The sequence below is a fragment of the Acomys russatus genome, chromosome 5, assembly GCF_903995435.1.
Source record: "Acomys russatus chromosome 5, mAcoRus1.1, whole genome shotgun sequence".
Taxonomy (NCBI): Eukaryota; Metazoa; Chordata; class Mammalia; order Rodentia; family Muridae; genus Acomys; species Acomys russatus.
Window position 1 is genome coordinate 76112601 of NC_067141.1, and position 71582 is coordinate 76184182.

Below are 71582 nucleotides of genomic sequence, written 5' to 3' on the forward strand. Positions count from 1 at the left end.
GTGGGGGGGAGTGGGGGGAGGTGTGGGGGGAAGAGGGGGAGAGAAGTGGGGGGAGAAGTGGGGAAAGGAATGGAGGGGAGGAGTAGGGAGAAGTCAGGGGAGGAGTGGAGGGAGGGATGGGGGAGGAGTGTGTGGGAGGAATAGGGGAGGAGGAGGAGGGAGGAGGGGGAGGAATGAGGGAGGAGGATGGGGAGGAATGGGGGAGGAGTGTGTGGGAGGAATGGGAGAGGAGGGGGAGGGGAGGAGGACGGGGAGGAATGGGGGAGGAGTGTGTGGGAGGAATGGGGGAGGGGGAGGAGGAGGAGGGAGGAGGACGGGGAGGAATGGGGGAGGAGAGGGGAGGGGGGGGGAGGAGGGGAGGAGGAATGGGGGGGAGGAGGTGGGGAGGCGGATGGGAGGAATGGGGGAGGAGGGGGGGGGAGGAGGAGGGGAGGAGGGGGAGGAATGGGGAGGAGGGGGAGGGAGGAGGACAGAGAGGAATGGGGGAGGAGTGTGTGGAGGAAGGGGAGGGAGGAGGAGGGAGGAGGGGAGGAATGGGGGGGCGGAGGAGGGGGGAGGAGGACGGGGAGGAATGGGCGGAGGAGGGGGGGGAGGAGGAGGGGGGGGATGGGGGAGGAGGGGGAGGAGGAGGGAGGAGGAGGGGGAGGAATGGGGGAGGAGGGGGAGGAGGAGGAGAGGAGGGAGGAGGGAGGAGGAGGAGGGGGAGGGAGGAGGACAGAGAGGAATGGGGGAGGAGTGTGTGGGAGGAATGGGGGAGGAGGAGGAGGGAGGAGGACGGAGAGGAATGGGGGAGGAGGAGGGGGGAGGAGGATGGGGAGGAATGGGGGAGGAGGAGGGGGGAGGAGGAGGGAGGAGGAGGGAGGAGGAGGGGGAGGAATGGGGGAGGAGGGGGAGGAGGAGGAGAGAGGAGGGAGGGGGAGGAGGAGGGGAGAGGAGGAGAGAGGAGGAGTGGGACATGGAGATGAATTAGAGCAAAGTGTGAATGAAAATGCCATGGCTAAACTCAGTGTGCTAATAAAAAATAATAAATCTCAAAACACAGCAAAAACAAAAACAAAAACACAGTGCTACAGTAAACTCCTCTGTCTTTTCACTGGTGACTTAAACCATTCAGTTTCTGTCATTGAAATGCCTATTTTATGTCTTCTCCGTTGTTTCAGGCTTCTGTTTCATGTTCCGTTCTTCATTTTTTTTCTTCTTTCCTGTGTTACGTTGGACTGAGGGAACATCTGTACTGAATTTGATGGCTATGCCTTGCAAGATCACTTTCTGGTGGTTACTCAGAGTCAAACATTTCATTTCCTAATTTTCTTTCCTAATCTTTAGTTGTGGTTATAAAAGTAAGTTCTGGTTGACAGAGTGAGTGAGTGAGTGTAAGCGGAAGTGTGGGGTGTGAGGAAGTGCTCCTAAGGAGAGAGTGAAAGTGCTTTTCCTCCCATCCCTGCCTACACTGGAAATCAGTGCTTTGGAACCTTTATGGGACCAGGAAGTGACCTGGGTGTGGCTATGACAGGTGACGACTTAGAACTGTTTAGAGTGTGTAGTTATATTGCATCCATCATTTTGGTCCTTCTTTAAGGGCCCTTTGGTTCTGTGGTTAGGAGCACTGGCTGCTCTTGCACAAGACCCAGGTTCAAGTTCCAGCACCCATGTGGAACTCACAACCATCCAGGAGATCCGATGCGCTCATCTGGCCCCTTAGGCAATAGGCACACACTTACATAAAGGCAAAACACCCCAAAAATGTTAAATAATCAAATATAACTTTAAATGTTTTAATTTTTTATTTTTATGTATACACACGTGTGTATGTCGATGTCAATGTATGCCATGCATGTGCAGTACCTGAAGAGGCCAAAAGAGGGCGCTGGATCCCCAGTGCTGGAGTCGTAAACCACCCAACGTGGGAGCTCGGAACTGAAAAGCAGGAAGCGCCCTAAGTGCTGAGTTACCTTTTCCATTCAATCCAGGTTTCTTTTACTTAAAACAAAACAAAAACTTCTCTACGCGTGGTTTTTCTGGTCTGTGCAGCTGCTCACTTCTGGGAGCCGCTTCGTTAATCGTAGGCTGTGGGGAAGGGAGGTGGCAAAGGAGCATCTTCCTCTGCCTCTACCATGTGTGGCAGCTGGCCACACCTCCTCTCCCCCTGTGCAGTGAGCTTTCTTAAAACTGGAACTTGAAATAAGGATGTGCCTTTAGTAGTTTACTGCGGGGCATCGGAAACGCATACGTGGGGAGAATAAGGGAAAAACAAAAAAAGCAAAAGAGGGACACTGAGGTCCCCGGGGCAGTCACTGGGACTTCATGAAAAGTGTTTACAGTTTTTCTCAGAATTTCTCCCAGAATCATCCATGAAAAACAGACCTATGCAACGATCACCACCGGGGTCTCTCCTCGTCGGGTCTTCTCTGCCGTCTCTTTAGATTTTCTCACATAGAGAATTCTCCCATGGATAAAATGCTTAAGAGAGGAGATGCTTAAATTCCTTCCCTTGGGAGCTATAAACAATGTCTTTTCCTCCTACAATCCTACAGCAAACCAAGGTGCAATTCTATCAGGGTTAATTCTGGGAAACCAGGTAATTTATTAGGCTTGTTTACAGACCAATGGGTGACCTTGGGACCGTCTCACAGGAAGTTCTGCACTGGCATGGAGGATGACCCCTCCCCCAGTGCCTGTGTAGTTGGAGCCCCCCAGCACTGCCCCCACATATCCTCTAGTCCAGTGGTTCTCAACTTTTTTAATGCTGCAACACTTAATACAGTTCCTTAAGTTGTGGTGGCCTCCCCCAAGCATAAAAAGACTTAAATGCTACTTCAGAACTATAATTTTGATACTGTTATGAATCATAATGTGAACATCTGATAAGCAGAACATCTCATATGTGACCCCCAGGGGGTCACAGCCCACGTGTGAGAACATCTGCGCCCTTCTCAGAGACTCTGAGGCCGTGGGCATTTGGGACAGACTTGCAGACCACGACCTGAGAAGGGTGGCTGACTTCTCCAAGCTACGGTTCCCCTGTCCCCTCCTTCCATGAGAGAGCATCAGCGGTCAGCAAGGCCAGCTGGGATGGCCACTGACAAGCAGCCCCAGCCTGAAGATGGCGGCAGTCTGGTTTGAAGCATCGTCCTGTACAGAGGTGCTTGGGATGAGGTTTCATACTGTTATCGAGAGCTGGGTCGGCACTTGCAGACCGCCCCTCAGAAGCAGAGCAAGGGACCATGGCACTGAGCAGCAGGGTTTTCCGTTTTTAATGCATGTTTCTGATATCAAGCTGGTTCTTCTTGTTTCTGTGATGTGTCAGTTCTTTCATTGTTGCGACATAACATCTGGTACTAACAACTTAAAAGGTGGGGGATTTATCTTAGCTCACAGTCACAGAGGTCTGGTCTAAGGTCACTTGGTGCCACCACTGTGGGCCTGTGGTGCACCAGAACATCACTCAGGAGGGGACATATAGAGCAGGCAGCTAGGAAACAGAGAAACAGAGAGAAACACACAGAGAAAGAGAGAGACAGACAGACAGACAGACAGACAGAGAGGCAGAGAGACGCAGAGACAAAGAGAGAGACAGAGACAGAGAGATGCAGAGATAGAGAGAGAGAGAGAGACAGAGAGAGAGAGAGAGAGAGAGAGAGAGAGAGAGAGAGAGAGGAGGAGGCGAGAGAGAGGAGAGGAGAAGCGAGGAAGCGAGGAGAGAGAGGAGAGATGAGAGGAGGAGAGAGAGAGAGAGAGAGAGAGAGAGAGAGAGAGAGAGAGAGAGAGAGAGAAGCAGGGTGGGGGCTGGAGAGATGGCTCAATCGCTAAGTGCACTGGCTGCTCTTCCAGAGGTCCTGAGTTCAACTCCCAGCAACCACATGGTGGCCCACAACCATCTACAAATCTACAATGTGATCTGATGCCCTCTTCTGGCATGCAGGTGTACATGCAGGCAGAGCACTGTATACATAATAATAAATAAATAAACCTTTAAGAGAGAGAGAGAGAGAAACAGGGCGGAACACTGGGGACAGTGTACAGGAAATATTTTCCCAGGGCATGGCCCCCAAGACCAATTTCTTCTAACTAGGCCCCACTTCTGGATAGTGCCACCATAAAGTGACCCAGTCAAGGAATTAACCCACTTAAGAAGTTAAAGCTCTCCTCATGATCCAGTCGTCACTAGATGCAGAGGACCACACCTTAAACACACAATCCTTCTGAGGGACAGTTTATATACAAATTACACACTACAACTGTAGAACTGCCTTCCGTGGAGCAAGCCTGAAGCCAGTACCAAAGTCACCATTACCGTTTGGACTGTCCTCTCAAAATTTGACACTCTCGTCCTTCTGGGCTTCCTGTCTCTGACTGCTTTTTTTTTTTTTTTTTTTTTTTAAAACCAACTACTTCCCAGTCCTTTGTTACAGGAAGTGAGGTGGGGGTCTCTAGTTTGTATTCACTTGTCTTTTTCCCTGGCTATACCCTAGCCCTCTTATTGATGTGTCTTTATTCTTGTATTTTGATTGCTGCCTTTTAAAAATGATCCTCAAATCTTTTGTCCCAAGCCCAGATCTCTCTTCTAACTTCTTAACTCAAATGTATTATCTCAAACCAAACATCTCTACAGGGAAGCAATGTATAGCTAACCAATCCTATATACTAAACCCCCCACTGTCCTCTCTTTCCTTCCATTTCTCCCCCTGTGCATACAGATTACTTGTGGGTGGTGCCCGTGAGCTCGTGTGTGTGTGTGTGTGTGTGTGTGTGTGTGTGTGTGTGTGTGTGTGTGTGCAGAGAAGAGAACTTTGTTTTCCCACACAGGGCCTCTCATTGGCTTCCAGCTCACTGACTGGCCTACAAGCTCCAGGGATCCTCCCGGGACTGCTGGGGACTGAGCAGCACCTGGCTGGTGTTTCCTGAGGATTGAACTCAGGCCTCTAGGTTGAGTGGCAGGCACTTTACTGAGCGTTCCCCCAAGCCTCTCATTGTCTGAGTCTCCATAGTCACATGGTGACATTTTCACTAGCTTCATCCAAGCCAGAAACTTAGCTATATTTGGCTTCTCCTCCTCATTCAACGTGTTTCCTGTGACCTGAAGGTTTGGGTTATGCTTACCTTGGCTTTCACGTCTGCCACGTACTTCCTGTCTGGCTGGCTGCGAACTCCTGCAGGTGATGATCTCCCCTGAACTTTTGTAAGAAACATTAAAAATTGCAAATGGTTCCCTGCCTCTAGTATCTGTCCTTGGCAAACAAATTTTGCATTATGCCAGCAGCATACACTTTATTCCAGAGATTTTTTTTTTTTACACAGTTTGTTGTAAAGGCCCCCATCCAAACTCCAAACCGTTTCCAGTTTCCTGTTTCACGGAGGGGCACCTTCTTTCAACACTGAGAGAGGATGCTTTCAGTATTTATTTCCTTCCTTTGAAAAACAAGCGTATGGTCCTTTTAAACGACATGTTTGTTTTTAGGTGTGTGTATCTTTTGCCTGCGTGTGTCTTTGTACCCAGCGCCGTCTGCTGTTGGAGGAGAACAAGAGGAGGGCTACAGATCTCATGGAAAGAGTTAGACAGTTGTGAGCCATTGTGTGGGTGCTGGGAGTCAAACCTGAGTCCTCTGGGAGAGCAACCAGTGCCCTTGTGAGCCGTTTCTCCAGGTTCTATTTTATTGTTACAAATTTTACATGTGCACGTGTGTGCACACAGTTGTGCAGGTGCCAGCGGAATCCGAAAGCATCAGCTCCCCAGGAGTGGGAGTGACAGGTTTTAATGTGAGCAGCCATGGGAGTTCTGAGAAGCAGACCTGGGTCCTCTTCAAGAGCAATGTGTGATCTTGAGCGCCAAGCCATCTCTTCAGCAGTTGCTAATGTCTCCCCAGCTGAGCTGATGAGGAGCCAGCCTCCCCCTCCCCATCCCACCCATCCTTTCATCTTCCCAACACAGCCACTGCCCTACTGGACCAGTGCTCACAGTTCATGGTAGCCGGCCTTGGAAATGGCAACGCGTTTGCATCAGTAGACTGACTGACTGCTCGGTTCTGGGGGTGACAGTTAACTCTTCCTCCTGCTGTCACCCCGACTTGGCTTGTTTTTAATTCATTACAACTTCAATATCAAACATTGCTGTTCTCTCTGCTCAAACACACACATATGACATTTATCTACTACACACACACACACACACACACACACACACACACACACACACACGCCCTGGAAATTTTACCATTCTTATCTGGACCACTTTGTCATTCTCCCAGCTGTTGTCATCCTCAGACACAACTTACAGCTTGATCTGTCCCAGGAATTTCCTTCATGACACACTTCCTCCAACTAGGCCACACCTCCTCCAACTAGGCCACACCTCCCCCAACTAGGCCACACCTCCTCCAACTAGGCCACGCCTCCTTGTAGTGCCACTCCCTATGGGCCAAGCATTCAAGCACACAAGGGGCCATTCCTCTTCAAACCACCGCATCACTAGATTGGCCCTCTAATTAAAACACGTTCTCTCGCCTATACCTGTGGACGATTGCTGTTTGTCTTTGCTTTTCTTCAGTAGTGTGCTGGCTAGTTTTACGGCAACTTGACACAAGCTAGAGGGAAGACGGACCCTCAATTGAGAAAATGTCCTCACCAGACTGGCCTGTGGTCAAGCCTGTGGTGCAGTCTCCTGGTTAGTGATTGATGTGGAACACCCAGCTCCGTTAGGGTGGCTGGGGGTCCTGGGTGTGATAAGAGAGCAGGCTGGCAAGCAAGCCACATGAGCGAGCCAGTGAGCAGCACCCCTCCATGGCCTCTGCATCAGCTCCTGCCTTGGCTTCCCTCAGCAACGGAGCGTGACCTGAGAGTTACTAGCTAAAATGAAAGCTTCCCTTTCCACAGTGTTTCTGGTCAGTGTTCTATCACAGCGGTAGAAAGAACAGATAGGGCCTTCTATATGTAGCCCAAGTTGGCTTTGAACTCCTGACCCTGAAAGCTGGGACTATGGATGTGCACCACCACAGCTGGCTTTTCACTGGCCTTTAGCAAACACTGGGAAATGTAATCCTAGTTTCTGAGCCTTCCCTGTTATCTAACGCAGCTATTGTAGAAATAGCAGATTATTCTAGCTATTGATGAAGTATCTTCTTGTGTCCCTGGACAGTGGTCCTGACACTGTTTTTCCTTGAGCTTTAGACTCCATCTGTTCAACACAAACAATTTCACCTCGTCTGAGTCCCCCACTGTCTTCCATCCTTCTTTGGTCTCGATTATGGACCACACACAACACTGCTCACACTTCTGATGACCTCATGATGCCTGATCCCATTAGGAGTGGCACACAAGCCTGACTGAACTCACGGCAAGAGCTCAGCTGTGCACTGAGCTCCCTGTCAGTATCTTCCTGGTCTTTTCAGATTCTCCACGGGAAACCTTTCCTTTCTTTCATCTGGTGGGATCAGACTAATATTCTAGGAGACATGAGGAATGGGAGGGTTGAGGTGTGTGTGTGCGTCCATTTTAATTTTATTCTTTTTTTCCTCTGTTATCCCAATATGGCATTTCTACCCTTTCCTGAGTTGTCATCTTATGCTATAACTGCAGAATGGCACTGAAGGGTCACACAGAGCAGGGAGGCTACAGAAGTCCAAACAAACCTGACATGCCCCGCCATTTTGGATCCTGGCTGCGCCATTTGCCTGGGGACCTGCCCTTCTGTTGCCTTCGTTGCTGTGACAAACACAACTGAAAGCAATGTAGGGTAGAGGCCATGCCCATCGCACCATCGAAGGCACGCCAGCAGGAGCTTGAGGCCAGCCTAGCAGTCAGGAAGCCGGGTGACCCAATTTTCCCCCACACTGGGAGCACACAAGCTAGGTTCCCAGCATGCTCTTCCTCCAGCAAGCCACCACCTCTGGAAAGTTCTAGACCTTTCCCAGGCAGCACCACCAGGGGGCCCCAGTGTTCAAACGCAAGCGTCTACGAGGGCACACTTTGTTAGAAGTGCCTGGAATTGATACACTGTGTTGGTTCCTGGATTACATTATTACATTGACTCCTTTCAGCTCTCTTCCAGCTCTCCCAGCTCTGTTCTGGTCTCTTCTCCCGACTTACCTGTTCTTTGGGTTCATAGAAGAGACAGTCCTTTACTCTCAGTTTACCAGGGCTCGTGAGAGGAACGCTGCTAAATGTTTGTTTCCCATCCACCTACTGTACCAAACACCAAAATAAGCATCATTTAAGATTTTTTTTTTTTTCCCTCAGCTCCATCCTACTTGGGCGTCCATTTCCAGGCCTTCTGTGTTTGTACGTGTGTTTCTTCCAAGACAGAAGAGGGTGTTGGATCCTCTGTGACTGGGGCTGCAGGAGGTTGTGAGCCGCCTGACACAGCTGACAAGAACTGAGCAGCAAGCGGTCTTAGGCACCACGCCAACACCCTGGCCCTAGTTCAGTTTCCAAAAGGGACTACATTTACTATTTGCTTTAAGCTAACAGAATAAACACACAAGGTTCCAGCTGAAGACTTTCAGGCACCCGGGGGTTTTCTAGAGTAAGGAAGCCTCGTCCTGAGTCTTCTCCAGTCAGTTGGGAAGGTCAGTCCAACCGCATCTACGCAATAGGCAGGGCATAGTTAGTGTCACCCCAAGCGCTCCAGGATGAGAAAAGGAAGGTGTAACCACTGGTTCAGCTATGGTTCAAGCTAACTTGTGCGTCTTAGAAATTAGGTACCAGGCAGATAAATCATTGAGTAGTGATATGAACCCAGAGCCAAATACATATTTTATTGTGCTTATAATAAGTATGCAAAGTTGAGTGTCCATCAGACACAACTCCCAGCCTGTTTAAACACATCTCCTCACACAAGTTGTGGTTGTAAGGCATTATGGAAATACAAGATGCCATATAATTAGGCCAGGGAAATTACTGTGGTTAATAAAATGATCAAACCTCTTACCTAGTGTGACTAAAGTCACAACAACAACAACCATGACGTGCTCTAAGTTGGAGCAGGAACAAGGAGACTTTATTTGGTAAAGAGCACATATCAATACTCAGCAAGTAACAGATGATGTCTCCAGCATTTTAGTTTACAGAAATTAAGGCCATGTTTACCTGCCTTTGAGCACAGAAGTAAACAACCAAAGTATAGGAAAATAGGGCAGGACGCAAGCCTCCCCTTAGATTTTGATTTCCTGCCCTCTCGCGTTGTTACTAATACAGTGACTGTAGGGGATTCCTGGCTTTCTTCTCTTGTTTGCATCAGGTTAACCCCACACCCAGGAGTGGGCGAGCTGGAGCCAAGCAGGCACCCCAGGTCCAGGGCTCGCCTTCCTAAGCCTGCTCAGAGCTGCCCCTTTTCGGCCCCCTGTTAAACGAAATTTACTGCAAGTAGGTATTTTAAGCAATGAGAAATCTACTCCACTTTAATCCAGAATCCCCCAATCCAACAGCTGAAATGCTAATACTAGCTTTAAACAAAGTAGCCCAGGTTCTTTCAGAAGTTGTTATCAACCAACTTAAAATTGTCCTGTTGATCGGTGTTTCCTCTAGGCTTGATTAGTACGCAGCTGCACAGTGTTTTAGGACACCTCCAGCTAAGTGCTCCTTACATTGTGGCTTCGCTCATCAGCCTTATGCATCCTGAATACTCTTTTCTTCTCTAGAAACACACTGAAGCCTTGTAAGTCACTATCCTGAGTTATTTAGCCGAAAGCTCGCCCCGCGTGTCCACTTGGCACTTCCGATTTTTGATAACAATACGCTATTTCGCAGTCAAGCGCAGTCTTTCCTCTTTCCACCAGCATTTGACGCGTTCGAATTCCGAAGCACGAGAACCCACCGTCCGTTTTCGCGTTGGGGATGCTGGTGTTTCCCTAGCGGCCTTCCAGCCGTGCCGGGTACGGTACGTAAGCGCCGCGCCAACGTGTGGCTGCCAAATCCGCGCAGTGCGCAGGTCACCGAGCGCCGGGAGCGAGCGCCCCCGCCCCCATCCCCCGGTGCACCGCGCGGCCCCGCCCTCCCCGCCGCGGTCTCTGCGCGCCCCGCCCCGCGTCCCGCGCCGTAGGCCTGGGCTTCCCCGGGACGCGCCGTCGCCCCCTGAAGGCCGCGGCGGGCACCGCAGCCGGAAGAGCCCGGGCTCCTGCCACCGTGTCCGCCGCCGCCGCTGCCGCCGCCGACCTCCGCGGGGCCCCGGGTTCCAGCCGAACGTCCTCGGAGCCGCCCGCCGCGGCCCCGCGCCCTCCGAGCCGAGCAGCCGCGCCTTCCCGCTCGGCCTGCGCCCTCCCTCCGCTCCCTGCCCGCCAGCCGGTCCGTCCGCCCTCACCGGCCTTCACTCTGGAGCGGCCCGGGCAGCCGCAGCAGGGGCGGCGGCGGCGCATCGAGGAGCTCTCCAGGTCGTCCCGGGAGAAGCTGCTGCAGTCCCGGGACAAGATGTTCTCCAAGCTCACGTCCATCCTGCAGCACGCCGTGGAGGCGGGTGAGGCCGCGCGGGGCGTGGGGAGGGAGGGACGGGGACGGCGGTGGCCCGGGGCTGCGGGGCGCGGGGAGGCTGCTGCGGCGAAGGCCTGGGCGCCCCCCGGGGGCCTCAGCTCTCCTGCCGGGGACCGGGCGGCTCCCGGGGCCTCCTGGCCGTTAGCCTCCGAGGCCAAGAGGGCCAGCGCGGCGCAAGACAAAAGAACGGCGGCGCCGGTGGGCCGAGCTTGCATTTGCCTTGGTGCAGGGGAGAGGAGCGGCGGGGCCCGGTTCACGCCGGGTCCGGGGCCGGTGCTTGCTCGCTTGCTCGCCTAGTGATTGACCCGGGCGATCGCCGAGCTCACACCATCTGTTTACCCCTTCTTGCCTTGTAATGCGCTTCCTGGACCGCAGGCTGGTCCTAAACAGCACAGAGGGACATTACTCAGACTTCCCAACAGACCGGTGCCCCCAAGAACCCAGGAAGAGAATGCCCTGTCAGTGCTAAACACTGCCCGTTGCTTATTTTGACCGAGCGTTACCTTGTGTGAAGAAAGTTACTCTGCTCATTTTTTAAAATGGCATTTTCTTTACATGTCGAGAATGACCTAATAATAGCACTTTCTAATTGACATGACTTTTTAAGGAAAAGAAAGAAAAGAAGAAAAGAAATCAGACACCGTGGTGATTTTTATCGTCAGCTAGCAAAATTAGAGTTGTAAATACCACCTATGGGGAACAAAACTTTAATACAGTTGCTATTTACGCGGTATGTGGAATTTGGGTTTTGTTTCTTTTGGTGACACATCAAACCAAGAAAGAAATGGGGGTGTCGTGAGGAGCAGTGTTGACACATGTGGGAGAGAACAGGGCTTCAAGACTGCTACTTTTCTTGTGTAATATGGAGCAGCCTGCAACAGCATTCGAAAAATAATTAGAAATGTAAGAACAGTTATAGTGATACTTTGTATTATATTCGGACTATAAAGTCATCAAACTTTTCATATTGAGCTTAATAGAATGATAAATAAACTTTTCATATTGAGCTTAATAGAATGATAAATAAAAACAATTAGGAATACATTAGGTGGGTCAAACCCTGGGGGCCTGTCATGTCCTAGGCAAAAGCTCTGCCACTTAATTTTATCTTACTATATTTTATATTTTGTGATAGGGTGTTACCAAATTCCCAAAGGTGGCCTTGAACTCACCATGACCCAGGCTGGCCTTGGACTTCTGCCTCTGGAACCTTTAGTTTTAGGCATGTCACCAAACCTGGCTAGGGTTTTTGGTTTATAGACTCATTCTTGTTCCAAGGCCTGTGTTTTCTGTTTTTGTAATCTTTTTATAATCATGTGTGTGTATGTAACATATATGTATATATAATATATATATAAAATGATGTTAGCATCTACCAAATGATCTGAGGAAGACTCTGCCTCTGTAATACCCAGCTTCTCTATCCTGCTGCGGCTAGTGAGGAGAGAGAGTTCAATAGGTTCACCTAGTCCTGGGAGACGTGTCTGGCCTGTGGAAATGTTAAGTTCGTTTGCTCAGCGCTGGTTTCTAAGCTGTGCTACCACCCACACAGTTTACCAAGAGAAAGTACAGCTCCTGAGATCTGATGGGCCCTGCTTTGCTTTGGGAGAGGGTCTCATGTAGCCCAGGCTGGCCCCAAACTTACCATCTTCCTGCCTCCGTCTCCCAAGGGCTGGGATTATGGATTTGGTCCCTCGTCCCTTGAATATTTTTATGCCCCCTTCAACATACTCCTGGGGAAGAACTCTTAGATAAGCCAGCCATCGGCTGGTAGTAGAAGAGTGTTGTTCATAATCCAAGATTACTTCCTGGTTACTGGGTCTCACGGACTGTTTTGCTTGTTTTTGTCAATGAACAAGTCTTCCCATTCCTTAATTTGTTGTTGCTTTCTCTCTCCTTTTACATTCTAACGCAGCATTCCAAAGAACAGAATCATCAGGGTTCTGCAAACTTGGGAGGAAACCCCAGGCCTGAGGTGACTGGACGTCTTTTCAGTCATTATTGCAGCCTCACAGCTGAGCTGTTGTAGGCTTTTGGTATTGTCAGTGCCCAGGTGGCCATATTCAATCCAGGAAGCCCTCGGCTTTTTGTTTTTAATGTTGATCAGATGTATGTTCGTCTAGATGAGGTTGGATCGGTGTTTGGGTTGTTTTGTTTTTGAGTCAAGGTCTCTGACAGGCGCGAAGCTTGCTCAGCAGCGAAGATGACTGGACCCATCTTCCCGCCCCTCAGCCCATCGGCTGGGATCGTAGGCCTCTGCTTCGTTTGCTGTTTAGTTTCTGGTCCCGAGGATTTAACCCAGGCCTTGGTACCACAGCCATTTCAGAACATTTTATTATGACCTTGTGTGTGTGTGTGTGTGTGTGTGTGTGTGTGTGTGTGTGTGTGTGTGTGTGTGTGGTGTGCGTGCGTCCGTGACCACACGCGCTTGATCAGGTAGAAGTCTGAGGGCGTCTCCATGGAATCGTTTATCCCCTCTCACCATGTGGCTCCGAGACAATCAACTCAGGTGATCAGACACCGGCAGCTGTCTCTGACCGCTGGGCCATCTCAGTACCTGCCCCTTAAAAAAACTCACTTTAGATTAACTTCATTTTATTTGTATTAGTGTTTTTGCTTGCTTGTATGTATGAGATCAGAGTGTGTGCTAGGTGCCTGTGGAGGTCAGGAAATTCCCTGAGTGCTGAATTCCCTGGAACCAAACCTGGTCCTCTGCAAGAGCAGCAGGTGCTCTTAACAGCTGAACCAAGCCTCGCTGACTGCATCCGGCCTTTCAACTTGGATTCTGAGGTAGGGTCTTACTCAGCTGTCAGGCTGGCCTCAAGCTTGTGGCCCTCCTGCCTCAGCTCCCAAGTAGCCGGGATTGCAGGAGTGAGCTACCACACCTGGCATGTGTTATTTAGAGGGCTTTTCCTCATTCGCTGTTAACTGCTTACAAAGAGGGGAGGAGACAGAAGATGTTTTCAAAGCCTTACATTTGTAATTGTGTTTTAAGCAGATAGATGGAATTTGAGGATAGGAGAAAAACTCACATCTGATGAAAAGCCAAGGCCTGTAATGGAATTCTTGCCTCCCGTTTTGGAAAAGATGGCCCTCCCCTCACGTAGGACCAACGGGTTAGTAAGAATCTTAGGAATGGCTGTGTCCTGTTAGCCAGTCGCCTCCTGTCTCAGCTCTGAGGAGGCCGGCCCTAAGTTAGTCTGAGGGTTAGATGGGATACTCTTAGCAGTTGCCATTTAGCGTTTGCCGAGTGCCAAGTCCTACAGAGGTACCACAGTGGCTTGTCCCCTTCGCCTAGGAGGAGCAAGGGCAAGCCCCTAAGCTTTTATCTGGTTTTGCCAAGTCATTGGGAGTCATCCTTCAGAATATGAGTGCAGTGTTTCCAAAGTGTAGTCGATCGACAGTTATTGGGACTGTTATGATATGTAATGAGGTGGCGGCGAGGGGGTGCCATGGAGGGCCCCTGCCAGCGTGTGCCCCCTGAGAAACTACGCCACATAACAGATGTGGTATAAGGAAGTTTGTTGGGGGAGAGGGGAGGAGGGCCTGGAGGAGGTGTAGAGGTAGCGAGTGAGCCAGAGCCATGAGGGTAGAGGAGAGAAGGGGGCCGCAGAGAAGGACAAAGGGGGAGAGCTGGAACAGCGAGAGAGGCTGGGGTGGCGGGGGTGGGTGTCCTTATAGCCCACACACACCTGGCACACCTGTCGGTGGCAGGTGATAACATAAGCAATTGCTAGGGCCCTGAGGGCAGCCCAACAGAATCACCTGTGTACTAACAGGGCCCAGCATCCCACGCCATCTACCATACTGGGTGCTGAGCTTGAGCCTCCTGTCTGCCAGGCCAGCCCTCTCCCTCTGAGCCATTTCCCAGCTGTCACCCAGGCTGGCCTTCATCCTCTACCTCTCTTCAGCAGTTTGCCTAGCGTCTACCAATTCCTGAAAACTACTCCGTCCTGGCACCTATTTTTCAAGCCCGGCTTGGGTCCCTTTCTCACCCAGCAAGTGTTTTAGGTGCTCGAGTGAAAGCACTAAGGAAGCACCTATTTTTCAAGCCCGGCTTGGGTCCCTTTCTCACCCAGCAAGTGTTTTAGGTGCTCGAGTGAAAGCACTAAGGAAGCGTGGTGTGTCTGCGTCTTGGATCGCAGTGCCCACTGGCTGAGCACACCTGGGAAGTCATAGTATAAGGGATACACAAGGATGTGGAGACAGACAGACAGACAGCAGGGGCCCGGCCAGCCTCCCGCCCTCCTGTAGTGACATGGAATTCACTGAATTTGTGCACACCAGCGCCTCCATCCTGCGGTAGAGCAAGTCGACACACAGGATTGCTGCAGAGGTTAAGGCAGCAATCTTGGGCGGGGGGGGGGGGGGGGGGGGGGCAGGTTCTGGGAGCAGATCTTAGGGGTAATTGGAGAAAGTTCTCTGGAGGTAAGACTAGAACCAGGTAGTAGAGGAGCAGAAAAGTTAGGGAGAATACAAAACACTTGAGGAAGCAGATGTGGTGCCTCACACTTGTATCTCTGAGACCTTCCTTGGTGAGATTCAGGCAAGGCTGGGTCATACCATAAAACCTTAAGAAAAGCAATACAAAACCAGATGTGGATGTGCATGTCTGTAATCCCAGCCCTCAGGAACTGGAATTCAAGGCCAGCTACGTAGTGACTTTGAAGCCAGCTGGGACTTCAGGAGACCCTATCTTAAACAAAAACAAACCACAAAACAAAGATAAAATAAGTTTGGTGTAGGGAAAGGCACTTCAAAAGATATTTTAGAATGTGCATTTTTGTAGACATTTAAAGCAAAGGTGGTGGCTAGGAGGTTTTGTCCAAAGTGTTGATGGAGGTTTTTGTTGTGTGTTGGACAAAGTCCAGGTTTCTAGCAAAAAGCATTGTTCCTAAAGCAAGTCAGCTGGTGGTGTGGTCTTTGGTGGGAGTTTGAGCAACAGAGGAACTCCTTGGGAGAATGTGACTCTGTTTTAGGCTGGGTGTGCTGGGGTGTGCAGCTGAGGCAAGAAGATCTCAAGTTCAAGGCCTCCCTGGAACATACAGTGAGACCTGCTGCAGTATAAAAAATAGAAAGTTCTGGGGCAGCATTTGCTTCTGCAGGGTTCTAGGTTTCATCTTCAGTTCTGCCATTAAATAATCACCAGTGTGTGTGAGAACTGTGCAGTGCTGGCCTGCACATCTGTCTATCATGTGACAGTAACTGGTGGTCCATTCGTTTCTGTGAGAAATGAGCTGGCTCAGCTCCAGCACCAAGTTAAAAACAGGAGTGCTCTAGGTGAAAAGATGGCCCCACCCACCCTGTCCAGTTACGGCCTAAGGGAAGAGACAGCTAAGCAATGGGAAAAGATGGATGGAGTCACAACTAGGAGGAAGCCTTGGAGTGGAGAAGGGAAAACTTCCCCGAGAGAACAGGGAATCCCAGATAGGAGAACGGGGGTCCCAGTTAGGAGAATGGGTATCCCAGGTAGGAGAACAGGGGTCCCAGGTAGGAGAACAGGGGTCCCAGGTAGGAGGACAGGGGGTCCCAGGTAGGAGAACAGGGGTCCCAGGTCCAAGATAGGCAAACAGGAAGTTGCAAATAGGTGTCCCGGAGATTTGGGGGTAGCTATAGAGATGAAAATGTTGAGAATTTAATCTCCATATGCTAAAAAATTAAATTATAGTCTCCTGCTGTTAATTCACACATCCCTTTCAGAGGGCCAGTGTTTTTATGCAATGGTAAAATATGTCATTTGCATGTTAGTAACAAAAAAGTCAAGTTTACTGGAGTCTCACAAAGTAAGAGAATTTATTCTTTTTTGAATGGGATTGTTACTCTGAGCTATTTGCAGTTCAGTGTCTCTCTCCTACACTAAAGTAATGGCCTCATCCTGCTTGGGACTGGTGGCATTCTATGGCACATATCCTGCAAAGACTCTAGCCTGTGGTTCACTGTACATTTTTGTAGACACTAAAAGCAAAGGGGGAAAGGCTGGAGGAAGGATACCGTGTAACCACCGAAACGGTGAAATTGTTACCACATCAAGGCTACATCCTTTCTTTGAAACAATCATTTCCTCTTCTGTTTGCTCCATTTGTGAGAAAATTTTAACTTGGCAAAGCCAAGTCCTCCCAAAGCTAAACTGCCTGCTAAGTCGTTCACATCTCCACTGAATAAGTCTGTTTTCTTCATTAAGTTCTGTGCACAAAAGCACGTGCAGGGAGAATCACCTTTAAGAAAACAATGACAGTTCAAAATTCTTCAGTTCCAATTTCTTTTCATAAATGTGTTGCACTTGGTGGGTTGAGACACTTAACATGTCTGTGACTGAACCCACAACTTGCACAACAGTTGAGAAATTGTGTTGACAGAGCTGTCAACTCCAGGGTCACTAGCTGGGAAACCAAAGGTCAACACACGGACTCGTTGGAAGTGTAGGAGAGGTCACCTGGCAGGTGTCCCCAGCCTGTAGGACAGGGAGCCGTGAATGTGGCCTGACACGAAACCAAGGACTTATTTAAAACATGCTGAGGCGTGTGTGTGTGTGTGTACATGTGTGTACGTGTGTGTACTCTGTTTGCTGCTTTTCCAAGAGTGAGCTTTGTAGATGACAGCATCAAGTCATAATGTTGAGGGGTGGACACTTGGCACTTAGAGGAGGATGAAATGGCAGTTTACGCAGTCGGACATCAGTTCCCAGAACAGAAACCCCTAGCTCTGCACTACTGTGGGTCAGCACAGTACTTTCTGACAGGGGTTGATGACAGCTCTAAGCTGCCCTGGGCTCTCACTCTCACTCTTTAAGGAACCAGCTGGAGAAGTGACCACACCTGACTTCCTCCACTTACCACAGCATTCCCTAATGCTGGTCGGCTTGCAGCAAGATGGCTGAGCGTTGCCACCCTGTCCTTAAAACTTATGAAATGCATCTCGAAGCCCGCACTGTAACACATTTTGTAGATTTAAATGGATAGGGTCTTGTTCATGTGGTTATTTTGATAAAAATATCCACTGCCTGATCCAGCCTTACAAAGGAAAAAGATTTACATCAGAATGCTGTGGGGAGGAGGGAGCACTTTAATCAGATTATGCCGCCGGCCCTGCCGTGTGTTTGCAGTGCTGACATGTAAGCGATGGCTCGCTACTCTTCACCTGGTCCCCTTCCAGGTCCCAGGTACAAAGACCTCTGGTTATAAGTAGTTTTATTTTACAGATACCGCAGATGTAGAGTCGTGTTGTTTTGGTTTAGTCACTGTTGATAGCAGAGAAGGGGAAAGTTGAATGCTATAGTGTAATAATGGTTTTGATAAAGGTGGTTTTCTTTGTAATAAGTCATCCTACTTCCTTCAGCTCACTTTGGTTTTACTTGATATTTGACATAAAATCAAGTTTACCCGTTACCCTGATGCTTCTCTTGCGTCATGGACAAGTGTAAGATTAAAGCCCGTGGGGTCTTTAATGCCTGGTTTTTGTGTTTTGTGTAGCTTGCACCGTCTCTTCCATTACAAGAGGACTTTGTTTATCACTGGAAGGCAATTACCCATTATTACATAGAAACTTCAGGTAACTTTAAACAATTTTACCGTTGATTCCTCTTTTCGGTCATTTAACATGTAGCCTTTGAGCACCTCCTGTGTTGGGCAATGTTCTGTGCTCTGGGGATTGAGTGTTCTGTGTCTCGCACAGCAGCCCTGGCCTGCTAGAGCCTATGTATTGACCGGGGGGTGGGGGTGGGGGCCACAGTGAGTAGGAACATGCCTATGGCGTGTCAGACAAGCGCTAAGGGAAGAGAAGCAGGCAGGATTGTGGGGTGAGCAGATGGCTGCTTTAAACCAGAGAAGACCACACTGTCCCTTTGGCCACATTCATCTGGAGTGTTCCTACCTACTGTGCCATCCCTCCAGCCTCTTGCCAGTGTTCTCGGGGAAGCCTGTTTGAATGGCACCAAGGAAAGATGAAGTTTAGTAGCACACGGGTAGAAAACATGTATAGACAGTGTCCGATTGCTCTCCTGAGGATTGTTGTATAAAGAGGCATGAGAGGGAAATGTGGCGGCAAAAGAGGTTTTATAACTTCTTTAGGTAGACGGACTGGGTGCAGGGAGAGGGACGGAAGACCATCCTGTGTGTCTTCCCCAAGCACACCACCTTTTTGCTTTTTTAAAATCTCTCTTGCTCTCTCTCTCTCTCTCTCTCTCTCTCTCTCTCTCTCACTCTCTTTCTGTCCTCTCACCCCCTCTGTCCCTCTCCCTTTCTATCCCTCTCTCAAGTGGTGTATATGTGGGGTGTGTGTGTGTGTGTGTGTGTGTGTGTGTGTGCGCACACGCGCATGTGTGTATGTGTGTGTGATGTATATGAATAAGCGTGCATATGTAGACATGTGCGCGCGTGGGCGTGTGTCTGTGTGTGTATGTGGTGTGTGTGCACGCGCATGTGTGTATGTGTGTGCATGTGTGTGATGTATATGAATAAGCGTGCATGTGTAGACGTGTGTGGGTGCGCATGTGTGTGCGCGCCCACGTGTGTGTGGTGTATATGAATAAGCACGCATATGTAGACGTGTGTGCGTGCGCATGTGTGTGCGCATGTGTGTGTGCACGCCCACGTGTGTGTGATGTATATGAATAAGCACGCATGTGTAGACGTGTGTGCGTGCGCATGTGTGTGCGTGTATATGAATAAGCACGCATATGTAGACGTGTGTGTGTGCGCATGTGTGTGCGCATGTGTGTGCGCGCGCCCACGTGTGTGTGATGTATATGAATAAGCACGCATGTGTAGACGTGTGTGCGTGCGCATGTGTGTGTGTATATGAATAAGCACGCATATGTAGACGTCAGAGCACGACTCTGTGGAGTCACTTCTCTCCAGGGACTGGACTCTGGCCATCAGGCTTGCACACAAGCACCTTTGCCCGTTGAGCCGTCTTGTCGCTCTCTCCACCTTACTTTTTGAGACACTGTCTCTTACTGGAGCTGACTGGTTCACTAGATGGACTGGCTGGAGAGTTCCCGAGATCTGCCTGTCTTCTCCCTCCCCACAGTCCTGGAGTCACAGGCACAGCCACCACACCTGCCTTTACATGGCGGTCAGGAATCTGAATTCAGGCCCTTATGCTCAGATGACAAGCACTCTACCCACTGAACCATCTCCCCAACAGCCCCCAAATGAATTTTAAAAAAAAGTAAGGAGGTGTGATGGGGTGCAGCTCAGCGGTCGACGCTTGCCTGGCATGAGTTAGCTGCTGGGTCTCAGCACAGGCATTAAAAAAACAACAACAACAAAAGGTTGGGGGAGGGTAAGTGGGCTTCACAGATTCCAGTGGAGGAAAGGGCAGACACCGGAGTGAGCCTGTTCACGAACAAGAAGGGAGAGAGCGAGCGTGCAGTGAGTGCAAAGGGTAAATATGGGAGATGTGGGTAGGTTAAGGATTAGCGGACTGTACCTACTGTGGCCCTTCTAGGCCACTCAGTGTCCTTTGCGTGTGTCATCTGTGCTCCAGAAGCACAAGGCAGCCTCCTGCAGAGCTCAGCAATGGGTGCTCCTTGCTGTGCTGGCATCGTCAGAGCCGAGGTGTGGCCTTTCCTGCCCCGTGTGCTAAGGTTTGTCAACCTGCTCTCTTCAGGGCTGTGCGGTTACAGTAGTAAATGTGCAGGTCAGACACACATCCTCTAACAAAGGCAGAGTGAGAATGGGGGAATGGCAGTTGGCAAGCTGATGAGGTCAGAGGTCATTTGCATTCACTGAGCACATGTCATGGTAGCAGCTGACCTGCAGAGGGATGTTTTTGAGACAAGCTACCTTTTACTATTAGCTTTTTACCATTTTTCCCCCTTCCCTGGGGCTTTATGGAGAGACACATTCTTGCTTTGAAGGATTTTTTCCCTATTTGGTAGCAGAAGTAAGTGTGCATGTCAGTTGTGTGTGGGATGAGTGTGCATGTCAGTCATGTGTGGGACGAGTGTGCATATCAGTCATGTGTGGGACGAGTGTGCATGTCAGTCATGAGTGGGATGAGTGTGCATGTCAGTCATCTGTGGGACGAGTGTGCATGTCAGTCATGAGTGGGATGAGTGTGCATGTCAGTCATCTGTGGGACGAGTGTGCATGTCAGTCATGAGTGGGACGAGTGTGCATGTCAGCCGTGTGTGGGACGAGTGTGGTCTGAGTCAGGTAGAGTCCCAGGAGAGAGAGGATGGAGACAAGAGGAGGCGGCGAGCAGACTGACGTGGGCTCTCAGTGACTGAGCTCCTGAGTAGGAGATGTGACGGGCACAAGTGTGTGCAGGGCACAGGGATGTGATTGCTTAGGAACAACGGAGAAGAGGAGACAGGAGCTGGATCTTGCCTTTCAGAGATTCCTAACTGATAATGGGGAATACTCATGACAAGATACCTTCTAGGATGTGGATCACAGTTTGACTGTGGCGGAAGTGCCATGTCCTTCCTAACAAATCCGCCACACTGAGCAAACCTGACATGTGTGGTCCCGACTCTGTCGCCTGAGTCGGAGTGAGGGAGGGGAGAGAGGGATGTAGAGGTACACAGGAAGTCTAGAAATGCCTCTGAGTATTTGTCCGATGAGTTTTTCTGTTGTTTAGATGATAAAGCCCCAGTGACTGACACGAACATCCCATCCCACCTGGAGCAGATGTTGGACATACTGGTCCAAGAAGAAAACGAGCGAGAATCGGGAGAGACGGGGCCATGCATGGAGTACCTGCTCCATCACAAGATCCTGGAGACGCTGTACACCTTGGGGAAAGCCGACGTAAGTGCCCGGCCCACTCTGCGACAGACAGACACAAAGCTGCAGGCGCCCAGCTCAAGCGTAGAGGTGGGGACGTAAGTGCCCGGCCCACTCTGTGACAGACAGACACAAAGCTGCAGGCGCCCAGCTCAAGCGTAGAGGTGGGAGTGGGGAGATGAGGTTGGGTGCCCTGTGCAGCTACAAAATCCACAGCGAGAGCAGAGCCTGCCGGCGCTCTGGACCACACCGCCGGTACTTAGCTACATAGAACCCCAGGGCGAACACTCATGAAGGTGAGCTCAAGTGCGTGTGCTCACGGTCACAGGGGGTAAGAGCTCCGTGACAGTTGTGACCTAGCAGTTCAATGTCTAAGGGACATCGTGGTTGCACTGACGTTCACTGATCTTCACAGTGGGTGCAGAGCAGACTGTAGGCCTAATGAATTTTGGAAAATCTTTGCAAATATAATATTATCATATAAATAGTATTTTTGTGACACAAAAGTTTAGTGCCAGGGCAAGGCTGTGCTCTGAGTGAGAAGTGGGAGCTGGTTTTGTGCTCTGGACCCCACAGTGTGAGCAAGTGCCAGGGTGCTACCAACTGCACTACATACTGTGCTGTGAGCTGCGTTTTTGAGCTGGAGTTAGAAGTGATTGTAGGACCCTCCTCCAGCTGAAAACTCAGTGGTTCCGTGAGTTTCTGTAACGTAAAAAACCAATATGAAGTGGTAGACATTTTAATACTACATGGGTATAAATTGTATTAAAGACAATTTCTTTTTAACGAAGTCTGTCACACCTCAGGTTATTTTGAGGTGCAGTCCGTTAAGTGCACTCTTTCCAAGGAATGAACCATCCCTAGGAACTGGGCTCATAGTCTCACCCTCTCTTCGCCCCATCCTTGGCAGTGAGCGATTTGACGACACTGAATTGAATTACTTTGATGTTTTAACAAAATGATAGCAGTCATACTGCTAGTAAATTTATTTCTGATAGAATTGATTATAAATATTGTTAGCATTTTATCTAAATAACTTAAGGAAGTTGTTACCCTAAAAATACCATTGTGCCAAGGATTGTGCTCCAGATTGTTTCCAGACAGCATGTCTCTGACAATCCTGGGACGCGCACAGCTCATGGCTGCTTTACCTGTGTGCACGCTGTGCCATCCACTCTATTACAGAGCAGGGGACTTGGCTGACTGTGTGCATGCAGTGCTGTCCACTCTATTACAGAGCAGGGGACTTGGCTGACTGTGTGCACGCTGTGCCGTCCACTCTATTACAGAGCAGGGGACTTGGCTGACTGTGTGCATGCAGTGCTGTCCACTCTATTACAGAGCAGGGGACTTGGCTGACTGTGTGCATGCATTGTCATCCACTCTATTACAGAGCAGGGGACTTGGCTGACTGTGTGCACGCTGTGCCGTCCACTCTTATTACAGAGCAGGGGACTTGGCTGACTGTGTGCACGCAGTGCCGTGCACTCTATTACAGAGCAGGGGACTTGGCTGACTGTGTGCACGCAGTGCCATCCACTCTATTACAGAGCAGGGGACTTGGCTGACTGTGTGCACGCAGTGCTGTCCACTCTATTACAGAGCAGGGGACTTGGCTGACTATGTGCACGCAGTGCCGTCCACTCTATTACAGAGCAGGGGACTTGGCTGACTGTGTGCACGCAGTGCCGTCCACTAGTAATAAGGTCTGTCCCAGCAGTCAACACCCTGATGGTGCCTGAAGCAAAAGCCAGTCCCCACAGCGCATGCTCACCTGAGGCTGCGATCACACCTGCTGTGTTATAGTCACGGGTGTATAATTGTATTTCTAGAATGCCAGTCATGAATTCTCTGTTTTGTTTTGTTTTTTTCAAGACAGGGTTTCTCTGTATAGCCCTGGCTGTCCTGGACTCGCTTTGTAGCCCAGGCTGGTCTCAAACTCAGAGATCCCCCTGTCTCTGCCTTCCAGAGTGCTGGGATTACATGTGTTCGCCACTACGCCTGGCTGCCAGTCTGAATATTAATGGAAAATTTAATTCTGGCAAAGTCATTAGCTGGCCAGTGGCATGGTCTCTGAGGCGGGCGTGTTGACATGTGTCTGTCGTCTGTCCTGTGCCCAGTGTCCTCCAGGAATGAAGCAACAGGTCTTACTGTTCTACACCAAGCTTCTGGGGAGAATCCGACAGCCGCTGCTCCCACACGTCAACGTGCACAGGCCTGTGCAGGTACCTCTCTCCTACTTCTAGTTAAAGTATTGAACTCGGTATACAAGTAATTGTGTTGTTTGTTTAAGAGTAAAAATAATGGAGGAAATTATCCTAAAATAGCATGAAAATGAGCAAATGTTTGCATTTTTCCTTATATCTCATCATGTTTATATTTCTCTGTAAAGTGCTACACATTAATTTTTTTTCCTTTTTCCTTTGCCTCCGTAACATCACAAAGCAAGCTTTAAACTTAAAACTTTCTCTGACAGAAACTAATCCGACTCTGTGGTGAGGTCCTTGCCACCCCGACTGAGAACGAGGAGATCCAGTTCCTGTGCATCGTATGTGCGAAGCTGAAGCAGGACCCCTACTTGGTTAACTTCTTTTTGGAGGTACCTGCTAGGTCCCCAGACTTGCAGCTCCTCCTGCAGGCTCCGCCTACCGGGGGGTCAGGCCTGCAGGCTCCGCCTACCAGAAGTAGTTTTCATTTAAGATCAATCTTTATTTCAACTTGAAATCCCCATGGAAGAAGAATGTCAAGGGATGCGGCTGAGCCTGATGCGCGGGTGGGACCGAGAGCTCGGGATGCAAGGCCACGGCTGAGTCTGATGCGCGGGTGGGACCGAGAGCTCGGGATGCGAGGCCACGGCTGAGCCTGACGCGCAGAAGGGGAGACGCTATAGTGGGGGAAGGACAGCAGGTGCAGAGGTGGGCAAGCTGTCCAGCATCCTGGGATGCCAACAGCTTTTCCTTTTGGATGGCAGCAGTATTTTGTACTATTTTTATAGCCAAAATCAAAGACATGGTCTGTTTTCATTGATATTTTAAATTTTACTTTGAGCTTTAAAGAGAAAAACAGATTGTGCTTACTTTCTGCTTTTGTTCACTTTTTCCTTTAATCCTTTTTTAGAGTTTTTAAGTGTATGTCTACATATCATGTGTGGTGTGTGTGTGTGTGTGTGTGTGTGTGTGTGTGTGTGTGTGTGTGTGTGTGTACACACCTGGAGTTCACCAATAGGGATAGCCTGGCTGGCCAGCAAGCCCCAGGGAGCTCCCGCACTCCATCTCCTCTGTGCAGGGGCTCAGCATGGGCCCCTGTGAGGAGCGCTGGGAATCTCAGCTGGAGCCCTGAGGTGAGCGGTCAGCCAGACCTCAGCCCCTTTCTTTTTACTTAGCAGTGAAATCATGGAGAAACATTTTAGTAAAAGTAGATTTGTTTCAGGTCTCCCATCAGCAGCGTATGTGGGTGCCTAGGGTTTCAGTGGATTGTGAACTTTTTAGGTTCTTTTTTAAGAGTTTGCTATTTTAATATATTGGTTTGTCTTCTGTTACTGAATAAATAAATTTGGGTCCTATCTGCAACACTCCTGGAGGCCAGCAGGCAGCTCAGCTGTGGAATCCCATGAGTTTAATTCTGCCTGTGCTGCTCTGGCCATGAAACACCTGTTTCTGTTAACATGCCCCCATGTTACTTTGCTTTTCAAGTGTGCGTCAAAAAAGTTCTGTTAGTCAGGAATGTGCATATCTGAAGACGTGTCGCTGGGCCAAATTAGTTCTTTTGTATGTATAAGAAATAGGTTGGTTTGGTTGTGTGCCAGATTTCTTTGCCTTGCGTGTGTTTTGAGACAGCGTCTCACCATGTAGCCCAGGCTGACCCAGAATTTGTTGTGTCGATCAGGCTGGCCTTTAGCTTGGTGTGATCTTTCTGCTTCTGCCTCCATGCCTGGCTGTGTTTTTTGTTTGTTTGTTTGTTGTTTTTTGAGACAGGATTTCACTCTGTAGCCCAGGCTGGCCTAGTATTCTCAGTGTAGCCTAGGCTGCCCTTAAATGTGCAGAAATTCTGCTTCAGCCTCTTGAGAGCTCAGATTATAAGTGAGAGCCACTTCTCCCAGCTGAGATTTTTTTTTTTTTCAAAGTTCTTTTTTTCCTACTGTTTTCTTAGACATTAGGTGTACTTTAGATGCATGGATTTAAATGCAAACTTACCTGAAACTTCACACACTACAGAATGGATGGATTCGGTGCAGCCTCTTGTTTCCTCCTGTTGGTCAGTTTGCTTCTTGAAGTCTGTGATTCTGGCTCACCAGCCATCGTGTGTCCACAGCTTCGTACAACTAACACAAAGCTTAAACCGCCTCCCTGAGCCTTCAGGGAGATGGAGCCTTACCGCTATAATGTGGACGTAACCGTTATCACTAGCCCCTGCTGCCTTCCAGCTCCCCAGCATCACATTCCTGTAAGCAGCCGCCACACGCACCTGCTGTGTGTCAGGCCGTGTGGTAGAAGGTTGAGTCGGCTTTGCCTCCTGGGTCAGGCAGGTGTTGTAAGGTGGCGCATGCACCTGAGAGTCGGAGAAAGGATGCAAGAGAAACACAGGAAGTGTCTTTAGGCTGGAGAGATCACTTCCGCTCAGGGTTATCAGAAGGACTTCCTGGAAGAGGCCATCTTTGAGACCAGCCACGGAAAATGCTTGGCTGGTAATGAGTGAGCATAAGGAGTGAATACGCTCGGGCAGCAGTGTAAGTAGGGTGTGCAAGGGAAGTGTGGACAGACACGCCGGAAACTGTACTGCTCTGAATGGTGGGATGTGCGTTCTTTTTCCTTGGAGCCACTAATGAGTTCTGAGCAGAGATGTTATTGTGTGGCCAAGGCTGTGCCTGAGTCCCTGAAAGGAGGGAGAAGTGTGAGGAAGTGACGAGTGGGTTGAGCTGAGATGGGCCCATGCTGTGGGCGCTGAGTGCAGGATGCAGGGAAAGACCACTCGCACGGGTAGAATCCCAGAGATGTGACACTGCAGGGGGAGGAGCTGGTTTGACAGGATGGCGGAAGCTCAGCTCTGACCTCAGGCTGCCCTGGTGCCCTTACGAGCATACGGACACAGGATCTGGTATTTGGTACAGCAGCAGGTCTGTGATTTGGAGAGAAGTCCGGGTTTAAGAGAGTCAAGAGCTATCTGCACGAGTGTGTTGTGCCAATCAGATCCACCCTCAGAGGAAAGCGGAGCAGAAGTTTTATGGCCGCAGCTCCTCCTCACCGAGGAGCCCTCTGAATGGAGGTTCACACCAGCAGTTCAAGGAGTCTGCCCTGTCAGGCCTCACAGAAGATCAAGACCAGCCTAAGGTGCGGTCCTTCCTCTCCGACTCTCCTTACAGACAGCAGTTCTGACAGACTTGGAAACTGAGAGGAAGGAAAATGCTGCACTTGCTTTCTTTTCAATTAAACTGTATTTTGTGCATTGTGTGGCGTGCATCACGGGATGTGTGTGGTGGTCAGATTGGTAACTTGTGGGAGCTGGTTCCTTCCACTCTGTGCATCTTGGGGCTCAAACTCAGATCATAAAGCTTGGCAGCAAACCCCTTTACTCTGAGCCATCTCACAGGCCCAGCCAAGTATTGCTCTTTTGTAAAGTCGGCTATGCCGTGGATTTTGTAGGAAATTGCCAAGTTGTTCGCTACATGGAGTTGTTTGAATTGTGTGCCATGAGCTTGTCTGTCTCAAGATGGGGCTAGTGACACTTGTACAGCAGTGGCAGTGTTTCTAAGGACTGTGCTAGGGAAGCAGGCCTTTCAATTGGTTCAGCCTCCCCTGTGCCTCTGCGGAGTAAGTACAGTGACAGGCCCTGTGGAGAGGCCGGCTTCAGGTCAACTTTTACTTGTGAAATAGTTTGATTTCTGCTCTTGTGTCAAATAGGAAGCAAGACATATTTGCCTTGGAGCTAATGATTTGATCCAGTTAAGATCTTCGTTGTCTTTGGATGTGGGGATCCAGCAAGTAAATTGTACCCTCAGATACCAGTAAAAATGTCCTTATGGTAATTTGAGGCTTGCTTGAAAACCTCAAGTCCAATGCTGGTGACCTTTGAACTTTTGAGGTTTTTTGCACCCTCCCTCATGACCCTGATAGGATTTTTTTTTTTAACTATTTATTATTATGTATCCAGTGTTCTGCCTGCATGTACTCCTGCACACCAGAAGAGGGCACAAGATCTCATTACAGATGGTTGTGAGCCACCATGTGGTTGCTGGGAATTGAACTCAGGACCTTTAGAAGAGCAGCCAGTGCTCGTAACCTCTGAGCCATCTCTCCAGCCCAATCCTAATAGGATTCATGTTGAGGTCATGTGTCTGTAGTAACAGTAACTAAAAACCTCACCTGGGACTTGCTTATAGGTAGTCAAATAGTGGTCACTAACGTGTGCAGTGCGTGGCCAGGGTGAAATGCTTGCAACTGGTGTGGACAGTAGTGACTTCTGTGAAGTGGGGTTTCAGGCTGCATATTTTCACTGGACACAACACTTCCTACCAGTTATATGAGGCATCTGAAATTTAATCATAGAAAAATCCAAGCTGGGCCTGGTGTCACGGGTCTGCTATAGCCGCTACTTAAAAGGCTGAGGCAGAGGGATTGCCATTTCAGGACATGCCTGGGCTACAAAATGGGTTCAAGGTTAGCCTGAGCAACTAAACAAGGCCCTATTTCAAAATAAAAACTGGAGATGGGACTGCAGACGTGGCTCAGTGGAACAGCGCTCGCCAAGCATTTGTGAGTCCCGCGTTCAATATCCAGGGCTACCACTGACCCTAAAATCTATTAGCACTAGAGATAAAGCTCCAAGGCGCATAGAGAGCGTGTCCAGCCTCGGTGAGGCCCTGGCCGTGGTCCCCAGCTCTCCCAAGAGAAGGGGGCCATTCTGATGGGATTTCTGCTTTTTGTTTATTGGTGACAGGGGCTCACTGTGTAGTATGATTTCTGCCCTGAGTATGACCCTCACACGCTCCTTTACAGAACAAGTCGAAGTCACTGACGTCCAGAGGAACCCCGAGCATCATCTCAGAAGATGACCCAAAAGGTCGGGACCCCACATCAGCAGACACCAGCCAGTGCCACCAGCCCCAAGAGCCACCAGCTGCTGCTGGGGTCAGGCACACAGAGTTAGAGGATGAAGCCCCTCACCAGATGGAGGACCTGTCCGCGAGCTTGGATGACCTCAGTGTCACCTCACTGCCAGAGGCCTCCGTTGTCCGATCAAACCAGGATTACAACTTAGTGAATTCTTTGTTAAACCTGACCAGGAGCCCTGTGAGTTGCCATCTTGCTTCCCCAACATGATCACAGTTTATCAAATCTGGTCTTCCTTTAGTGAAAAACACAGAATCCTTTTATGTGGAGTTCTACATTTAATGCGTGTGTTCTTCCTCAGGATGGCCGGATAGCCGTGAAAGCGTGCGAAGGCCTGATGCTCTTGGTGAGTCTGCCAGAGCCTGCGGCCGCCAAGAGTCTTGCTCAGAGCACCTGCTTGTGTGAGCTGCTGACCGGCAGGCTCACCTCCCTGTACAAGGCCCTACCTCAGTCAGTGGATCCCTTAGATATTGAAACTGTGGAGGCGATTAACTGGGGGTAAGCACCACTATGTGTTCTACAAAGGGGACTGCCTGTGTGTACTGCTGTGTTTCCCATGATGGGGACTGCCCGTGTGCACCCATTTTTCCACAAGGGGGGCTGCCTGTATGCCGCATTTCAAAGTCCACTTCTGCTTTACAGTGACAGGAGTGTTTACTTTTGAAAATTGAGCACTACCAGTGATCACTAAGTGCAATATTTTCTTGAGACTCGTATTTATCACTTGGTGGTGAGAGTTGTGCGGGAGCAGCCGAGGGGTTGCAGAGTCCACCTCTGTTCGTTTTCCATTGTTGAGTTTATGTTAAGACCAATAACAGGTTGTTTTGTTAACAACAGAAAACTTTAAGAGGGACTGTGTTTGGTTTTGAGGCAGGGTCTCACTCTGTAGCCTTGGCTAGCCTAGGACTTGCTTTATAGAGCAGGCTGGCCTTGAACTCAGATCCGCTTGCCTGTGGCCATGCTTCGGACTTGCCCACGTCATGCTGTCGTCCCTCCTTTCTGTTTCTCAATCCCACCTACTTTATTCTCCGGATTTGTGGCCCGGAGAGGCCACTCGCAGTTCAGAACTCACCTTGCGCCTGCAGAAGACCAGAGTTGGGTTCTGAGCACCCCGACAGGCAGCTGCCAGCCACCTATAGTTAGTTCAGAGTTGGGTTCTGAGCACCCCGACAGGCAGCTGCCAGCCACCTATAGTTAGTTCAGAGTTGGGTTCTGAGCACCCCGACAGGCAGCTGCCAGCCACCTATAGTTAGTTCAGAGTTGGGTTCTGAGCACCCCGACAGGCAGCTGCCAGCCACCTATAGTTAGTTCTAGCACCAGGGATCCACTCTTCCAGCCTCCATGGAGGCCTGCACTCACACACTAACAAGTCTTTAAGAAAATATGAATTTTGCATAACATTTATAAATTATTTAAAACTAAAAACAACATTAAAAACTATTCACAAACTCGCCACCTATCAGCAGACTAATATTTTTGTCTTTAAAAATTAAATATTTACATTAATTATTTGAGAATTTCATACATTGTGTTTTGATCATATGTGTACCCTTTCTCAGCTTCTTTGAGGTCCACTCTTGCCTTCCTCCCTACCCAGCTCAGTAGCTACTTTTGCTTTAAACATATGAGTCCAACTGGTGACAACCTAACATTTTCACCTATTTGTCTTTTTCTATTTTCCTCCAAAATTTATCCTTTGCTCCTGTTTTCCTACGCTGCATTTTGCTTACGTCTTTCAGGCACTTGCTGACGTCATGTGCACTCTGCATTTCAGGGCAGATGGAGCATCCTCCCTTGGCAGAGCTTCCGGTCCCTTCCTGCTCCTCCGCTGTCTCACCACCAGTGTCTTGTCAAAGCCCTGGTTGTTTTCTGCATTAGCTTCTTCCTGCTGAGTGAGTGCGCTGCTCACTTTGTTCTCTGTGTCGTGCAGGCTGGACTCGTACAGTCATAAAGAAGACACGTCTGCGTTCCCAGGAAAGCGAGCCTTGATCTCATTTCTTTCCTGGTTTGATTACTGTGATCAGCTCATCAAAGAGGCACAAAAGGTTTAAATTCTTTGTTGCTTACTAATGCTTTTAAGATGTGTTTATTAAGTAAGACTTGAACCGCTATTCCAAAAGTATCTTACTTCCTGCAAGTGTCACATGCTTTATAAACATGCGATGGCTCCTCTCAGTGGTCGGTCCCCCTTGGGGAAATGTTAAGTTATTGGGGTTTTTCCCATTGATCTTCTTAGTTTGGGGGAGGGAGTGGAGTGGGACAAAGGCTGCCCTTGCCGAGGATGCAGTGGCCCCAGCCGCACAGAGCACTGACATCTGGTGAGCTCCCGCGGTCCTCAGGCCCAACCTGATGGACTGATGTTCGTGCTGTCTTCTAGACTGCCGCTGTTGCTCTCGCCAAAGCCATCCACGAAAGGTTCTTCGTTGGCGTCATGGAACCTCAGCTGATGCAGACGTGAGTGCCCTCTCTCTTCACAGCAGTAGCCGCTGTCCTGCCGTTGCTGCCACTGACCCCTGCCCACTCTGCCTAGGTCCGAGATGGGGATTCTGACATCGACGGCTCTGCTACATCGTATTGTTCGACAAGTGACCTCGGATGTCCTGCTTCAGGAAATGGTGGTCTTTATCCTCGGAGAACAGAGAGAGCCAGAAACTCTGTCAGAAATCAGCAGGCATCCCCTAAGACATAGGTTAATTGAACATTGTGATCACATATCTGATGAGGTAAGCCATGTTTATCAGTGCTGGATTCAGATTCTCTGAAATGTTGATTGTTAATGAACTTGTGATTTATTCTGTGATGGTGAGGGTTGGGGTGGTGCTGAGGGTTGGGGTGGTGCTGAGGGTTGGGGTGGTGCTGAGGGTTGGGGTGGTGCTGAGGGTTAGGGGGGTGCTGAGGTTGGGGTGGTGCTGAGGGTTGCGGTGGTGCTGAGGTTGGGGTGGTGCTGAGGGTTGCGATGGAGGCACATGTATCGCAGTGAACACGTAGAGGTTGGAGGGCAGCTCACAGGAATCGGTTTTCTCCCTTCACCATGCGCGTCCCCAGGATTAAGCTCAGGTCATCGGGCTTGGCGTCAAGTACCGTCCCAGGGAGCCATGTCATTGGCCCCTGCTTGTGGTCCATCAGCTGAGCCTCTCTTACACAGCTTTAACGCCTGACAGCCTGACTTGGGAAGCGGCAGGTGGGGCAGCTGACGGGGAAGTGTCTCCCTTCAGCTCCTGCCCCTTGGTTTCAGATAAGCATAATGACGCTGAGGCTGTTTGAGCACCTGCTGCACAAGCCCAACGAGCACATCCTCCACAACCTGGTGCTGAGGAACCTCGGAGAGAGAAACTACACGGAAAACAGGCCTCTGTGCCCAGAAGACAAGGACGCGGTGGAGAATGGGCTGATAGCCGGCGCCGTGTAAGTGTCAGCTCGGTGGGCGGTGGGCGGTGTCTCCCGGCCAGGGTTTGGGGTCCCTCCCAGATGCCTGTGGGTGGCGTCTCCTGGCCAGGGCTTGGGGTCCCTCCCAGATGCCTTAGGAAAGGCCTCCACAGCTTAGCCACTTCCTTATAAATGGCACATGCTAAATATCCCTTGAGCTGTTAGCAAAAGTAGTAATGAACCCTTGAGATTGTTAGTGTAAGGTGATAATTTCCATATTAAATATACTAACCCTCATTTCTTTGTATTAGAAAAAGTGTATAATATTTCTCAGAAACTAGCAGAGAATCTTTCGGTTTAGAAAACATCATAATAAATGTTGTTTTTTATACATCATTAAATTAAACGTAGAGATCTGGAGGAAGATCCCTTATTTACTGACATTCCACCAGATAACACTCTGCCAAGCCAAGAGTGGATCAGCTCTCCCCACACCAGCCCAGACCACCCCAAAAATGATGGCAAGACGGAAGTCCATAAAACCGTCAACAGGTGAGCTACTGTGTGCGCTTGGCTGGACTCTCTGTCACTGATTCTGAATCAGGTAGCTCCGCCCTTGGTTGTCACAGGAGTGCACTGTGAATTCTGTCATCTTTCCAGGTGCTGTCAGCTTCTGTGTCCTGATTATGTAGCAGGTGACAGCTGGGAGCAGCGGCTGACACTGGGGGCAAAGCCCAGCTCAATAGAAAAGTAGCTTTTATTAAGAGCACTGACCATTCTACAGAGATCAGCAGCTAGTACAGCAAAAGAAGAAAGCAAAAAGATAACTAAGAACACAGTACTGGTTAAGTCGCCAGTGACTTACTATAAGTGACAGCGTTAAGTAGTTCCAGACACAGCAGTGTTGCCAGTTGCCAGTTGGATGTATGTGCTTGCTAGGCATATGTGCAAAGTATCGAGCTATTTTCTTCAATTTGTGTTTTTACATTTTTTCAAAGTGTCTTTTCATGACAATTTCCTCTTGTGTCTTTGGATTTAGTGCTGCCATTGATATGTCTGGCTCGGGCAGGTGACATTTTTAAAAAATGCATCTGCTTCAAATGTAAAAATATCTCAAATTCATCTACCTAAAGCTGTTCTTTGAGAATAATAAAGCAACCCATTATTGTACCACAATCTAAAATTTAAGTCTTTTTTTTTTTTAAGGCTTGTCTGTGTTACGTGCAGAATTAGTTTTTTTTTAAATAAAACCTTTACTTAATGATCTGAGGGCAAAGCTACCATTCATCAGAACTATGGGTACTTTGGTTTTTCAGGTTCCCGTTTGCTTTATAGCTGGCTGTGCTTGTGTGTAGTTGTGTGTGGTGTGTAAGACCCCACAGTGCAGCGCAGCTGTGCTCACCGAGGACTTTCCTTTTCAGTTTCCTCTGTCTAGTGCCAGATGAGGCGAAGTCATCCTACCATGTTGAAGGCACCGGCTACGACACCTACCTCCGAGACGCTCATAGGCAGGTAAGTGGCACTGCCACTGATTTGGAGACGGGGGTGTGAATGCACGCACACGTGTCACCCTCCCCACTACCTTGCCTAGTTGGCAGCGACCCTTGCTCCAAGGAAAGGAGTTGACCCACCTGAGAAGTGGGACTTCAGTCTGCTAGGATCGATCATTCATTCATTCATTCATTCATTCGTCTTGTTTTTGCTTTGAGGTCTTAGGTTAGCAGTACTGGCCTGGAATTTGCTTATGGCCTTGAGCTCTTCTTTCTGGCTCTCAAGGGCTAGGATTACAGGTGTGTGCCACTGTATCTGGCTCTCAAGGGCTAGGATTACAGGTGTGTGCCACTGTATCTGGCTCTCTAGGGCTAGGATTACAGGTGTGTGCCACTGTATCTGGCTCTCTAGGGCTAGGATTACAGGTGTGTGCCACTGTATCTGGCTCTCTAGGGCTAGGATTACAGGTGTGTGCCACTGTATCTGGCTCTCTAGGGCTAGGATTACAGGTGTGTGCCACTGTATCTGGCTCTCTAGGGCTAGTTGTTTTTGTTCATTTTGTTTAACTAATTACTTATCTTTATGTGCATTGATGTTTTGGCTGCATGTGTCTGCGTGAGGTGTCAGATCCCCTGGAACAGGAGTTACACACAGCTGTGACCTGCTGTGTGGGTGCTGGGAACTGAACCTCTGGAAGAGCAGCCAGTGCTCCTAACCACTGAGCATCTCCCAGTCCTTCAAGCACCAGCTTTTGTTTGCACTCTGTCATATACTGACTGTTCATCAAATAATGAAGTACTGGAAAAATTAAAACAAAACCCCTAAGTGTTTCACTGTTGGATCTGGCCGACATGGAGCTGCCTCATCAGATCCCGAGAGCCGTGGGTGCTGGCTCCCTGTTCCGTCCTTATCACTGATGGCAATCAGTTCTGTCCTGTCATGGTGACATGCCCAGTGTCTGTCTGTCCTAAGAATAACGAGCACCCATTACATGTAAATACACGTAGTGTGAGGAGCTCTGGCCTCGAATCGAACGCTCTCCAGGTCTGCCATGACAGCTGAGGAGTCACACCTTTAAAGGAAGGACCATAGCAGGGCTGAAGGGATGACTCCTCGAAGTCAAAGGGGCCTCTTTCCCCAGCCGCCTCCGTGGGCTCCTGGCCATTGTAGTGTCCCCTGCACCTATTGGTCGGGAGTTGAGCCATAGTCATATGCCCCGTCCTTTCACACACACACGCGTGCACCCACACATGCAAATGCACTAATGCACATGCATACATACATGTGTACGTGCACACACACACAGTGCACACACCGTGTTTGTCTTCATGCACGCACGCACATTCATGCATGCACACACACACACACACACCCACAGGCACGTGTGCACACATCACCTTTGCCACTGGTTCTTTACAGGGTGTCTGAGGAAGTTGTTTCTGCTTCATCTCGATGTGTGTCTTGGCTGCTCTCTGACAATCAATGCTTTTCTCCTAGTTCCGGGACTACTGTGCTATCTGCTTACGATGGGAGTGGCCTGGAGCCCCCAAACCTCTGGAAAAGTGTGATTTAGATGCAGCCTTCTTTGAAGGACATTTTTTGAAAGTTTTATTTGACAGAATGGGAAGAATTCTTGATCAGGTGATGTATCGGGCGATGCTGCAGTCATACTCCTGTGGGTGGCCGTGTCCTTAGCTGTGAGTGCAGACTCGGAGGTCAGTGTTCACCGAGGCCGCGGATGGTTCTAGAGCAGAGTCCACTGCGCTCGGTCGTTAGTTTTAAGGCCCCAGCTTCCTCTGGCTGCTGGGAAAAAGAAGGGGCAGCGGTGTGGGCTACATCAGAAGCTCGAGAGGCGCCTCTCTCCCCAGTGCGGCCTCTGTGGCCAGTGAGCAGCAGAGAACAACCAAGGTGAAGGCGTCTGTGACGCAAGAGATGTGTAAATAAGGCTCACATATTGAGTTATGGAAAGTAGGCAGAAGATTGTGTTCCTGTGTTTAAAAGCTTACGTACCTTTCTGTTTGGACTTCGGTTCAATGTGTCCTCTGTGGTTCGTAGTTAATACTGAATCACACAACAGTGGGCTTTAATGGCTGCACTCACTCATGATGTCAGTCCTCTGGTGGTTTCAGCACCATGCAGTGAGTGCACTGACTTCCATGGTGAGGGCTGACTTAGCTGCCTGTGTCCCCCATGCAGAGGCGGGGTGGGGCGGTGACACCCATTTCCCCTGCAGAGGCCGGGTGGGAGTCGGGCAGTGGCACCCGTGTCTCCCCTGCAGAGTCAGGGTGGGCGGTGGTACCTGCGCTCCCTGCAGAGGTGGGGTGGGGGTGGCATCTGATCCCTAGAAGCCCAGGACATGAATATTTGCATTCTTGCTTCCTCACAGCCTTACGATGTGAATCTGCAGGTGACCTCAGTGTTGTCCAGACTCTCCCTCTTCCCTCATCCGCACACACACGAGTACCTTCTGGATCCATATGTGAACCTGGCCTCTGGCTGCAGGTCCCTCTTCTCCGTGATCGTCAGAGTGAGTTCTCTCACGTCAGCGACATGACCGACATCCTCATCTCACTGTGTAGCTAGTGTAAAGTAGTACACAGCTGCCAGATAATCGCAGTGCATTCTGAACCGTTGCAGAGTCAGGGGAATTATCTTAAATCATTAACAAACGGGCCAGAGAGATGCCTCAGGGGTTAACAAGCACTGGCTTTCCCAAAGGACCCAGGCTTAGTCCCCAGCACCTGTACCACGGCTCATAGCTTTCCCCAGCTCCAGGTCCAGGGGATCCGCCGCCTTCTGAACCCCACAGGCACACATGTGTACACACATGCATGCAGGCAAAACACTCCTGTGCAGATGTGTGTGAGTGTGCATGCATGCACGGGCCCGTGCTGCATGTGTGTGTATGCTGGTGTGCTTGGCCATATGTGCCTCTGTGTAGGCCCAAGGCTGCTGTCATGTGTGTTCCCTCTGTCACCCTCCACTTTGGTCTTTGAGGTGAGGTCTTCGGCTGAACCCACAGCTCACCCTTTCCAACAGGCAGGCCAGCCAGTACGCCCCTGGGGTTGTCCTGTGTCCCCCAGCAGTGCTGGAGTGGCAGGGACACACCACTGCTCCCAGCTTCTGTGTGGGTCCCAGGGATCCGAGCTCAGGTCTCCGTGCTGGCGCAGCAAGCGCGTTACCCATGCAGTCACCTGCTCAGTCAGCCCTGACACTTAATTATGAAGATTAGGCAGGAGGTGGCTGGTCAGAGACTGACGTGTCTGAGGAACAGTCCCCTCCTGTGGAGTTGCTTGGGAGCTGAATTCTTCCCTCCTGGTGCAGGTTGTCGGCGACCTTATGGTTCGAATTCAACGCATTCAAGACTTCACCCCCAAGCTTCTCCTAGTCAGAAAGCGATTGCTTGGCCTGGAGCCTGAAGGCCCGATGTGAGTCCATGTTTTATAGATTTTATCCGGAAGTTTCCCCGACTCGGTGCTGTGCTGTCCCCTGACTCTCTGTCTGCTTTGTCCAGCGTTGACCACATCACGCTGCTGGAGGGTGTGATTGTGCTGGAGGAGTTCTGCAAGGAGCTGGCGGCAATTGCGTTTGTGAAGTACCACGCGTCCGCCACGCCGTGAGGAAGCAAGGCGCTGTGTACATTTCCCGGACGGAGCATGAGCCCCCCCCTCCCGCCCCCCCCCCCCGTGCAGCCGCTTCCACTGGCTCTGCCCTCGTGATTCTCTGTATATCGCACGTTGTTGAAACCCCAGAAACAATCAGACGAACTTCAGGAGACAGTGTTTCCAGTGCCTGAAAAGCTGCAAGACTGCTGATGTTAGACTTGGCTGATACTTCTGTTGTTTTAATATCCTTTTAGCAGCAAGGCATTTTGATGTTCTCTGGGACTCAAATGCTTACATTCTTTTGTACTAATAAGCAGCAGCAAAAAAAAAATCACTAATTTTATAACTTTTTAAGGTTAAGATTCTTATCATACAAAATGCTAGGAAACTTGTAAATGAGGAAAAAATGTAGTTGAGGAACCATAAAAGAATCTCTAGGGGATGAAAACATGCAGAGCAACATCAACTTCTTCAGCTTTTGTAAGAATAACAATTTAATATGATAAAGAAATTCTTAATTAATATATTATATATTTTTAAAGAAATGTTCTTTTACTCTTTTGTGCACATAGCCATGTTCGTGGTTGATTTTCATGTGTGGCTCCCAGGTTATTTAAACTGATGTTTGTGCAGCAGCATTGGATTTATGCTCATTGTTGGCAGTGTTTGCTAAAATAGTATTTTTTTAAGCTAATTAACATATACTGGGTTGAGACCCTCCCCCAATTCCCTCTCTGAAAATTGCTTTATGAAACTGCTTTATAGTTGAATTCCTTACCGAATGCATGGTAGTGTCAGGTGGAAATGACTCAAGCAACAGTCAGAACGCCAAGGGCCTCTTCAAGTTTACATTTGCTTTTCATTTTGTTCAGCCTTTCGTTGTAAAAGAGTCTAAAGAGATTTCTTCTTAAAGTCTTCTCCTGTTCAGTTTACACCTTAAAAGATTTAAGGAAGTGGCGTGTTTTTGAGCAGTGTGGATGCAGGGATGACAGGGTTAGCCAAGGCGCCAAGTGCAGGACGCAGCTCGCCCTGTCTGTCTAGTCTTTAGGTGACTGATGCAGGTCACTCAGATGTGGCAAAAGCTCATGTCCTTGGCACCTTCCTCCTCAGTGTCCACTACGGGTGAGTGAGACGGTCAGGAGCGTGGCAGCCACCAGGTGGGCTGTGTGTGCACACTCAGCATGTTTGACACTTTGCTTGGTCTGTTTTATACTTCAGTTTTGCTGCTTAGGAACAAAATACCAAAAGATTAAGACTGGCCTCCGTTCCAGGATTACTGTGTGTCTCGGGCATGATGCAGATCTTTCTTTGCTCGTTCATGAAACCCGTGAAGCAAAGGAGTAGGAGAGTGAGAGTGAGGCGAAGTGGGTCCCTGCACCACTTTCCTTCCATGGCTGTCTGGGAAGTGCTCCTTTCGTTGTATTTATTGACCAGTCTGTGTAAGATCCACTACACCCCTGTTCTGACATGTTGCTACCTCTACGTTGGTGAAGGTGCATTGGGAATAAGGCCTTGAGAGATGCGCAGTGTTTCTGGACGCTTCATCCTGCCCTCTGGGTGTAGTGGCAGTGAGCTTACCCCCCAGGCTGCTCGCCCTTCACGTCACAGAGGACCTGGGGCTAATCCCCACTGGTGAGCGCAGTAAAGCTTTAACTCGCACTGGTGTGTTGCTGCCTCTGAAGGTCAGGTGTTCCTAAGTTGTAATGACCCTGACCTGAGGCACCTTAGGGCCGCCTGTTTCTCTTCCAAGCTTAATTTCCTTTTCATATTTAATTCAGACCTGGAGTCAGCACAATGCAGTTCTGAGTTGCTTAGTTAAGGGAACCATCCACCACATCGAAGGCTTTTTCTCACGGTCTCAGAGACTGGCTATTTCTGGTTTTTTCCAGACTGTATTGAGTGGAAAGTACCACCTTAGCAAGTGGTTGCCATGGTGAGTTCCAAACTGAATTCTAGCCAGCTTCATGCTTGTATAAATAGGAAATCAGTCTGCACATTTATTTTTTTACTTTGTAACAGTGTAGCCTTTGAGTGTATGTTCAGTAATGAGCGATTCTTCACGTGACAGTTTCTAGTGTAGTGGCTCACTCTGTAATTAAGTAGTGTTCTCATAATGTATCTGTGCAATATGAAGCTGTGAGCGGATTCACAGCCTTGGGGCTTACCTGTATATTGTTGTGTGTGTACATGTATGTGTGTGTGTGTGTGTGTGTGTGTGTGTGTGTGTGTGTGTGTGTGTGTGTTTGTATGAATGGACCAAAATCCTTAGCTTGCTTACACTCTTGCTAGTGTAAAGATTGTTACATTTAATTTTACAGGGCACAAATTATAGAAAGACTCCATACTTTTCGTGGCAATATCTCCATAACTTATTACATTACTCTACAGTTGCCGTTTGCTATGAAGTTCACCATGTAACAGAAGGAGTTATGGTGAAATGCCAAACCCACAAACTCTATGGCAACTTGACATTTTGGGTTGTACAATAAGGTAAAATATGCATGTCATTTTGACCCTCGCTGTGTTAAGACAGATAATCCTGCTCCTGGGCCCTGTAAAAAGCTGTCGCTGACGCTCTGTTGGCCTCCTGCTTTGTTTACATTAAACAGGATATTTAGCAGATTTCTGTGTGAGCGCCTTGTGTGTCACTAGCAGTGTTATGAAGGTCTGGATTCCTGGGCCACGGGTGGAGACGCTCTGCAGGTGACTGTCCCCTACTGTCCCCTCCAGGCAGGTGGAGGTCAGCTTCAGCTTTTGCCCTAATAGTGCATGCAGGACTAAGAGAGAAATCAAGAAAATAAATCAATGTAACTTAAACAAAATATTGTCTTAATATTTTTGTGGAATTGTAACTGAAAACATTTTATCCACTGCTTACTTCTGAAACTGTGATTCTTTTTACATTTATCTGTTTTTACTCTTTGAGAGTTTCACACATGAGTGTGACGGTGACGTAGTTGGGGCATTCTTCATTCCCTGTTACCTCCTCTCAGCCCTCTGCCACCGGCTAAGCACCTCCGTCCCAGCACGGCTCTCCTGCGCTCATGTCTTGTCTTGTCTTGATCCACTGAGGTAGATGTGCCGGTGTGAGCACAGGTGTGCGGGTTTTTTGCTGAATAGGACAGCTCAGCCGCAGCTACATCCCTGAAGAAAGTGACCCCGCCAGCCACTCACAAAGCTCCTCAGGGAGAGGAAGCCTCTGTTTGCGCATGAAGCCACAGCATAGCGCCATACCAGAAGACGCTGTGAAGCCATGATATTCTTCACCCTAGCATACAAAGGGACACGGATGCTGGGGAGCCATGGAGTTCTGCTTCGTGGGGGAGAACACACAGAGAATGAGTGACTGTCTGAGTGCCATGTCGTTTGTGGGAGAACTCGGCACCTTATCACTCCCCTGATCATGTGCATCTTTCATGTCTCCTCTTGACAGTCCTGTCCTTACGTCAGCATCCCCAAACCCCGCTAACGCCACAACCCTTTAATGCAGCTCCTCACAGTGTGGTGACCCCCCAACCATAAAATTATTTCATTGTTACTTCATGACTGTAATGCTGCTGTTATGAATCAGAATGTACGTATCTGATATGTAGGATATGGGACATGCGACCCCATGTTAAAGGGTTATTTGACCCCCAGAGGGATCGTGACCCACAGGCTGAGAACCGCTGTTCTAGCGGAAGGTGTTTGTGGGAATCCTAGGGGGGCGCTCATGTAGATACCGTTTCTGACTGTTTTTGCCAACCTTGTAAGAACCTTTCATTTTAGCCAATATTTAAAACAGACTTAGTGTTACTCATTTACTTACGTGTTTGCCCAAGTGCCTTAATTAGAAATGGGGCGGGGGGGTGGGCAGGGGACAGATACACACCAGAAGGAAAATGCGTTACCCTTGGTTTTCTCAGTCACTGTTACCCAGGAAGGAAACGGAGTATCAGATCGGAAGGGCCGAGGAGGCAGGGTTTGCTTAAGTACCAAGAGCCTTACTTGCCCCAAAAGATTTCAAAGGAAACCCGCATTTCAGGCTGTGCAGCCACAGTGGCAATCAATGTGACAGTTTCTCAGAAAGATAGGAGCTGATCCATCTTAAGACCCAGCGGCTCCACTCCTGGATGTGCAGCCAAAGGATGCCTTGCCCTACCACAGAGACGCTCAAGCACGGCATTGCTGCTCTATTCCGAATGCCCAGAAACCGGGAACAATCTAGACATTCATCAACAGATGAATGGTAATGAAGGTTGTTACATATTTCACAGTGGAGTATTACTCAGCCATTAAAAATGAAATCTGGGGGGCCGGAGAGATGGCTCAGCGGTGAAGAGCACTGACTGCTCTTCCAGAGGCCCTGACTTCAATTCCCAGCAACCACACTGTGGCTCACAACTATCTTATGACGTGATCTGGTGCTCTCTTCTGGCCTGCAGGCGCACATGCAGGCAGAGCATTGTATACATAACAAACAAACAAAAAATGAAATCTGCAGGTAAATTGATGGAAATAACAGAAGTCGTGACTGAGCTACCTCAGAGAAACAAGTGTGGTGTGAATCCACTTATGTGCGGATAGTAGCTGTCAAGTCATTGATAAATAAGCTCCACTCCATTGAACCACAGAGGGTAGAGCAGAGTAAGGGGAGTGAGGGATCTCCCTGGAAGGGGGAAATAGAGTTATCATTGGACAGCGGGTTGTGGGGACTGGTGAGGGAACATCAAACGGGGAGGGGAGGGGGAGGGGGGAGGGACTGCTAGCTCTAAGGGCCGCTTGCATGCCCATATGGAAACCTAGTACAGTAGAAGCTTCCTAAAACACGTGTGTATGAAGAGCCACGGCTGGGCATTTCTCATCAGATGAAGCTTCTAGCAGCAAGAATGATTGACATCTAATTGAGTTGTTGGCCATGGGGGTCCATTAGAGCGCCAAACAAGCCAGGCTATTGCCACAGCTGTTGGTGGCTCTTCGCAAAAAGATGGTAAGGCCCTACTGCCGAAGACAACACCCACACAACTCATTGAAGACACATCTAGAGCTTTCGCCCCTACCAATGGACTAGTACGTATGGTATTGGAAGGTTCTCTGCACATTATTAACAGAGCAAGGTAAACACCAACCCAGCTACAAACGCTTGATCTACAGTGGTGCTGCCGGCAAGAGTCGCTTGTGAAACAGTGGCACAAAGCTTGTGGGGTAACCAACCAGCCCCCCGAGTTAAGACTTCATGAACTAGAACTCGTATCTGATGCTGCTTGGGGCACAAAGCTTGTGGGGTAACCAACCAACCAACCCCCTGAGTTAAGACTTCATGAACTAGACCCGTATCTGATGCTGCTTGGGTGCCATGAACCTGAGACAAGACAGGCCAGGGTCCTGGGGAACCACAAACACTGCTGTTGCATTAAAGGGATGCAGCAACAAGATGACCCGTAGCGGCATTCTGCTGGACTCTTGGGTCGGTGCCTTACTCAGCCACCAGAAAAGCTTCCTCCTTCAGCAAATGGCAACACAGACGACATGCAGAGAACACTCAGCAGACAGTGGGATGTCTCCATCAAATCTCTTCCCTCGGGATTCAGGGGGCTCTGTAGGAGGGGAAGAAGGAGCAAGGAGTCAAGGCCTAGACACAGCAGGGCTGAGGCACACACGAACTCACAGAGGCTGTGGCAGTGCACACAGGGACACGGCAGAGCTGAGGTACACATGGACTCACAGGGGCTGTGGCAGCGTGCACAGGGACACGGCAGGGCTGAGGCACACAAACTCACAGAGGCTGTGGGAGCATGCACAGGGACACGTCAGGGCTGAGGCACACAAACTCAGAGGCTGTGACAGCATGCACAGGGACACGGCAGGGCTGAGGCACACAAACTCACAGAGGCTGTGGAAGCATGCACAGGGACACGTCAGGGCTGAGGCACACATGGACTCGGGCTGGGGCAGTGCGCACAGGGCCTTGCAGGGGTCTGCACCAGACGAGATTCTAGAGCTGACTGGAGAATTGGGCACATGTCCCATCCCTAACCAGAAGCCATCTCCAGTTGATAGCCACTTGCAAATGAAAAGTTAAGTGTTTTCCAAGGGAGTCTCACTGAGGAAACAAACCACTCATAAGGGCAGCCTGCACACCCAGCAGGAAACTGGCATCTTAGGACCATGTTTACTCTACAGGCCCTCTGTATATATATGTATTCTATGGCTTCCGCTTTTCCGTTTTTATGGGATTTCTGTGTGTGAGAAAATGTGTGTGCATCTGTGTGTGTTCCTTGTGCTTTTTTCTCTGTTGTTTGGTTATTTTGTCATATTCCAATTTGTCTTATTGTATTTTATTGTTATTCCTTAGATGCCCGCTGCCTAAGGAGACAGGAAGGGAGTGGGTACCAACGAGAGAGGGAAGCACAGGGAGGGGTGAGGGGAGGGAGAACCCAAAGCAGAGTGTGAGGAGTCTGATAAGGAAGCCGGAACTGGATCCCCAACCGGAACCCATCCGCATGCTGCAAAGTGTCTCGCAGGGCTTTTGTCTAGAAATGACTAGTCCTAAGAGAATTTAAAGAGTAACAAACATTGGAAAGTTGCCTTTTTTGCTGGTGGAAAAACTGTAGCTCTTTCCCGAAGAGAAGAACAACCAAGTAAGGTGCCCCATGCCAATTGTTTTGTTCTCTAAGTGGAAGAAGGATCCAGAGATATAGCCTGCCTTTGATGGTCTTGGGTCATGCCTACTCCCGCCCCCCAGCACCCCCCTCCCCGAGACAGGGTTTCTCTGTGTAGCCTTGGCTGTCCTGGAACTCACTCTGTAGACCAGGCTGGCCTTGAACTCAGACATCTGTCTGCGTCTGCCTCCCAAGTGCTGGGATTAAAGGCATGCTCCACCATGCCTAGCTCAAGCCTACTTTTTAACATCACTCTATAGATGCCCATCCCCCACCTGAATCAAAAGTAGGCGTTGTCTACACTAGGCAAACATTCTACCATTGAGCTAGATCTCACATTGCTCTTCATTTTGAGACAGGTGCTCTCTGAGTGGCTAAGATCCGACTCTTGTCTGTAGCCCAGACAATCCTTTAGCCCAGTCTCACTCTCGTGGCCTTCCATGCAGTTGGGATCCTAGCTCTGTTCTGTCCGTCATGAAGGGGTTTGCATGTTGAGATCTTTAGAGATTTCCCTGTGTTCTGTCATCTCTGAAAATGCACCCACGAGATCTGCTCACTCAAAGAGTATTTACTGAGAACTTTCTACAAAGCTGGTATCAAGGTGCTAGCAATCCCTGCCTTCAATAAGCCACAGCCCTGGTGGCAGCTTAGTGTTGGCACAGACACCTTGTGAACTCTTAGAGATGCTGCAAGTGGGCGAGCACTCTGGGAGTCACGTGAACAGCTGGCCACTCCTGCCTGCAATCCCCATTTTGGGCATGGCAGTCTCGAGTTCCAGGGCACTCTTACCAACAAGTTCAAGGATAGCCAAGTGCCTTTACATGAGACCTGCCTCAAAAACCACAAACATTAAAAAAAATCTTTAAATAACAAAAGAGAACATCTGAAACTCAAGTCTGGACTGCACTTTTTTTCTTTTTCTTTTTTCTTTTTGGTGACAGTGGGTGAGATAGCATCTCATGTATCCACGCCTCCTAGCTGCACCTCCATGCCTAGCTCTTGGCTGGATATCACAGTGGTGTGGAGATCCACCCCAGGACCTCACAGGCTAGGCTGCCTCTCCACCACTGAGTCCCATCCCCGCCCTATGCTGCACATCAAACTCTTCTTGGGACTGTGTTATTTGGAGACCCGTAGGTGGTATGAGATGTCATGACTATGATAAAGCCAGCTCAGCAAGAGTTGAAGTTCCTCTCCACCCTGCAGTGTGTTTCTCCAGGACAAATTCTGCTCCGTTCTCAGACGGGCATAAAGAAACTCAGCTATGGACCCTGTATTTTCTCTCCTGGTAGGAATGCCCTGTTCTCCAGGACCCTTGGGGGGGGGAGGTCTGTCATCAAAAAAAACAAAACAAACAAACAAAAAAAAAACAAAACAAAAAAAAACAATGGGCTAATTAAAATATTACAATAAAAAGACTTAACTGGACTTAAGTGGGTAGAGCACTCAGGGTCACATGGTGATAAGAGCCTGTGATCCCAGAACTTAGGGAGCTGAGGCAGGGGGATCAAAAGTCCAAGAATGGGATAACCAGTAGTGACAGAGCCCTTCCCTCAGCTCTGTGGGGTAAGATTTGGTTTAGGCCAAGTGTTTGCAGTACTGCCTCCTTTTCCCTTTTAGCTAAGCATGCCTTGAAAACAGTGTTCTCAATGTTGAGGCAATGCATATGCAATTTAAAAAAGCAATTGGTGCTAATTGGAAAATCCGGAGGCAGGGGTGTCTGCAGACAGGTGTCGGGTAGAAAGCTCCCTGCCTGCCAGGTCACCAGGCCAGGGCTTGCACCTGTTAGCAATCGAGAGAACAACTTCAGGTTTCTTTCATCCCAGGCTTCTTGAGTGTGACAAGGGCTTTCCTGCCTTCCCGATTATGACATTTACAGGCTGAAAAGAAAACATAGCGTTCCTGATAATGTTATGTGATGACCTTACAATTTCCCGTGCTTAGAATAGAATAGTCTAAAAAGAAAACAGCATTAAAGTATTGACTCTGTCAATGGAGTAAGGGAATCTCCACTGGGAAGCAGAACAGGAGAACACAGCAGCTCCCATCTTCTGAACGCTGCTCAGGCCTCTGTTCCGCGTCGGGAGGTGGGGGTTAGGTGGGAGGACGCACGCCTGAGTCTTTATAGTTGTTAGTTTATAACGGTGCACAGTCACTAAATATGGCGTCCATGAGAATCTTTGCTTTTTTTTTTTAATTTTTATTTGAATTCTTTATACAGTATATCTTTATTCCATTTATTCCATTCCTCCCACATCTCCCCCATCTCCCCTGACGCCTTGTCCTTGTGAGTGTTAACATATTCTTTCTAGAGAGGTGCTGAAGATGCCGGGACTGATGCTCAGTGTACAAACTAGCCAAGAGCACGTCCGGTGTCTACCAGACCATTCCCGCCGAGGTTGAGAGCCATCACCAGAGTTGTTGTGCCTCAGAGGAACACGCGATGGGCTCAGCCTGTGAGGAGGGAAGACGTCATAGGCACTACCAGGCTGCCGTTTCGATCAGAAACTGATGCACGAGCAATCGTAAAATCAATGTCACTGCAGCGCAGAACAATGAAAGGACACACATATCACTAGTGTGGGCAGAGCTGCATTTCAAAGCCAGGAGGAAAAGATTGTCCAGTTTGTCCCTCAGTCCTTTCTCCAGGAGGCCAGTATGGAGGGCCACAATTGATTAGGTTTTTCTAGAGTACCCTGACCTGGGGCATTCTAGACGCAAAGAAACCCAGTGGCGTCACAGTCTTCTGCTGACTCCTCCATCACGCTGCTTTTACCGACAGCGTAGGGAGGCAGGCAGTGGCTCTGTGACCTTTGACCTTATTGGGCTCTGTGATCTTTGACCTTTGCTGTGGCTCTGTGACCTTTGCAGGCCAGTCTGCTTTACTGATGCTTAGAAAGCAGACCATCCTTCCATCCTTCCCTTTAGTGGCCTTGGGGTTGGCTTCCAACAAAAAACGGAAGTGAGGAAAGCAAACACTTGCCCTCAAGCTCACGGTCCGTAGGCCTTGGTCTCCTCAACAAAAGTGATGCTATAAAAGGCTTTTGTTTCCCACAGAACGATCCAGTGTCACACTTGAGATCAACTGAATCTTCCCCTGAACACACTGCTGGCAGGGGCACGTGAGACTCATTGGAATCCGGGTTCAGAGCCACATCCTAAAAATAAAAGCTGTAAGCCAAATGTGCATAGCAATTTCTGGGTGGTTTTCTTTGAAGTTTGACATTGAAATAAAAATATTTTTTCACAGTCCTTAATGGCTGGCATCTTTTCATGCGTAGCGTGTACTATAATTGATATTCATTGAGGAGAAGCTGATATCATCTTGCAGAGCAGTGTTGCTCATTACCGTTTTTATTTCAGTGGGAAGAAAAGATGAGGGAAGTGTAATTAATTTGACACAGATAATTCTGGTTTGAGCATTTTCATCTCGACACTGGTTTAAGGTGTCTGCATTATTAAGAGTTCTTTGTCTTCGTTTGCACTGCCTGCTCCTGTTATTCTTTCTGATACGAAGCTGTTGCACGCTGGTCCATTTTCTAGATCTATGTGTCATCAGTGACTCAACTACCATGGGCCTCTTGGTTAAGCAAAGATGCCAGAGACAAATGCTCAGTTTTCCTACTGACTCCTGAGCCTCACCAGTTCCTCAGACCTTATGTCTTTTTCTCCAGACGTGACCTCTCTCTCTCTCTCTCTCTCTCTCTCTCTCTCTCTCTCTTTTTCTCTCTCCCTCTCCCTCTCCCTCTCATCTTGGAGGAGGAGGGGAGGAGGAGGGGAGGAGGAGGAAAGTGAGATAGTTTTCCTATGCAGCCTAGGATTTGTCCCTTTACTGATGTGCTTTCTGCTTGGTTTGGTTGGGGACGAAGGAAGAGGACCTTTCTTTGAGTTTGTCTGTCAAGGACACCTCAGCAACAGGGTCACAGGGGGTGTTTTTTTTTTTAACCTCCATGTTCTCTAGGCCCCCAAAACAACAGAGTGACAACGCTTCTATGAGAGAACCAGCTTGTGGCTTCCCAGAGCCCGTCTGGCCAACATCTCCATCTAGAACCCGGTAGCGCCCCTGAGGTGGCAGCTGCTTCCTAGGTGACTCTGATGCCTTCGGCAAATAGTTCTTCATTCAGCTCCTCGCGGCTGAGGCCACAGATCTCACTGTTAGCTCTCCTGCTGGAATCTCTCTTCAGATGCCTGCCACCTTCCTCTGTGGCTGCCAGGCTCTGGAGGAGAGTGCCCCTCCTCCACCGTGGCGCAGGGTCAGAGGTGACCACCAGGCCCTCAGGAGGTAATGTAGGGCACTTCTAACATGCCCTACCCTCCTGCATCTGTGGAACATTTTTCTACATTACTGTACTTTGGATCTCTGCTCATTGGACAGTGGTTATCGGTAAGTGTATATTTTATTAAACCAGCCAAACCGTAGTGGCACTTTCAGCTGTAAATCTGGACTCCAAGTCCACGCGTTCCATTTAGGTCATTACTTCATTGCTAAGTAACCCTCAGGTTGCTGCCTGTACAAACTAATTGGGTGCTCCATTCTTTTGAGTATAAACTATTTTTTCCTCCCTTAGGCAATACTTTTTCTCACTGGAGCTGAGATCTGCACCCAGTTATAGTTCTAAAAGCTAAAAGCACTCATTGGCTTTAAGAGTTTCAGCTTCATTTGAATATTCACAGATGTGGCCACTCTGAACCCCTTCCAAACAATGCATTTTCACATCAGTGTTACAGCAAGGCTGAGTTCAATTTACATCGTTAAAGTCTGACTAAGCCTCTTGTTTTTGTTTTTGTGTAAAATTGATTCTTAGTGCTAAAGACAAAAATAAGGTCACCTAAGGGCTGGCACAGAATGCCTCCAGTTCTCTGTTGTGGGCATAAGTGTAGCAGCTGTAAACTGCCAGTTGGTCACAGCTGCCCTACACTCTTGTATCTTAGAAGCCTCTCTGTGAACAAATTCACGATGAGAGACAACTTAGGGAGAAAGGGCTCATTTTGGCTCACAGTTTGAGGGCGCACAGTCCATAGTGTTGGGCTCACAGTTTGAGGGCTACACAGTCCATAGTGTTGGGCTCACAGTTTGAGGGCTACACAGTCCATAGTGTTGAGGGAGGCAGGAGCAGCAGATGTGTGATCTTATTGTATCTACAGCCGGGAATGAGAGAAAACAATGAATGTTTGCTCTCAGCTCAGCTGGCTTTCTCCTTTTTATGTAATCTGACCCCCCTCCCCCCCACCTCCCCCCATGCCTCCCCTTCATAGAATGGTGCCTCCCACAGCTAAGGGGGGAAATCTTCCCAGTTCAGCCTAATCTAAATTCCCTCATAGATTTGCCCAGAAGCTTAGCCCTTTGGTGGTTCTAGATCCTACTAAGTAGATAGTGCTGTGCTGGCTGTCACACACTGCCTGGTCTTTATAGTTACTACAGTCTGGGTGTGATAGTGCACACCTGTAATCCCAGTCCTTGGAAAGCAGAGGCATGCGGGTCAAGAGTTCAAGGCCAGATAGGTGACCTTGTCTCAAAAACAAAAAACCAGACACCTACACATAATTACTGACATATTTAGTGTAGTTGGGGCTAAGCAAGGGACAGTAACAGAGAATGCCTGTTGTCCCTTTTCAGTCTCAGTTTGTGTAGGAAAGACTGTACCAGCTCACTGAACATCCCCTCGGGAGCTGTGTCATCTGGACCAATGAGACTGATTGAACCACCTCTCTATTGTGGAGCTTTAGTGTAGTTGTCCCTGACAAAGAGCATCCCAATATGTAAGGCCCAGGGAGCAGTGTCCAACCAATTCCCAAGCTCATCCTTGGGGGGTCTTTCTGGAAACACACTGTGTCAGTGAGTTCAGTCAGGACAGAAGTCACACAGGAGACCCCCCCCCAGTCCCTCCCTCTCCCTCCCTCTCTCTCCCTCTCTCTCCCTCCCTCCCTCCCTTCTTACTTTCGTTATCTTTCTTCCATTTTGCACGAGTCACTTCACTGTTTCTTTTCTTTTTTAAAAACATGTTAGATTAACCAAACCTTCAGTCTTGCCTCTGTCACCAGCACCCTCTCCTGCTCCTCAATGGCTCCTGCATGCACATGGTACACATGTACACATTCAGGCACACACACACACACACATACACATAAACACACACACAAACACCCACACATACACATAAACACACACACACATACACAGACACATGAATAAATATCTTTTCAAAAGACAAAAAATTAGTGCAACAAGAGCTAGAGAAAAAGCAAGTTCAGCTCATCCTGAGGGTTCAAAGAGAAGAAGCTAATGTTACGGGGCCTAGAAGGGCAGAGGGAAAAGCCCTGCAGAGTGGGGACTCGGGCATCGCTGTGGAGACTTAGATCACCAGCAGCTCTTGAACTTTGCTTTCAATGACCTTGACGTTTTGAGGTGCATTGGTCAAGTGCTTTGTAAAGCTCCCCAATCCTGGAATTCCTCTGATGTTTTCCTCACAGTGAAAGTGTAGTTGTCAGTTTGCAAGCCGATGCCACAAGCGTGAAGCTCCCACATCACTGTCGCACATCAGGACCCCTCCTGAGGCGATGGCTGCTAAGCCTTTCCTTCTGGAGTTGCTCACCCCCCTCCTCCCCTTTCCACACTTTCTCCTGTGGAGCAAACTACAGTGCTTGTGCTTAAGCAGTTAACAAAACGTATTTTCTTTTTGACGGTGAAGGATCCATATACATTTTCTGTCGCCCTCTCAACTTTTTAACCAGTGTGCACTCACGAAAATTTATTTTAAACTGTGGTGGAAATCTAGTACTGCTCCTAAAATTGTTCTGGCTTTGTCCAGCTACACGCATGGTGCTCTTGACACATGTGGGTTGTTTGCATGTTTGTATCTGGTTTTGAGTGTTTCTCTGATTCCATGACTGTGGGGTCTTTCAGGCTCACTTAACATGTTCCTGCGATAGTTGAAGAAGCACAGAGACCAGGTAGGAACAACATGACAGCGATGCTTGACTCACAGCCTGGGATGAGCGCTGGACAAAACTGTCCCGGCCTGCGTGTCCTTAGGCTAGCAGACGCCATGGTCTGTCAGAGCCATCTGGAATAGACGGCCAAGCGGGAAGAGCTGCTCAGGCGCAGAGACAATAATGTCTGTCGGCAGGAGGCGTGGATCCATAATGCCTAGTGCTCCACGCTTGGCGACACACAGGCTTCCATTTCAGATGTTTGGTTCCGTTTCCAAAGGAGATTGATACTGCAATGTCTGACAGAAGTTGTTCACTAGGCTGGAGAGATGGCACAGTCGGCACTGTGTGTGATGGTGTACGGACCCCCAGCACCCACACAAAGGACAACATATTGTCACATGTCTGGAGGCAGGAGGATCCCAGAGATTTGGAAGGCGGCTCCAGAGTCAGTCATAGGCCCTGTCTGAACAAATAAGCTGGAGTGCAATAGAGGAAGACACCTTCGCTTGCACCTACACCCACTCCACACGTGAACACACACCACACTACACACACAGTCACACACACTACAGCATGCCTCCACACATATACCACACACACATATCACACAAACACCACACACACACCACACACCCTGACACACACACCACAGTACACACATACCACAACACACTACACACATATTCACACGCACCACAGAGCACACACACATACATACCACAGAGTACACACACATACATGTGGGTACGCACACACACACACACACACACTCACACATACTGCATGCATATACTCACGTACACCACAGTGTGCGCACATACACACACACACCACACACATCACAGCATGCACACATACGCCACAACGCGTGTGCGTTCACGTGCACACACACACACACACACACACACGGTTATTAAATGCATCTTGCTACTTTATGTTCATGATGAAAGATGACAGCTTAAAAATTCTGTAATTATTTTGAAGCTAGGATGGTGCTATTTCACTAGCTTTTGTGTATTAAAATATTAAGTTGCTGATAATAAACACTTGTGATGAACTGCACTTTCCTTAACTTATGTTGGCATCCTTTCATTTTGAAATCACCAAGAGACGAAAACAGTGGAGATAATCCAGGCCTTTCTAGGCCAGAGGCCCATGTATATAGATTTTTCTTGACTCCTGACAGAAATGGTTTGCTTACATCTGTAAAGATGTGAACACAATTACTGCAAGGCGGGTGAGCCCGTGTCTGCTCTGTGTGCTTGCATTTGCTCTGCAAAGGGCAGCACGCCTGCGTCCTGAAAGCTGTGCTGTCTCAGAAGCCCCCTTGCATTAAACATGAAAACCAGATCATTGTGGCTGCCACAGGGAACAGCGGGCGGCTCCTCACAGCCCGGGATGAGCTTCTCTCTGGGTGAAGTAAGCTTGCTGGCCTGAGGAGGACCAGTGAGGGAGGCAGTATGCTTTCTGCAAAGCCTGGAACGGATTTTGACTGACGGATCTGATTTGAGACTTTTGTGAGGGGGGGCCTCACACATCCTAGGCTAGCCTTCAACTAGATAAGCAGTCAAAGATGACCTTGAACTCTTGATCCTCCTGCCTCTGCCTCCCAAGTCTGGGGCTAGAGCAATATACCACCACACTTAGTTTATGCAGTGCTGGGGATCGAACTCGGGGCTTCACGCATACTACGCACGTGCTTTGCCAACTAAGCTATAGCCCAGCCCCTGAGAGGTTTTTGCAGGGAGAGAATGGGGGTGCTGTACGGATTGCTTTTCCCTAACACCCCAAGAAGAGCATGGGATAGCTATGGCAGTACGCCTTGGCTTTGTGGAGGAAGAGACACGCCCTGTAACGAAGAGGAAAAGCAAGAAGGAAGGATGAAAGAGACGCAGTGAAGGAGACAAGCAGAGAGGTCCAGAGAGGAGAAAATGATGGAAGTGGACCAGGAAGCTGAGCTCTGGAACTCCCATCTAAGCCGCGCCTTGCCCTGTGTGTGTGTGTGTGTGTAGCCTGGTGGTAGGGGCCGTCTTTATTTACCCTCTGTTTCCTTCCTATCCCAAACCTCACTCCCAGGGAGCAGTGCGGCCTCAGCACGGGGCTTCCTCCTCTGTCAGGCAGGCCTTGCTTTGACATTTGGCGCTCAGCTTGAAAATGAAGGCTTTGACTTCCTCCTGTGACCCTGATTCCCCCACCCTCACCCTCACCCTAGGGAGTCATCCCAGGTTTCTGCACTGGCCAGCTGTGAGGATTTGAGCTCGCACCACCCTCTCCTGAGCTGTAAAATGGAGCCAGTGCCATCCACCTCAGTGGGTTGCTGCAGTGACTTGGTGCCCCAGCTTCTCCATACACTCCCAGCTTCTCCACATGCTCCAGGCTTCTCCACATGCTCCCAGCCTCCCAGGACTCCTGGCTCATAAAGGCTGGAATAGACTCTGTCAGCAGCCGGGCGCTTCTCATGGATTATCGGATGTTCTTTACAGAGACAGTCTCTCCCCACAGGCTAGCTCCAGGAGGCCAGCTCTCAGAGTGGCCTTCCATCCCAGTCTACCCTGGTCTCAGCCGTCCCTTCCTGCATGGTAACTGAGAGTCAATCATCCTTGTCCTGCATTTTTTTTTCCTTTAAAGTTTCTGGAATCAGTCCAGCTTCGCTCAGCAGTCCCAGAGATAAGCTACCCTGTAGCATATTATCTTCAGCTCTTTACTGCCGACAGGAACGGGTCTGTAAACTTCGCCCCAGGGTTACGGTTCCAAGTCTCTTGCTGACATGGCAGTCAGGGGTAACCGGGCACCTACAACAGGGACGGTGCTGACCCAGCAGGATGCTGATGCTATTTCCTGGAGGCCCAGAACAGCCTTGGTGCCGGAAAAAATTGGAAGCAAGGTCAACCTTGGTTGCCAGACCGTTACCAAATACTGCCGCGAGGGGGCGATGCAGCCAAAGGGTCTCTCTCCCCGCACAGAAGGCGTTTGTCTATTTTGGTACTAATTTTTATATTAGGTGGGGTGCTCACATGCTACTGTGCACGTATGGCAGTCAGAGGACCACTTGAGGCAATCTGTTCTCTCCCTCCACTACATGAGGTCCAAGGTCGAACTCAGGTCGTCAGACTCTGATGCCCGAAACTGGAGCTGCGGGAGGCTGAGGCTGGAAGCTCATAACTGAGCGGTGGTGCTGGGCAAGCATAGTGGGTGAGCGCTCTTACCCACTGCGACACCTCCCCAGCCCCTTCCCCCATTTGCATATGTTTAGAGCTCCTTGGTCATCCCAACATGGACCCTAAGCATCTAGTTGCACAGGGGCAACAGACGCCAATAGGAATCATGAGAGCAAATTTCCATTTTAGCTCGTTCTATCCTGTTTCCCTTGTCACTGCAGAGGTTGGTTTTAGAATAAACTCTTTTTGTCTAGCTCTGGAAGAGCCTGGAGTTGGGAACTTTCTTGAAGTCATTGCCCCACCCCCCACAGAAACCCATTTTTAAGATAATAATACCTTATAATGGCATTCACTAGCTATCAGCAAAGCTATTAACATGTGTGTATGAATTAATAGATCAGATATCAAAATAGGGTTGGAGAAAACCAGGACCAGAGGAGACACATGTTTGAAAGGAAGGGGGTCTATATATGTTGCTCCCTGATACAGACTTTATCTGAATGATGCCAAAATATTAAAAATTAAATAACAGCAGCTATGATTCTTTTATTGCTACTGAGACTTATTTTTCCTCTCACATTTTTATGCATAAAAATTTTCTGTGAGCTCTACAGAATTTTGTCCTATTCTTTTATAGCTCAATATAATATGAACTTTTTTAAGTTGGAAAATTCTACAGGAACACATGAGTGGCTGTCTGGGAATGCACTGTGGCCACACACAGGCTGGTCTATGTTTGCATCTGCAGCAGTAGACCTTGTGTTTATTTTATATTTTAGTGTGTGTGTGTCAGGATCTCACCCTGAAGCTCAGGCTGTCATGGAGAGCATTCAGTAGCCCAAGCTGCTCTGTGACTTGCCACCTTCCTGCCTGTAGAGTGTTGGCATACAAGTCCTGTGCCACCATTGTCTGGGCTGTGTCTGGGGCCCTCTAGTAAAGCAGCTGTCCGCAGCAGTTGGTGACTTGTCTCTTTTCTAAGAGGTGTGGACTTTCAAAGACAGGCTAGAAGCTCATGGATGCCACTTCAAGTCCCCAGGAAAACAAAACAATGAGCTCACAGGGGTGCCGGCACCCACACACAGATACACACTCACTGTCGAGCACACAGGAGTGCCGGCACCCACGCACTGACACACACTTGCTGTCGGGCACACGGGAGTGCCAGCACCCAAGCACTGACACACACTCACTGTCGGGCACACAGGGGTGCCGGCACGCATGCACAGACGCACACTCGCTGTTGGGCACACAGGGGTGCCGGCACCCACACACAGACGCAAACTCACTGTCAATGTCTTCACCAAGCCCACTCATATGTGGCTGGGGACAACAGTAACGGGGTGACACCACTGAAAAAGTTTCAGGAAGATTATTTCCATAATCTGTTGCGTGGTGGGTGTCGGGGTACGGAAGGCTGGATCTAGGAAAGGGATCCTGGGGCTGGTGAGATGGCTCAGCAAATGAAGGCCTTTGCTGCAAGACTGCACCTGGCAGCTTGAGTCTGTTCCCCAGAACTCACATAAAGACAGAAGGAGGTCATCAGCCCCACCAAGTTGACCTCTGACCTCCATGTGTGTAGTATGGCATGTGTGCCCCTCCCTTTCCAGCCTGTGGCCTACCTGTCCCTCCTTCAGTCCCTCTTTGTGTGCACATGAGAATTGTCCTGCAAGCTGTGGGGGCGGCAGGCTGTCCTGGAAACAGCACACAGGACATAAGAAATCCAATCAGTCACATTAACCTCCTTTTTACTGAGCAGCTGTTATGGGTGAGGCTCTACGCACTGATTTTTATTAGCTCTCAGTGAGGGACTGGATAAGGTCACTAAATTGCTTTAAAAATCAGATTTTCTGCCCCTGGGGGACATATGTAAACCAAAAAGAGGCATGAGAGCTGGGAACTCATTCTCACAAAGTACAGCTATGCTGCAGCCGGACAGAACTGCAAGACAGAAGAGCTGTGTGGAATCTGATACAAATCATACACACACACACACACACACACACACACAAACATGAATATACATATGTACACACATGCACACACATGAATACACATAAAAATGTGCACACAAACTCACATGCAAATACACATATGTGCACACACCTGCACTCCTGCACACATGTACACACTCACATACAGATGCACAAGAGTGCCCACACACTCACCCATGCACATTTACACACATACACCCACATATGCACACATATACAATACACATACACTCATACATGCATACTCACATACACGTGTATGTCACACACATACACACACATGCATACCCACATCACACATGCACACATACACAAAGGCACACACACATACACACACACTCATACTCACACACTTGCACACTGCCACACTCATACACATATATACACACACACACACATGTACATGTACACTTGTACATATGCATGCTGATGTGTTTCAAGGCAGCCAACAAAAGCCAGGCATGATGGCTGTCAGATTGGACGATCCTCATCCGGCTCAGGCTGGCCTCCAGCTCACCACGTACTTAAAAAAACCCCTGACATCTTCGGGGGTCCAGCTGCTCAGCCAAGAAGATCATGTCTGGGTTTGCTGACCAGTGCTGCTGCTGCTGTTCAGAAGGAGGGGGTTGGAGACTACAAGGCCTTCATCCGAGTACCCAGACCCACTGTGCTCAACGGCTGTGTGTAATTTTGCCCTGTTGCACATGGCCTTGGGTCCCTGGGAGGGATAGAGTTTACGGTGGGGGAGGGCGTGGGGCTTATCCTTGGTAGGGACTTTTCAGTTTGAGCCTGGCTGAGGAATACCCACACTTCCATAAGTAACCCCTCACCTGTGAGTGCGTACAGAAGTAAGGAGGCCCCAGTCAACTCATTGGCTCTCCAGAATAAACCTTGGTGGCATTGTCCCCAGCTTGTCACTGCGACCTTAGAGGAGAGGTAGGTGTTGCTTACCCCACCCCCCACATGCCTGTGGTCCCAGCATGGGGAGGTAGACCGGAGGATCAGAAGTTCAAGGTCATCTCTGACTGCGTAGCACGGGTGAGCACAGCTCAGGCTACATGAGATCCTATTTCAAAAGCGGAACATAACACAAAACCCCCAAAACAAGGTCAGAAAAATTGTGTCTGAAATAGAGCATTTGAAAGCCTGTTTGTTAGGTTTTGTTTTTTGAGACAGGGTCTTTTAATTATCCATCACCTAGCCTCAGCCTTCTGTGTGTTTGGGGTCACATGCATGTGCCAGGCAGGAGATGGAACATTTTACAATAGTTTCAAATCGCCTGTCTGTCTGCTCCCCAAATTTAAATACAGGTTTCTGCCAGGTGTGGTGGCTCGCGTCTCTTCAAAGTCTTTTTTAAGTACATGGTGAGCTGGAGGCCAGCCTGAGCCAGAAGAGATGCTATCTTAAACCAGACAAAACCAAATGATAATAAAAACAGGTTACTGGGTGTTGGATCTGGGTCAAATGGCATCTCAACCCCGGTGACAATGGATAGCTCTTCACCTGCCCAACGCCAGGAACCAGACCGTGCTGCATGCATGGCCTGCTCAACAGGTGGGAGAGCTGCCTTTCCGGTGGCTCAGTTGGCTTTGGCCAACTGCTTGTCTTGCCTGGGAATGACTGTTTACTCTTGGAAAGGAGGGGCCTGGTGAATCTGTTCACTTCCGGGACTTTCTGAGACAATTTTCGGTTATTTATTTCTATGAAAGGAGCCTCCGTGAAGGAAGGAATGTTTCAGTCTTGGGAAAAGCTGCCACACAACGTCAGGAAACAACTGGAATCTCTCCTCTAAATAAGTGTTGAGTGGGAAATGCTGTCTTGAGGGAAGCCGAAGGCTCTGCCTTTCCCAGGCCATCCGTTGGTCCAGGTCTGGATCACACCAAGCTCTGAAGGTTCTTCAAAGACTGAACATCCTACAGTAAACCCACATCCGGTTTTCCCGGGCACAGCTGGGGTCGGCATGTCTTGCATACTGACAACCGTATTTCAGCTGGGTACTGTGAGTGAGAGCATCCACGAAAGAAAGGCTCTGGGACCCACGGCACAAGTACCCTTGCTCACCCAGGATCCAGGCGATCCAGGTGGCAGGAGTGGCCTCACCAGGACTTCCACCAGGCCATCCCATTAACTACATGGTCCTCCCGCTATAACGGAGACGGAAGGAAAGCTTTCAGTACCAAAATAACACAAGTCCCAGAAGCTGCTTCTGACCTCTGGCAGCTGAACCTTACTTACCTGTGAGAGTGTTTGGGGAGCTTCATCGTGGGTGGTGTAAACAACCCCAAAGCTCCCTCAGCTCCCCTGCTCCCCTCCGGGGGCCTGAAAGTGGGCTATCCCTGGGGACCAGACAAGCGTCGTTTAGCTGAGGCTCCTGGTAGGCTTCATTATAGGCACTTCAGACCAGTGAGATGGTGGAAGGGCGCCTTCCTGCTGAGCCTTCGGAAAGCCCCGCCCCAGCCTTCAGCAGAAGAATTTGAAACCCAGCTTACTCTGTCAGTGGCCAGGCAGGTGCCTCACCTCCTCTCTCACCTCCTCTCTCTCTCTCCCGTACTCCACCACCCCTGGCTGCTCTCTGCACATAAAGAAGGGAAATTCTGAGTCATTAAGACACGTACCAGAGATGATGGGGCTGGCTGGCCCCTTTGTAGCCACTTTCTTAGCCTTCATTCCAGATTTCCAAGCCCTGGTTTGCCATGTTGCTGCTTGCCATAAATATTTTAGAGAAGCCTGCTGCGCTCTAAGGAGTTTCAGAATGCTATGCCCCAGCCGTTCAGCCACAGAGGCCTGGTTTATGGAGCTACTCACTCACTCTGACAGTGCCTTAGTGCCTGGCTGCCTGCAGAGCCTCGGCGGGGAGAAAGAGGAAGATCTCCGCATTTCAAGGTTCACTAGCTCAGCCATTCGCCCAAATGCCTGTTCTAGGACACCACAAGGCTCTGTGCGCTCTCTCGCATTCCCTCCTTCCCTCCCTCCCTCCCTCCTTCCCTCCCTCCCTCTCTCTCTCTCTCTCTCTCTTCTCTCTGTCTTCATGGGAAAACCTAAATATGGCCCGCTTATTTGTGTATTTAGAAACCCCGATAGCCAACCCGTTTTGAATCTGCTGAAGCCCCGTCATTAAGCTGCTCCTGTGACAATGTGTGCACGCATGACGATGTGCACGCTTTGATCATGTGCGATGGCTTTGGTTTACCCCAGGCTGATCCTGTGTCTTCCTCCTTAAAGGGCCTGTGCATGGAGTCAGAAGCCAGGGCTCCCTGACCCAGATCAGCTGTGCCTGTGCTGCTCTGTGTGGGTGGGGACCACAGTGAGACTCCTGGGCTTTTTCAGAGCAGAGGTAGCAGCAGCCCTCAAGCAGATGCTGCCAAGCAAATCATGAGCAAACTCCATGCACAGCATGTGCCATCCTCAGAGCAGAGACAAGAGAGCCTGGGTACGTGCTGCTTACATGTATGACAAATGTCCCCTGCTCCCCGAGGGTGACGAAACAGTTGAGAGGGAGGGGACAGGTAGAGATACCTATCGTTGTTGGAGGACACAGCCCTCTTTGCCGGCTCCCATCTTATAGATAACTTTAAAAATGGACATGGGGTGGTGGGTGGAGAGGTTGCTCAGAGGTTGAGTATTTGCTGCTTTTCCAGAGGACCTGAGTTTGGGGTATAGGACTCACAGTGCACAAGTGCCTGTGACTCCCTCTTCAGGGAATCTCACACCCTTTTCTGGTCTCCTAGGGCACCTTCACACACACACACACACACACACACACACACACACACACACAGAGACAGAGAGAGACAGAGACAGAGACAGACAGAGACAGAGACAGAGAGAGATTTTAAGAAGGTACAGAAGGGAACTTGGAGGCAGTTTACTGGGGACGGAGAGAGGAGTGGGAGTACAGCAAGTGTATAACAAGATAGGCGAAGCCTGTCCTCCCACAGCCTAGAGGGTGATACAAAGATGAGGAGACAGAAACATTAGACTTTTCCTGAGAAGAAAGCCAAGCAGGCAGGCCCTGCTATGAAAGCCTTAGAACTCCTGCCTGGAGGCTGAGCTTTGTGGGGACAGAAATACATATGTCATCTTTCAGGGGACACTTATTCCTTCCTTTCCTTATCTTGTCTTCGTGTAAGATGATTTTTTCATCGTTGGCTTAGCCAGCTTTCCGTGGACTGTAAGGAGGATTTCCTCATTGACATTGACACCTATATTAGAAGAGTCTTGCTAACCACGGACTGTGGGGTTTGTGCCATAGGATGCTGACCAGGTATATGGACATCCTAACTGTTGCCTGGGAGGCAGAAGTCTGCAGAGGGCTTCTCACGCATGCCTTCCTGCCTGCCTGATGCCTGCTGATCTGAGGAGTAAGCAGCAGATTACAGTAGACACAAACAACAGAGCACCTGCCTAGACTTGGAGAGGAAGCGGGCCCTTGGAGAGGAGAGGGGCCCTTGGAGAGGAGGTGGGCCATTGGAGGGGGGAGGGCTCCTGAGAAGACAGGAAATCCACAGTGATGTCCAAAGGTGAGCAGGAATTATATTTGTCCCTTTTCTGTGCTGTGATAAAACACGATGTGTGAGGCAACATACACAGGAAGAGTTAATTCGAGCTTGTGGTTCCAGAAGACCGAGAGTGTGTCCTGGCAGGGGAGCCGGCAGCAAGCGGCGCACATGGAAGGTGAAGCAGACTCCCAGGGCTAACATCCTGAGCTGCAAAGACAGAGCAGAAAGAGGAAATTCAAAATGGCACACGTCTTCAAACTCTCAAAGGCCACCTCCGGTGACAAACCTCTCCCAGCAAGGCCTTCTCAGCCTCCCCAAACAGCAGCCCAACAAGGAACATGAACATTCAAACACTCAAAAACTATAGGGGACATCTCAAACTGCCACAAGAATTATCCAGTCTGGGGAGCGGGGGACAGGAAGAAAGTTCCAGAAAGAGTAAATAGCAATAGAAAAGAAATCAAGGTGCTCCACCATGCCTACCACTGGTGAGGTTATACGACGCTTGGCCGTTTCTGTAGAGTAAGCGATGGTCAAGAGGAGAGTGGAGGCATGGAAGATACTAAGTGGGCCATGATAACTGCTGTGACATCGATCATAAAATGAAAATCCAGTTTGTAGGCAATCTTAGGATACCTCTGTATAAAGGCCATTTGACTGCCAAAGTGTTATGACCCATTGGTTGAGAAACTGTTCCAAGTTCTTTGTCAGATGCTCAAGGCCATTGCCCTGTTGCACCGTAAGATAGCAATTCTTTAGTCTCTGGCACTAAGCTGTAACCCTAACTTTTAGTTGTTGTTGTTGTTTAATTTTATCTATTCATCAAGATCATATATTAATTGTTGTGTTTAATTTAAAACTATGGCCCAATAGATGTTCATTGTTAGGCTAATTATTATTAATACGGCTGTATTTTCTAGCCCGATAACAATCAATGAAAACACAGAGCAAGCCTTTACCTGGAGCAGGGCAGATATTAACCTTCTGAACTGACTTTACCTCCCAGGCCCATCTCAGATTCCCTCCCGTCCATGGTCCCAGAACACCGGCCAATGTTCCCCATCTCTTCCCATGAGGAACTTCAGAGCTCCTTCTCTGGGCCCACGGGGCTCTCTTCCCATCCCATAGTGATCCTCCTTTTTCTTCTTCCTCCATCCCGTCTCTTTTCCCAAGATCCTCTCTGTCCTCAAAGGCCTGAGAGCCTTAGCCATGCCTATCCCATGTGCTTTCCCAGATTTGTTGGCTTTTTATTGGTCTAATAGGAATAAGCTTTTAGGCAGGTTACATAGCAATTCTTGGGGCACATTAAAAGACAGCAAGCAGTAATTAGCGTCAAAATACACCAGACCAACATCCAACAATTAATAAAGACATTGTGATAAATTACCTGATAAGCTTTAAAATGTCCTGTAGCCTTATAAATTTAAATATTTTAAAAAACTATTTTGAAAACAAAAATCCAGTTTTTAATTTTCTGTAAAACCTCTAAGATTTTCCTTAAGAAAATTTTGCAAAGTTAGGTGTTTTTACAGTATTAAAATAAAGTACCCTTCTAAGAGTAAAGTCACAGAGCATAACCATAATTTTAGAAGACAAAACCAAGTTTTAACAGTGTAAACCATTCAGTGTATTTACAACCAATTCCAAGTGAATTATTTTGATGTTATAAAGTTTGGCTGCCAGCAAGAAAAGCTCTTACATATGAATACATGGAGGTGTAGCTTTAACAGTTCATTAACCAAGCATAGTTTTAAAACTCCCCTTTATTTATAAACCTGTTGTTTTGGGGGGGGTGTTTGAGGCAGGGTTTCTCTGTGTAGCATTGGCTGCTCTGGACTTGCTTTGTAGACCAGGCTGGCCTCTGCCTTCCGAGTGCTGGGATTAAAGGTGTGTGCTACCATGTCTGGCCTATAAACCTGATTTTTAAGACAGGACAAAAATTATGTAAACTCTTATCCCAATTTAAAGTGTCTTTGGAGACCTGTTTCTTTGGTTGGTTCAATTTGTTGCTGCCCATAATGGCTCTAACACTAAGTTATGAGTTTAAGTTAACTTTACAGGTATTATAGATTTTTAACCATATCCAACAATTTATATGCCAATAATCTGTATCCAAGATATACAGAACACTGTAAATTCACATGTTTAAGGCCAGTCAGAAGCAAACATGTAGTGACCACATACATTTGTATATTTAAGACAGATAAAACTTTCCTTGCTTCCTCCAGCTGTAACTATGAGGGAGGTACATCTTGCTAAACAAGCCGAATCCACCTCATGGGCACCGAAGCTGTTCCCACAGATCAGGCAGCCTCCATCCGGGCAGGAGGCGGGGCTTTCCCAGGAGGCGGGGCTTTCCCAGGAGGCAGAGCTTTCCCAGCAGTGCTAGGCTTCCAGCTGAAGGCGCATAGCTCCAAGCACCATTTTAGCAGTTTTTACTGTTCCAATTCAGCCACCTTTTCCCCCCTGAAAATCCTTGAAATGAGTTAAAGCTAAGTTAAGGATGAACAGTCAACAGATAAAGTTTGGCCCTTGCCCCCAAATATGAAACAGAGCAAAAGTCAAGCAACTAAATAAAACTACAGACAAGGACAGACTGATGTGCCGAGCACAACCGGCAGAGTTGGGAAGGAGAGGATGGAGACCCAGACGTCCCACCATCGGGACCCAGATCCAGGTGTCCCTGTGGCGGGAACGAGAGGAAGCAGACATCTCCTGACACCCTCTGACCTTAGGAGTTTTGCTGTGTCCAGCTTCTCACCTTTTGGGTCTCAGATTGGCGCCACGGGCCAGACGAGAGTCAGACTTACTGGGTGGGGATGCCCAAAGACAAATTACAGGTTTTGGACTTCAAAATGAAACCACCAAATTCAGATGATTACAAACCAGGGACCTGGGTAGAGTGACTGGATTCCTGGCCTGTGTACCAGTGCAGACACCAGGTCAATACAGGTAACAAAAATGTATTGTAACCAAGCTGCTATTGATCGATCGGGGCCACAGAACAGACTCAGAAGCTGAGCTACCAAGACCCTGACTGGACCTTGTATAGCACATTTAAAGAATGAAACAATAAAGTGAGGGGGAGCGGGGTGGGCCATAGCGCTGTTCAATTATATGTTGACATAAGGGGTTGAGCAAGAGTTTCCATCAGTCGGGATAGGAGTGGGTCCTGGGCTGAGAACATGAACTTGTTTGACACTGCCAGTAGGATGGAAACGTTGTCCTTAAAATGGCTGGACCCAGAGAACTGTCTCCTTACAAGTTGTCCCTGAGATGGCTAGACCCAGACAACTGTCTCTTTACGAGTTGTCCCGGAGATGGTTAGACCCAGACAACTGTTTCTGGTCAACAGAAGCTGTTCAGCTATTGGGAAGTCCTCAGCTCCCCTAGGACCTGGGGCCTTAAACCTAGTTACTGCCTGTGATTAAAGGGAGTCTGAAAGCAAAATGGTAGTGCTTAGAATAAGTTTCCTTTGCTTGTTCCCAACAATAATCACTAAAATTGAACCACATGTCCCAGGACAAGCACTATACCTGTTCTATTTGGTGTTGCACATGGGATGTAATAGCTTAGAAAATTTAAAGTTTTTCATGATGAATTTTTAAGGCACTAACAATCATATTTTACCCGAATAATAAAAGAAAACCCAAAATGCCACAAAGTAGATATGTTTCATATAAAGTCTTTCAACAAACATATGGCAGGGTAAGCCCATCTACAGAAAAAGAGCATAATTCATGAGAAATATTAATGAAATTGGAAAATAATTTTCAACTCTCTACTCAGTAAAATCTAAGTTGAGATAATACCGAATTACTTCTTTCAACATAATAGGCATTAAGTAGAAAGAATAAGAAACAAAGTCTATATGAGGGTACAAAAAATGAGCAGCATAAATAGTATCATTAAAAATTTCTTTCTGGTTAGCAATGTATTAGTCAAAATTCCTCAAACTTTGCCTTGTTGCTTGGTAAGAAATGCAATGTCTGTTGATTTATTCTAAGACATTATCTATACGTAGGAACAGACATACGCAATATTTATGTAATTATTTGTCAAAACCAAGACGTTAAAGATTCTATAATAATATCATGTGGTGAGAAGGAAGGCAGGAAAATAGACACATCGAACAAAAGGAAAGGCGAGCTAAGTAGAAAGACAGTAGAGAGACAAGTAAATGCTAATATTCTGTACAGTGGAGCGCACAGGACATCCAGCCATTGGATGAGACTGTGATGTCAAGGAGAGAGACGTGGCAGTTAGCCGCGTGAAGAAACAGCTACACAGTCGCCGTGCGTTTCTCTGTGTGGACTACAGAAGCACCTGAGCAGGGGTTACGTGCAGTGGAGCAGACTACGGCTTGTCTTCGTTTTCTCTGATTTACTTATGTATATTTCCCAAATGCTCTATAACGAACCTGTATATATATATATTTTTAATTTTAAAAATCATCTGTTGAATCAGACATCCACAGCTAGACTCTTCCCTCAGAGAATAAGGACACACGTACAGTTTTGTTGGGGCGGTCAATAGAGCAGTGCGAGGAAAACTGGAAAATGTGTGAATAATCTGACTTCCTCAAGGGGAAAGGGGAGGTGACAGAGCTTTACGTTGACAACTGAAAGTTCATGTTCCTAGGGAAAGGCTGGTTGTTCTGTAACCAAGGTAAAAAGTACCACTCTAGATGGGTCTTCAATCCTTCCTTGGTCAACGCAAGTTGTTTGGATGAACAGATTTTGGCAAGTTAACCAATCACGAGAGGCATGCTGAAAGGCCTGCATGAAAGGCAACCAATCAACAAGCTTCATGAAAGCCGACCAATCAGAAACGAGGACAGTCTGACAGCTATGCATCTAAATACCAATTAGTAACAGCTCCACGGAAGCCATTGCACGGCTAGAGTTGGTGCCAGTCCTGGACTCCGTGCATCTCCAGCCCACATTTAACACCCTCTCTGCTCTGCTCAGCGGGGTTTGCATCACTCGCCTCATTGTGGTAAGCCGAACAGCGTGTGTGTCCTTTGTTATAATAAGCGGTAGATTTAGGCACATGAGCGTCTGCTTATCTACATGTGCACACACTCAAGGGTCAACACATACATAAACATACTAGTAGACGGTCTACACGCGTTACAATTTCTGCTTCGGGGTTGTCAAGATGTCTCAGTCCCAGCCTGACAGCCTGAGTTGGATCCCCAAGACCCACATGGCGGAAGGAGAAAACCAACTCCTGCAGTTGTCTTCTGAGCTCCACATATGTGCTGTGACACATTTGCACACACATTTGCACACACATTTGCACACACATTTGCACACATGTGCACACAAACGCACGTATGCACATGCAAATAAATGGGCATTGAGACTAGAAAGGACACTTGACTTTGTCCTTATGTCTCTTTCTTTAATTGGTAGGGGAGACAGCTTTAGCAGTTTCCTTTCCTAATAAAATAGTTTCAGTGTCTTAATTGCATTTAATTAAGTCATAGTTCTAGAGCTTCGGATGTGGACCAATGTCCTGGAGGCTGCTGCTCCCTGCTTCCGAATTCATGCAAATAGCTCTTGACTGGATGCTGTGAACGGGCACACGGTTACTCTCAGGCGGACGGGTGGTGCGAGGGAACTGTGTTTGTCTTGATTTTGTTGGGAAGGTTTTCATGATCAAACACCGAGAGGTTTTTCCCACTTTCTTCCTGCTGCCAACACACTGCTGGCGCTTGGCTTAATGAGGTTCTTAGATTTAAGAAAGAAAGAAAAAAAGCCAACTCCCAAAATGGCTTTAAAGAATGATTTGGTAAGATAGAGATAGATAGATAGATAGATAGATAGATAGATAGATAGACAGACAGATAGATGATAGAGAGATAGATAGATAGGTGATAGATAGACAGACAGACAGACTATTGAGGTTTGGAGGCTTCTGGTTTGGGACTTCTCTCAGGGTCCACCACCAGACTGTGCCCATTCTTTTCTGCTGGGGTGGCCCCGTGGTAGCACCTTCTCCTAGCAGAGGGTATTTTTCGTAAACCTAAGCCATGCAAGGGGTCAACCAGACTTTGGGGTGGGCAAGCAGTAGATGGAGTTTGTAAAATCAGCAGTCGCGTCTCAGCTTGGAGTAACCCACTAGTTTATTGTGTTCCTTAGACCTGGAACCACTTGTGTCTACATTTCCATCCTGCCAGCTGTGGACTGACATCCCAGTTCCACCGCTGAGGAAACTGGGGCTCTGACTCCATGTGTGTCTCACCTAAGGCCTCGCAATGAGCCAAGTGCTTTCTTTTTTATTAAATTGAAAGCTACTCATTTCAGGCGCGGGTCACATCTACGATCCCAGCACCAGCAGAGGCTGAAGCAGAAGAATTCACCTGGAACGCGAGGCTCATAGTGGCTAGAAGATAAGAGGCCCTGTCTCAAAAAACCAAACACATACACATCTATATCACCTTTAAGATGTTATAATAACAATATAGGAAAAATTCAAGCCATTCACTTAGAGGAAATAGTGAGTTTCCTAATAAAAGAGGTCAAATTCAAGTAAATGGGGATTTGTTTCATTCTGGGTTAAAACCTCAAGTGGATTTTGCAGAATGGATTCTTTTCCCAGTTTTTAAAAATGATATATACATTAAGTTTATATTTGTGAGGAAACATAAAATAAGGATAACTATAAGAGAAGATAGAAATGCCTGGGGAAGAATATAAAATGGGAAATTCAGAATACAGTTTTAACATTGTTCAAAACAGGCTTGGGAGTGGGGAGCAAAGACAGGCATACCAGAGGCATTTGCCATGCTCCTGAAAGCCAGGCTTGAGCGGAAGGTGGGCCCAGCTGGAGGAGACTGAATGCCATGGAAAGCTTTGACCATATCTCAGAGCAACACAGAGCAAATGGTGAAGGGAATTGATTTTTAAATTACTTTTAAGTCATAAAACGCATCCCACAAGTGTAACAACATTTTGGATGGTTATCTGGCTGTCTAGCAGGTACTTCCGTAGAGAAAAAAAAATAATTCAGGAAGAGATTAAGTGGAAAGCTCTGTGAGTGCAAGAGTCTGCAGCAATGAGACCAGCCACCCACCTCAGTGGCTGTTTTCATCCTGCAGGAAGGCTGTCACCCTAAGAGTGTAAGAGAAGAGTAGAAAACATTTTATACGCTTGCTGGAACTGCATCTAGAGACAGGCAGGTTGAGTTCACTTTGAGATTTTTCTGCAACTCTCATTACTGGAATCTCTCAAAAGTGCCATGTTAAGTTCCTAAGCAGATTTGTGCCTTCCTTAGAAGTAGAGGTTTGAGTTCTGTATGCATTTTCCTTCCTTGACAGGCTTCCTTTTTCAATAAAGGAATTTAATCATTTCTTGGTAAATAATCTAACAATGAAGCCACTAAATGCCAAGTTACTTCTTGAAACTATTTTACCCAGAGACAATTTACCAATTAGTACCAATTCATAGACTCAGAGTGAAGAAAGAAAGTTCCTGAGTGACAGTGTACCTCTAAAGGAACAGCAAAACAGTCCGGAGCATGGCAGCTCAAAGTTACCTCAGCCACAGCCTAAAACTATTAAGGAAGAATTTAGGAGGATTTAAAAAATCTAAAAGGATGCACCAAGAGACAGAAAGAGACAAGAGCAACCATATCACCCAAGAAACAAGGGGTATGACTCAAAAATAGCAAACACACACACGCACACACACACACACACACACACACACACACACACACGCACACACTGATTTGTGTTTGAAACAACAGGAGAAAGAGTCTTAAACATTTAATCATGGACTGGAGAGATGGCAGAGCGGCTGAAAGCATTTGCTGCTCTTGTGTGAGGCCAAATTCAATTGCCAGAGTTGATCTCAGTCAGCTCACAGCTGCCTCTAACTCTAGTTCCAGGGGACCCAACACCCCGTCCCGGCCTCCACAGGCATGTTCACATCTCTCTCTCTCTCTGTGTTTCTCTCTCTGTCTCTGTCTGTCTCTCTCTCTCTGTCTCTCTGTCTCTCTGTCTGTCTGTCTCTCTCTCTCACACACATGCATACACAAATGCATACACCAATAAATACTTTTTAAATGCTAAAAGTAAATAAATAGAAAATTATATTTTAACATGACAATAAAAGATCAGAAAGAAAGCCCTATAGACACAAAAGTTCCCCTCTGAAATACTAAGGTGTATGTTGAGTTTGTATTTTGATATTAAATGTATTAATCAGATCATAAAACCATCATAAGCCATGGCCATTAATTTTCCAGCCATTCTTTAATTTGTTGCTATGAGAACAAAAATCAGACTTAGTCAACAGACACTTGAGAGGCATATCCAGATTCATAGTTTCTAAGGGAAAAACTATGTCCAGTGTGAGCTGTTCCAACATTAGCCTCGTGGGCTTCGCCAACTGACACAACCTGGAGTCTTGCTAGGTGATGTCTAGCTTAGACTGGCCTACGGTCATATCTGTGGAGAAACTCTCCTGATTGTTAATTGCTGTGTGAGGACCGAGTCACTGTGGGTACCATCCCTAATCAAGTGATCTAAGGCTGTATCAGAAAGCTAGTTAAACACAACCCTGCCTGAACCGGCCAGCAAGCAGCGTTTCTCTGCCTTTGAATCCCTGATTGAGTTTTCTTCATAACATTCTTCAGCGATGGGCTGTGACCTGGAAGGATAAGCCAACCAAATCTTTTCCTCCTGTAAGTTGCTTTTGGCCAGAGTGTATTATCACAGCAACAGGAAGGAAACCAGAACAAAACCAAGATGCTGAACCCCACTGTATATCGCTCTGAACTTTACAGGCGAATAAAGGAAAAAGGTTGCAGTATTCAAACTCACTGACCAGCACCATCACCTGACTCATGTGATTGACACCTCTCAGTGCCTCCTCATTACCTGTAGAAAATTCTTGACTGTGGTCTTTGAGGTAGGTCCTCCCCAGCTAAAATGTTTACCTGTAGAAGGAATCTCTTGTGTTTGTATGAAAGTATCACCTGTCAATAAGAAGCTAATGGCCTTCAGCTGAGGCAGGAAATAGAAGGCGGGACATCCGGCAGGCAGAAAGGATTCTGGGATAGTGCCAGATAGGATATTCTCCAGGCAAGATGTGAGGAGGACAGATACATGGTACTAGCCACGTGGCAGAATAAATGGGTTGTTTTAAGTTATGAGCTACTCGGAGACGAGCCTAGCTATATGGCCTAGGTATTTGTAAAATAGAAATTGAATCTCATGAGTTGTTATTTCAGGAGCTTGGTGTCTGGAGGAAAAACCAGTACAATAGCCACCCTTTTCTCTGTTCTCATCTTACTCTCAGGCAGGCATGCTGGCTTTTTTATGGTCTAAAAATTAAGTTTTGGGGTTTTCCCCTTGCTGGTTTTTAGATACTTCCTTTCAGTGACCTCCCTGTAAGAAGGACCCTCCTTACTCTCCCTTTATTCTCAGGACTGTGCCCACACTCTCTCACTTTAGGTCACTGTTACTTTACCAGGGAGGCCAAACATAAACCGTCCTTGACAGTGAAGCATGCACTACAAGTCCCAACTGCTCACATCGCTGGTATAGATTTGAGGAATTTGAGCCAGCTTGCATAACATGGTAAGGCCCTGTACCCCAAACCAACCGATCAACCAACTCACCAATTAACCAAACAACCAATCAGCCAAGCAAACACACGCACACAGCTTCCTCACTACTGGAAAACAGACTTGGCTTTCTTCTTGTTTTATTCATCTCTCTGACTAGAATGCCAGCTCTTCAAAAGATAAAATTATCCTTTAAGCCGACTACCCTTCCCTGGTCCGGAGCAGGCCCTGTGTAAACGCCTGATGAGTGAATCAAAGCGTAAACTCACCTTGGGGAACAGACTGATTCTTCAATGAAAGAACCCACCTGAGTTGGTATTTCAGTAATGAGATCTTCTGAGACACAAGTCTCCTGCCTGTCACCCTTCTGCTGCTTTCCAAATGAACAGAAGATTATTTTTCTACCTCAGAAGATGTCCCCGTGTGAGGGAAAAATACTTGACTGCAGAAGGCCCCGCAGTCTGAGAGGCCTACAGCAGGCTGTCCAGGAAGGTTCCGGGGAAGAATGATTCACCCTGTGAAATTTGACATTGAAGACACACCTGTGAGTGGGGATGCCAGGACCAGTGTAAATCAACCAACTACCTCAGGAATCGAGACTGTGGTACACATCGGCATCTCCCCAGGGAGGCCTAGATCTAAGGGATACTTAAAAGACAATTGCGTTGATCCCCAGAATCACCTCAGAGGATGAGATGAAAACCATCCCATTATTGTTGTAACCTGTGCCCCAGGCAACCTCTCTTGCTATTTTCACTTCCTCTGAACTTCCACCACTGAGGAAAAGCTAATTAGGAGTCAGAAAGAGGTTAAAGTTCCCCCAAAGACACAGTTTCAAACAAAGAGTCGGGGAAAGTTTTCCCTGCTTGGCAGTCAGAAGTGGTTTTCATAGTCATTAAGGTGACCTCAGGTTCACCTTCAAGCACGTTCCTGAGAAAACTGGTGTACGCGTCAATCCATTTTTTACTCAGTGAATTTAAAGAAAGTGGGGGAGGGACTCTAGACACTGTGTTGCCTGGCCTGGGTTAATCAAAATGGCAGCTGCTCTCTTTTGAAGGGCTTGTGGGGACTTAATGATCCTTAAATCTGAGTATTGAATCGACACAAATATGTGCTTATGCACGATTACTGCAGATTCTGAAGCATTAGTTCAAAATGAAAGATTTTCTGAAAATGCATGTGGTGTGCTGACCAGTGCTCACCTATTGTCATTATCTATTCAAATATTATCTTTTCAGGAGATGACTTGCCCATGGGGATTGAGGATGAGGTAGTGAGTGAGTCCTTTGCCATTAATATTCTGCCTCAAACTGAGCCCAGCTTCAGCAAGGAAAGCTGGGGAGATGGCTTAGTGGGTAAAACATATTCTGCCCACAGACATGAGGGCCTGAGTTCAGCTGCCAACCCCTACACCGATGGGGCAGTCCCCCGTACAGTCCCAGGGCTCATGAGGAAAGACAGGGACCACCAGAGTGACCCCATGAATAGGCAAGCTCTGGGGTCAAGTGAGACTCCTACCTCAGTACATGAAGTAGACAGCAATTGGCATCAACCTCTGACCTCAACATGCACACATCGGCACACATGCACACAGATGTCTGCATACATGAAAACATGAATGCTCACTCCTGGATCCCTCACTCTGAGCCTTTCATTTCCATTCTGTTGTCATCTCACGTTTCTGAGGGACTACAGAGCATTGTCTTACGGTGGCAGCCTATTGTCTGGCACCTCCACTTCCCTTTTCTCTGTACCATTTCCCCTCTTTGGGAGGCGGGGACACTTTCAATCCTTTAATGTAACTGTGTCACCAGTCTTTGAGCCTCAGGAATGAAGCTGATCTCAGGGCTTAACTGAAAGTGAATTTCTAATGGATCAGAGGGGAGATTAGCTCATATGCAAAGCGCTCAGATGGCTTCTTGGGTGGTAAGAATGGACAGACCAGATGCAGGGTACAATTACATATCTATAGGACGGGGCTGGGCAATTTCTTGTCAGACATAAACTAACACAGCCACATATTGC

At 48.4% G+C, this 71582-nt stretch overlaps 1 protein-coding gene across 1 annotated transcript; it reads left to right on the plus strand.

The window, feature by feature from the left end:
- Positions 1 to 10266: 10266 nt before the first annotated feature.
- On the plus strand, positions 10267 to 36771 carry Fhip2a (FHF complex subunit HOOK interacting protein 2A). The gene is made up of 17 exons (XM_051146853.1): positions 10267 to 10461; positions 17928 to 18006; positions 21043 to 21212; positions 23309 to 23413; positions 23665 to 23787; positions 28181 to 28474; positions 28596 to 28792; positions 30225 to 30339; positions 30672 to 30748; positions 30825 to 31017; positions 31530 to 31699; positions 32072 to 32212; positions 33082 to 33172; positions 34649 to 34792; positions 35538 to 35678; positions 36476 to 36579; positions 36666 to 36771. Exons 1-17 carry the CDS (start codon positions 10399 to 10401, stop codon positions 36769 to 36771), a joined length of 2313 nt encoding a protein of 770 aa, XP_051002810.1. The 5' UTR covers positions 10267 to 10398.
- The last annotated feature ends 34811 nt before the right edge of the window (positions 36772 to 71582 follow it).

Coding starts and splice junctions, on each gene's coding strand:
- Fhip2a (XM_051146853.1), top strand. CDS start 10,399: ATGTTCTCCAAGCTCACGTCCATCCTGCAGCACGCCGTGGAGGCGGGT. Junction 31,018..31,529: donor GTGATCACATATCTGATGAG/GTAAGCCATGTT, acceptor CCTTGGTTTCAG/ATAAGCATAATGACGCTGAG. Junction 31,700..32,071: donor GGGCTGATAGCCGGCGCCGT/GTAAGTGTCAGC, acceptor AATTAAACGTAG/AGATCTGGAGGAAGATCCCT.